Source organism: Pipistrellus hanaki (genome assembly GCF_964339955.1).
Source record: "Pipistrellus hanaki genome assembly, chromosome: 18".
Taxonomy (NCBI): Eukaryota; Metazoa; Chordata; class Mammalia; order Chiroptera; family Vespertilionidae; genus Pipistrellus; species Pipistrellus hanaki.
The window spans coordinates 7,932,874-8,002,648 of NC_140520.1; the positions used below are offsets into that span (position 1 = coordinate 7,932,874).

A 69,775-nucleotide genomic window follows, 5' to 3' on the forward strand; every position below is an offset into this window, starting at 1 on the left:
GTGTGGAGAGGGGCGGGATCTGCTGCCACAACTCAGCCATGTAGCAGAATGAGTGGAATTTTCCAGATGGTTCCTCTTGATGGTTGTTGGCATGATTACAGCTTTGCCCTCTGGGAGCTATTAGTCTGCGGCCCCTGAAAGCTAGACGGCTATTTCAGCAGGTCAGACTGAGGGATCTCTGCAGTGCGTTGGCATGAAGAGACATGTAGGATTGCAAGTCGTAAACACCATGTTTATTTTTCTTTCTATACTAGCTCCCTACTGAATGCTTTGAGCAGGGGCTAAAGTGAAGAAAGTGTGTTATTAAAGTGTGTTATTTTCCTTTCTCTCTCTCTTCACCCCCCAGGCCCCAAAGTTGTGTGACCTAGATGATTCCCTGGCATCAGACAGCTTTCTTTCTTTCTTTCTTTCTTTCTTTCTTTCTTTCTTTCTTTCTTTTTTTCAAAAAAAAAATATATATATATTTTTAATTGATTTTTTTTACAGAGAGGAAGAGAGAGGGATAGCGAGTTAGAAACATCGATGAGAGAGAATCATCCATCAGCTGCCTCCTGTACTCCCCTACTGGGGATGTGCTGGCAACCAAGGCACATGCCCTTGACTGGAATCGAACCCAGGACCTTTCAGTCCGCAGGCTGATGCTCTATCCACTGAGCCAAACCGGTTTTGCCAGACATCTTTCTAAATGCCAGTGACTGGGGTCATCTTCTGGATATAACACAAAGCTTTAGAATTTTTTCAAATCTGCATACCAATTGTGAAAATGAATTGACACATCCCCTCCCCTCCCTCCAGGGCCCTCTCTCTGGGATAGTTCTTTTTGTTGTCAGGTAAAGAGGCTTGGAGTTTGAAAGCTTGCTATGGATTTGGGCACATCCGAACCCGTAATATCTTGGTGTTACAATTTCACCCGCTCATTCGTGAATTGAACACCACTTTTATAATATCCAGTGCACACAGTTGCTCCGGGAGGCAGATGGTGGAAACTGAAGGGGTAAATCTGACTGGTACCCGTGCTCATGAGCAGAGAGGTGGTTTGCCTTATTGCAATGGGCCGGTGTGCGTCCCTGCTCCCTGTTTGTCAGGTTGTCTTTTAGAGCCTCCTGTCCTTAGAGATCATAGTTTCTTTAACCTACCGGTTGGAAGACTTCTCTTAGAACTAGCAATCATCACTATGGAGATGGTGGATCAGCAGCCAGCTCCTCGAGTGCAGAGGTTGGAAAATGATGTAAAACTTCATTTCCCAGACTCCTGTGCAGTTAGGGTTTTGATGTAACTGAGATTCTGCTAATTTGATGCACTTTCTTTCTTTCTTTTAAAAAAAAAATATTTTTATTGATTTCAGAGAGAGAGAGAGAGAGGGAAAGAGAGACAGAAACATCAATGATGGGAATCACTTATTGGCTGCCTCTGGCACGCCCCACCCTGGGGATCAAGCCTGAAACCTGGGCATGTGCCCTGACTGGGAATCGAACCGTGACCTTCTGGTTTATAGGTCAATGCTCAACCAGTGAGCCACACCATACCGGCCAGGTTGATGAACTTTCTTGAGACTTGAATGTGGGACCAAATCCAGTGTAGAAAAGTGCTAGAAAATGGGTATTTGTACTTGCTGGTGTGGCTATGGGTTTTATGGTTTGGAGTTGTCAGCTGTGACAATGGTTTCCTAGTTCAGCAGCTCAGTTCTATGGCATGGATTTGGGAGTCGATTCTGAACTTAGTTTCTTTAGCTAGCTAACTTCCTTCTTCCAATTAATATCTTGTAATAAGTTCCTCTTATAAACTTGTTACTAGAATCCCATAGACTGCAAAGCTGACTTGTTTTATTCATTTGATGGACAAAATTAAATGGTTGGAATTTTATCTTTGACCTTAATTTTATTGGATATATCCTGTTCCCTTTTGCATGCTTTTCCATGTGATGGTGGATGACCTTATTCGGGACTTTTCTCGAGATTTATGTTTGTGTGTCCAATCATAAAAATAAATGTTTCCATCTTCACTGACCTATTTTATTGGAACAATTTCATGTGTCAAATTCAACATCCTTTCTCTATAAAAAGAGTATTGTAAATTAATAAGCACCTAGCATCTAATGCATATATGCTGAAGCTTGTAGACAGGCACAGAAAGGGCTAGGAGAAAGTTTGCTCTTTATCAAGACATCAGTCCTTGCACTTCAACAAAAAAGCACCACCCCACGATCTAAGTCATGCTAGTCTATTTCCTGACTTTTCGTGACAACTCAATAAATGTCAATGTGATGTTATTGAGGCCTCACATAGACTCTTTGTTTGTTTAGTTGCCTGATGGACTTATGCTTACCCTAGAGTTTACTGACGCTTTTGCTCTGAAAAATGGTCTCAGACATCTCAGGCATCCAAAGTGCTGGTTGGAAAGGCTCTGATGTGCCAGAGCAAGGCTGTGCTCAGTAGCGTAAAATTAGAATGTATTCCTGAAGTGCCTTCTCTTCATCCCTGGAGTTTTGGTCCTTCGTCTAGACAGAGCTACACAGGCAGATCACTGAGAGAAGTCAGACTCCAAGCCGGGTGTTCTCCCACTTTGATGGTTCTGTGGCAAGAGCTTTGCAGTGTGCAGGCAGCACAAGGGTATTCCGGTGTTTTTGTTTTAATGTTTTTATTGATTTCAGAGAGAGGAAGGGAGAGGGAGAGAGAGAGGTAGCGACATCAATGATGAGAGAGAATCATCGCTCAGCTGCCTCCTGCAAGCCCCCTACTGGGGATCGAGCCCACAACCTAGGCATGTGTCTTAACCTGGAATTGAGAACTGTGACCTCCTGGTTCATGGGTCAATGCTTAACCACTGAGCCACACCAGCCAGGCTTGTTTTGCTTTCTTTGAAATGAAGTAGGAAACAAGCATTTCTGAAGAAGTAAACATTCAGTCTCAAATTAGGAACTAAAAAAGAAACTTGTTTATTGTGGGGACAAGAGGATACAAGCAATATAAAAATCAAAAGCTTATCTGGCTTTATTGGCTTTTCTTGTTCAATGGGGGTGGGATTTTATTTGTACATTTTTTTTTTAAGGGTCCCCATCTGCTCATGAAATTCTGATACAGGGGGAAGCTGTGGGGCACATATTCCTTAAGGGACCCATTGGGAGAACTCTTATCAGGACAAAGCGACTGCTCACTTCCTCCCCTTCTGCTTCATGTGTACTACGAAATAGTCATTGCATGCGATGGTGAGCCCAGCAATTAGCGAGAAGAAGCTCTGGAAGCCCACTCTGCCGTCTCGGCACTGGTCCAGGTCCTTCATTATTTTGTCTACGGCCAGAGGGTCTTTTTGATTCTGAAAAACAAAAACCAAAACCAAGGTAAGAAAGACCAGTCAGTGGTTGCAATGACTAACTGATTTGTACTGCTGACAACCATGTGTATAACCTCTCAATGATCAGAATTCTTGTTTTAGGTTATAAGTGATCTTTGGCGATCATCTAAATGGATTTTGCTGTCTTGAGGGTGCATTTCAGTAAATTGTAATTTACTTTCAACTAGGAAAGAGGTTTCCATGGCATTTTTTTTTTCTTTCATATAATGACAGGGATCTTAGAAATGGCTTATTCTGTGCCAGAGAAGGTAGACCCAAACCTCTTCCTTCTCAATCCACTGCTCTTGCCAGTTAGAATCAGCATGACTTTCTGACTTGTTTTGCTTCCAGTTCAGTTATTCCCACAATTTTTAAAAATATATTTTATTGATTTTTTACAGAGAGGAAGGGAGAGAGATAGAGAGCTAGAAACATTGATGAGAGAGAAACATCGACCAGCTGCCTCTTGCACACCCCCTACCGGGGATGTGCCCGCAACCACCGTACATGCCCCTGACCGGAATTGAACCTGGGACCTTTCAGTCTGCAGACCGACGCTCTACCACTGAGCCAAACCGGTTTTGGCAATTCCCACAATTTTTTAAATCACGAGATTCTGCCTAAGAACCACCTGAAATTCCCCCATTTTGTAGTTTAAACTTACATTCTCTTAACAAACTTTTATTCCAGACAGTCAAGTCCTTTAAATATGAAACTCTTAGGAAAAGACCTCATAAAATTAGGGAATAGGCTTCAGATCACTGTTCTATAGATTTTAAGGAGGTGTTGATGATGTCATGTGGTGTGCTAGGTTTGAAGATAGGTTGCCCTCATTTCTCTTCATTTCTAAGCTAGTGTGGCTTCATATTCGATTAGCCATGTGACCTTGAGTTAGTCACTCTTAGTGAGCCTTCATGTATCAACTATGAATGGAGGAGGTTGGACTTCGAGGGTCTCTAACATGAATTCTATTCTTAATGAGTTGGTAAATCTATGCCATCCTGTCCTCTTCACTGGATTCCTTCAAAAAAAATATGTGTGATGGAGTCATGAACTCCCCATGACTCTCAGTGTCTGCTATGAATGCATAGAACCGAGATGGGCAGGCAAGATCCCTTTTGCTTTTTCTTTTACCTTTCTTCCATGAGGACTAGCCTGATCACTCCTTTTTGGAGTCATGATGGTTAGAAGAACTTGTGGTCTCTCCTATTGGATCCATGCCGTCACACATAGAGGGAAATAAGGCCTTTGAGAAGTGTAAAAGGTTCCAGTAAAGTGTTGATGATTTGCACTGATTGTATACCTGAGAGGGCAATGGACACTCAGTGTCTCCAGTGGGCTAGATGTTTACAAAATGCACTAAAAAATCCCTAAGGTAAAGCAGCAGCATTTCCTACCCAAGCACTGCCAACTCCTACCCTGAGCAAACAACTAAAACCTGCTCCACGCAGCCACCTCTACTTTCGGTGGGTTTAAGTCAATTCTGGCCCCACCCCCAGCTTCCTGACTGCGGTCAGAAAGAGTCAGTTTGGATGACGGAGGAGTCAACTTTAGAAACCAAATGCTCTGTGAGTGCCGTGAGTGTGGGTGTGTCTGGAATGATGACTCCATGCCTGGCATTAATTACACGGCATGTTTAGTACTCAGTGCTACATACACCCTTGATATGTCTCATGCCAGAAAGCCTTTAGGGAGAAAGGGTCTGTATCTCACATGATATTTATCCCGACTTCTCACGTACGCAACAACACGACTGATGAGTATTTAGTGTACTGAGAACGCCTTTGTTCACGTGATGGGCGGGCTTACAGTAAACCTATTTTGCCCTTGCATTTTATGGCTCCCTAGAAGAATCTCTGAAAGTGAAACTGACCTGGGAGATAAATTACATCCGGCCCTCTCATTTCACAGAAGAGGGAACTGAGGCCCAACCATCTACAGCAGCCTGCCCAGTGTTAACTGACTCCTGGCCTGGGGCTGTGGCATAGGACTGTACAAAAGCAGAGCAACGGTGCATCTAACCCATTCTGGGACAGCATTGAGGTAACTGCAGCTCTGAGAGACTAGTTAGCTATGTATACCTGTTTACTTAACTAGTATTGATGTGTCCATCATAGGGTGCTACAAAACCCTGCATTTACTGAGTCAGGAGTCAGGGGCTTGACGAACGCGGTATAGTCCAGGCAGAGGACAAGAGGCCTTTCGCTGTAATCTCCCTTCGCCTTGTAGAGGCTAATGCATTATTCCACACCACCCTCTATTTACATTATTCCAGTAACGATCCTTTCAAGGGACTCTAGTTGTGGCAGGGAAAGAAGGACTTGCATCTTCATCTAACATTTTGTCAAGCAGTGTTTCACCTTCGGTGAAATGCAACAACTCTCTTGAGGGCCGGCAATGTAACAGGGCGACTGGACCTCATGGCCCATGCCCTGAGTGATGCATCTGAGCTGATTGCAGCGTCCTCTTCCGGTCCATACAATCCCTCGGTCTCACAAAGGTGAGATATAAACTCAAGCTGTGCTCCTGTGTTCTCGGAGGATTATCAGGATGAAAAGCAACCGTTTCTGGAGTGATGCTTGGCTCTCGGCAGATGCTTGGCACCATTTCTTTAGTTTAGAATTGGGGGAGAGTGTAAAAAGCCTTCACCTGAGGGGATCTAAGAAGGTCGATTCAGGTTGCTCAAAGTGACCAGGTGGCATCTCCGATGTCAGGTTAATGGACCTGAGGGCCACCAGGTAGCCTTGTTAGCGATTCTTGAGAAAGACTTTCCTGCAACTCAGTGTCAATGGATGCAGAGGACTCCTTGGATTATAGTTATTTGTGTGCAGTCTTATTTCACTTCCTATTGTAAGCTCCTCGACGGAAGGGGCTGCGTCTTCTTTACCTCGTTTCCCCTACAGTATCTTACACACAGTAGACACTCAATAACGTTCAATAAATAAATAAGTGAATGGAAACGCCTTTCTAACAGGGACCTCCACAGGGAAGGGGTGGAAGGAAGAAGGGAAAGGAACCAGGGGCTGGAATTTCATGTCTGGTTCTTTCTGAGCCTTTCGGTACTTACTTCCAAAAACCCAGGGAACTCCTTTTCCATGAGTACTCGTAGGTCCTCCTTCGTCAAGTAGCCTTTATCCCCAGCGAATTTGTGAAACGTGAACATCATGGTTTCCATGGCGTGTTCCATTTGAGACGGCATTTTGGTGAGGTCTGTTGAAACATATGAAAAGATATAAAGAAACAGAGTTTACACTAACTTTTTTCTTTAACGTTTTTTAAAATAGATTTTTAGAGAGAAAGGGAGAGGGAGAAATAACAATGTGAGACATATTGATTGACTGCCTTCTGCACATTCCCCTTCTCGCCCCCCTCCCTTCCCCACATCACACAGACAGGGGAGCAAGCCCACAACCTGGGCATGTGCCCAGACTGGGAATTGAACCAGCAACCCTTTGGTGCACGGGATGTCGCCCAACCAACTGAGATACCAGCCAGGGCTACATTAACTTTTTTTTTCATATATATATTTTTTATTGATTTTTTTTTTTTTTACAGAGAGGAAGAAAGAGGGATAGAGAGTTAGAAACATTGATGAGAGAGAAACATCAGATCTGCTGCCTCTTGCACACTCCCTGCTGGGATGTGCCCGCAACAAGGTATATGCCCTTGACCGGAATTGAACCGGGGACCTTTCAGTCTGCAGGCCAACGCTCTATCCACCGAGCCAAGCAGGTTTCAGCTACATTAACTTTTAAGCTGTAAGTAGTGCCAGTCTTTTGAGAATAATTGTAAGGAGGGTGATTAGCTCATCCACTTGATTCTTTCTAGCTGCAAAACTTAGTAAGTCTAAGAACCAATTCACCCCTGGTTTTGGGCCTCCTGCTGATGGAAAATAGGCACCACAGGTATTGATGCTCTGAATGAGGGATTCATCTAGCTGCCCGCTAATTCTGCATAAATCACGGAATGAAAAGACCTCCCATCGTCGGGAAAGGCAGGGTCAGTATCCCTCTTCTTAATGGACAAAGCACCTATTGAAAGAATACATGTTTCATCATTTCTCTTGGCGCCGGTAAATGGGACTCTCAGATATGGTGGAATACCAGCAACCCACACAGTCAAGCCTGGTGAGTAGGGAAACTTCAGCCCACCAAGCATAACTGGTATCCTGGTTCAGTCTAATCCTAAGGCTTCGAAATCTGCTTACAAATCAATTTGGCCTGCTGGGTAGGTATTCACTACTAAAGCTTTGAACTAGTTAGTGATGGCAACAAAGACATTTATTTGCATCTTTGGTAGTAAATGCAATCGTCCCACCTGAATAAAAGCTACCCAACGCTCATTATCCAATTCCTTGAGAAGAAGTAACGGTATAGCCTAACGGTTAGGCCCTAACCCATTTGAGGACCTGATATAATTTGGGCAGAAGGAACAGCAGAGTTACTTTCACAGTCTGGGGTGCAGTGGGAGAGCTAGAGCTTTCATCATGAAGAGTTTAAAAGGAAAAAAAAACACCCCAAACATGTCAGATTATATTCAGGTATAATGATCTAGGGGTAACATGTCTCATAAAGACCCAGTGCTTTACTTGATAGAAGCTCAATGGATTTTGACTTGGTTGGAAGGAATGCTTTGGCCAGAGGAGAGCAGCTTTGGCTGACATCACCTAAAGTCACTCCTGGATAGGAAACGGGTAAACTGGGAGGCTGTAACATACCGTTCCCTAAAGCAACAACACACAAGAACTGGTTGTGAGCACAAGTTGAAGGGAGAGTTGGCCAATGGGAACCCGAGAAAGGCTTTCGGTCTGGTTTCTCCCGCTGACAGGTGTGTTTTCAAAACAGATCCCCAAATGCTGTCTTTTACGGAGGAGAAGGTGGGGTTGGTGAGCAGGAGGATTGAGCAATGACACTTAAGAATAGTAAATTCTACCCCTTAATAGCCAGAGAGGTACGTGAACCAGCACGCTAAAGAATGTGCTCCTCCAGAGAGTGCTATACACCAGAGTGGGGCATGATTCATCTGGCAGGCGGTTCTGTTGGAGAGAGCAGTACATTCCCGCTGAAGGTCCGCTGTGAGAGGAATTCCGCGGGACCAAACACACCCTTCCCCCCGTCTCCCGTGTGGCTTCAGCTGGCAGTGGGCTGGCTTGGCTGGAGGCGGCCTGGCCTGGGTCAGTTTTTGAAGGCCAGCAACGTTAAGACTCTACGGAGTGAGTCACCTATGGGAGAAGAATGTGGGATCCCATCCCAGTTCTGAAATAACTCAGGAAAGGTTTAAAAATACCTGTGCCCACGCTCAGAAACAGAACAGAGTGTAGAGCACAGGGTTCTTCACGACGAATCCCCGAAGATCCCAGAATCTGGAACGGGCTGAGGGACGCCCAGTTCACTTCCTTCACGGGGCAGAGCAGAAGGAAAGTGCCCTGCAAAGCCAGAGTGAGGAGCCCCGAACTAGGAACCAGGCTAATTTAGGAACTTCCAGGAGACACGGGTGGTAAGCTGAGGACACTTTGGCCACTCTTGACTGTCTTCCTCAAACGGGGGAGGACAGTCTGCTCTTAGTCAGCACTAAGGTTTCAGGTCCCAATCCTACCCCCTCCTTGTCTGTGCTCATCACAAAGCAATACACATGTGTCAAACACAAGGCCCGCGGGCCAAATCCAGCCCGCCAGGCCTTGCAATGTGGCCCGCACCGCGCTGTCATCACTGCACTCCGCTGTCAGTTTATGACATTGTCAGTTTATGACTGTTCAGTAAACCATTCGGCCCGCGATTTAGGCTGGATTTTAGATTTTGGCCCCTTCTCTGATTGAGTTCGACACCCCTACAATAGAGCATTCCTCTTGGAAGCCACATCCCTGTCCCACTGGACCCATCCCTTCTCTTTCTCTCCTGTGTGTTCAGCAAATGGGTCGTAAATACAGCAGCCGGCTGACTGTTTGTCTTACATTTGCTACAAGAACGAAGAACAGAGCAGCGACTAGCCAGGACGGGTAAGGTCCTGAAGGTGAAAATAGCTTTGGAAACCAGATGAGATGCCCGCTGTCTCCTCAGTAACCTGGACCCCAGTGGGCGCTGACCGGGGCTACGGACCAGTTAACTCGGTTTTGAAGGAAGAGCCAGCGCATTGGTTTTGCAGTACGATGGGGGGAAAAGAGGAAATGTGAGGATTAAAGCTGTTCTCTTGGTAGCGGATGGGCCATGCAGCTCTTTCCAAGAGCAGCGGTGGCTCCACTGAGTCAGCGCAGCCAGCCCTCCCATCTTGGGCGGGGAGACTGCAGGGCGGGGCCCACGGCAGGGTGGGGCTGGCTGACTGCAGCACTGACCGTTGGTTGCTAAAGCAGCAGTTCAGGGACTTGAACCCGGGGTTCCCCATCCCCTCCACCCTCATGCTCCACCCTCTCTTACCTCCTCATGCAGTAGGGGGTAGGACTCTTTCTTCTAGCTTAGGTACATTTTTCACTGGAGGGCCTTGGGCCTGGGGCTAAGGGGCAGCAGTGTCCTCTCAGTGCCCCAGGTAACGTCCTCTGGCATCTGAAACACTCATTTATTTGTTCACCTGTCTGTCTCTCTACCTGGGATAAGAAGTGTGAATCATTCTGCTCTATCCAGAAACACTAACGGAAGTGTTTGCTAAATGACTGACCGAATGAATCAAGTAATCCCCGTGGCAGGTGTGATCACCCGAGACTGGCTCGCAAACCTGGTAGCTCAAGCTGGGCAGGAGGACTGGAGAGCTGGGAAGGGCTGGGAAAGGGGCCCACAAGGAGGCTGAGCGAGACAGCAGAGTACACAGAAAAGCACATTCCACACGCAGAGGGAAAATATGCGTCCTCCTAAACAGGTCTGGTCAGACCCAGCCGCGACTTCTCTTTCCCTTCTCACTATTGCATTTTCTCGTGTGTTGGTCCGTCCCAATTCCCACTTCATGCCCTCCCAGCTCTGCTCTCTCACTGTGAGCTCTGCTGAATGTAACTGCCTTATTGTTCATTCTTTTTATTTATTTATTTTATTTTTTATTGAATCATTTTATTCTGGTATCTGTATATTTCCTGTTTGCCTGGTCTTTAAGAGTGGAGGTTCGGGAGTCCATGGTGTCTCTGTGTAGTTTTCTCTAAAGAAATGATTCTCTCCACATGTGTAGAGAATTCAACTTTCCGTTTCCGGAGCTCCTACACTTTGCATGTCCTGGTCATGTGTCAGATACAGACACATACACATACTAATTACACAGTGCTTGCCTTTGGGACGTGCCCCAGCTAATGGCATACTATTTAAAAAGATGTTCTAACCTCTAGTTAACTGTTTTGTTTCTTTTCTCACCAGATTGTGGGCTCCCTAACCAAAGTCCCGGTAGCTAGCACCCTGCCCCGTTAGAGGCTGCGTAAGAATCAGTGAGGATGAAATTGATGATAAAGTCAATTTCAATGCTCCCAGGGGCAGCAGGGAAGCAGGAGGCCTCCTCACAAAAGTCTGCTCCTGAGCAATCCCAAATGTTTGCTCTGGGCCCATGCCCAGATCTAGTCCGTGATTTTAAAGAGGATCATTTTCAAGAGCAAGAGGTTGGATTTTTGGATTTACTTTGCTCATCCATACTGTCGTTTTCTTACAGCCCACCCGGAAAATAACTGGCAGGGTGTCGCTAAAAACAAACATCTATCATTTTAAATGTTTGAGGTTTCCTTCCTTTTGCTTCAGAGATTTTGAAAAGAACCACCCCCCCCCGCCCCACCCTTTTTTTTTTTTTTTTTTTGAAAATTAAACCCAGAAGACATTCTTGAACTTGATCCCCAAAGGAAATTAAGAAAAAAGGACTCGGGGCAATGGATCTGGATCCAGCCTGTGTCTCCCACGTTCACCAAACACAAAACTTGCCCAACAAGAAAGCGGGTGACAAAGGAAAAGTTCCAGGAGCAACCCAATGGTGTCCACCCATCTCCTATTCCTTAACCATCCTGCACAGTCAAACAATAGCCATTGTGACAACGGTAGTAAATCCACTGGGTGGTAGTTATCTGGTGAAGGGCTAGGAAGGGCTGACCACTGTCAGAAATCATTCATTCTTGTTGCATTTGATGCGATATTCCCAAATGGTTGCGTTTCCAAGAAAATGAAAAGCTTACAAAAGATCCTAAAACTTCTGGCAGTCCAGCTTTCCCAGCACTCTGAGGGCTAATTTATACATTACAACCCTGAAAAGATTCCATTGTTTTCCCCGACTTTAAAAGACTGGGCTGTGGCCAAGGGCATACCAAGTGGGTAGTGCTCTTAAAAAGTCACATTTTTTTGGAACTGTCCGTGGAAAACAGGGAGGCACCCGGTCTCAGCTCCGCCCAGGCCCAAGCCTGCTCTCACTGGGATTGGTGCTTGAGAGGCTGGCCAGAAGCCAGACCTGGGAGGAAAAGGCTCCTCTGATGTGGATGCAGGAAACATCAGGGAAGAGCATCCATCACCTAGAAATCAGGATGCTTTGTGCCCCGTAGACTCTCAGGAAGAAAATTTGAGGAACTGGAATAAGGAACTCCAAATGGTAGATCAAGGACCATGAAGAAGGAAGCTTTGGGCTGTCGAGGAAGGTATTACCATTTAGAAGAGCTGATTAAGTAGGCGATGGACAGGAATTGGTGGGGGCTGGACAGGAGTCTGTGGGGGCAGGGTTGACGGAAGAAATTGCAAATGAGTTCTAGAAACTCATTCCTGCTTCAACCCCTGGCGTTATCTTTTGCAATTTGCTGAAACACGTTGGAGGCAAAGATCTTTGAGAGGGCGTTTCCATGAACTTGGCCTCACCTGAAGTGCAGGATATAAAAATCCATTGCTGCAGGTTGAAACTCAGACTAGCTGCAGGGGAGTGCGTGCGTGCGTGCGTGCGTGCGTGTGTATTCGTGCGTGCGCCTGGGTGGGGGAGTGGAATTCTGCAACTGTAAGCCTTTTAACAGAAAAGCTGCCTCCCCAGCGAAGCTGCCGCAGCCTGCCAACAAGCGTGAGGCAGATAACCCAGCAACGGTCTATGATGGCCTTGCCCGTCTAATTGCCACCCTCATCCATAGTTCAACTAAGAGAGAGGCCCTCTCTGCTTCAGATTGCCTGCCAGTCCCTGGGGTGACTCACTTCCTCTTAGAAAATGCCCTCCAAGATGGCACGGTTCTCCTTTCCCTTCAGGGAGTGTCCTGTCCAAACCATCTGCAGAGAGTAGCCAGAACCACCAGGGCCACACCCACATGGTCTCACAGCTGAGTCACAGGCCTCCATCCACTCGGAGAATCCTGGAGCCCTTTGTGCTAGCCACGCCCTGCAGAAGGCTCCCAGCTCCCCCAGAGAGAAGGGGCGGGGGGGGGGGGGGGGGGGGGTGTGGGTGGGCTTAATGGATTCCAGAGTCTGGCCTAAAGCTGTGCAGGGTCTGGCCTCCAGCCCTCAGCGGGGCTTACCACGCCCCTGCAAAGTCCTGGTTTCAGTTAGGTGGGGCTCCGCTGAGGCAGGAGCGTGCGGGGTCCAGGCCTGGAGGAGGTGTTATTTATTCTTTTGGCCAAGTTCAAGTGTGGCCGGCCAGGTAGCCAGCACATCTCCGTCTCATTGCACTGGGCCAGATTCATTTGGGTTGGAAGGTCCTTCAAGCCAAGGCTGTTCTTTCCCTATTTCTTTTTAGTTCCATTTGTTTCATTAAAGGCAGCAAGAGGGGAAAACCCTTTCCGTAGAGAAATCAATCTAACACAGTCCTCTCCCCGGCCCCTCCCCCTGCAAAACTGCTTTATAAAGAAATCAAACAGACCTCCCTCCCTCCCTCAGGTCTAGCAGACAAACAGGAAGCACCACCTGAAGCCCAGGGCCAGGGGCTGAGGGTGTCCCTTTAGGAGGGGTACCCGCCAGCTGCCAACCTGCCCAGCCCTCCCCTCCCCAGCCGACCGCAGCCCTCCGGAGCCCGCTGCTCCGGCGGCCCAGGCGGGGGAGGGTTCGAACAGCTGGACGGAGGTCCAAGAGGACCACAAAATAACATGCGGCCAAGACAAGGGCTAACAGCAGGGGGGTTCGCTGAACTGGGGGAGTCTAGTCGGAAAAGTAGGCAAGTGGGAGTCAAGCAAGGGAGGGGAGATCGGAGCCCGGGGCCCCAAAACTTACGTCCTGTCCTAAAGGCGAGTCCCCTGCCCTGGCCTGCGGGAATCTGGGGGGCGGTCTAGTGTGGCCAGAGCACGGATTCCCCCCACCCTTCCTCCCCACCTCCCCCAGGCGCTGGGAGACCCCGCGGAGCCTGGCGGGTGGGCCGGGGCGGCGATCAGGGGTTTTCCCTGGGCGCCGGGCCGGGGTCCGGGGCAGGGACCGCCGGGGGCGGCGGGCGGGAGGCACTCACCGCGGCGGGATCGGCGGGATCGGCGGGATCGGCGGGATCGGCGGCTGCGGGGAGGCGGCGGGACGCGGCCAGTGAGCGGAGCGCGGCGCGCCGGGAGCCTTAGTAGGTGGGGGTGGGGAGCGGGAGGAGCCGGGGCGGGTGTGGGGCTGGGCTCTCACCGCCCCTCTCCTCCCGCCCCTTCCTGCCCCCGCCCGCCCCCCTCCACCGCCCGCCCCCCACACACACCGCCGGGCGCAGCGCTCACACCCTCCTCCTGGCCCCGAGGGCGCGTGGGGACCTGGGTCCCGGCCTCCCGCCCGCTCCCCGGGTCAACATTAGCGTAAACTTCTCATCGGGAATGTTTCCGGACCGCCCCACCCCGGCCGTGCCTTTCCTCTCGGGCTTGGTTTTGGAGAGAGGGAGAGAGTGAATGCGGAAATCCAAGCATCCAGCGGGGCAGACCCGATCGAGGAATTCGTTTCTAGATGGCACTGCAGGGAGGGGCCCGCTGGGGAGCCGGTCCCCTGCGTCTGCACGGTCTGCGCCCCTGGTCTGCGCTGCCTGCCCCGCGGGGGTGGGGAGGGCGGGTGTTGTGGGTCTGGTCACAGCTCCGGGGACCTCACAAACCCTTTGTCGAGAGGGATTTATTCCTTTTAGCGTGTCTGGCTTCTCTCTGGGTCGATAGTTCAGCTACCATTGTTGATAACTGTTAGAACCTGTTTCAAAGCTCTTCTCCCCCCCCCCCCCCCCCCCCCCGCCCCGTATTTGGGCTGTTAGGTCCTTAGCGCCCTTTAGAAGAAATTTCTGGAAGAAAATTTTGCGAAAAAACCTCTGTTTCCTAGCGGATGCCTATCCCTCCCGCTGCCGTTGATTGTGATTGTGGTTTAGGGTGAAAGGCAAACCACTCGCAGCTGTTGGAGGAAAAGGACGCAGCGTCCAGGCCTGGGTTTTCTTTTGTTCCCCCGGGAGGCCCTGGGAGGAGTGAGCGATCCCGAAGGAATGAGCAGACTCAGGGATCCCTTCAAGTGCTGCGACGTGACTCATCCGGGGCTCTTTCTTGCCAGGAAATCCCCGCTTGGATCACAACTCTCATTCCTGCAACCCTGGTGTCCTGGGGAGCAGTTCTTCCACATCTTCCCCGTTGCTTCCGAGTTCTTTCCAGCGGACGGAGTCCTGGATCCCTTTTAGTTCCAGGGAAGATACAGCTGGGTTTGGAATAAACGCCTCAGTCTGATCAATCCTTACTTGATTTCTTTGTTTGATTCACACACCGTTGGAATGTTCAGTATGTTGCTGGGCCCTTGGGATGCAGTCACTCCTCTCCAAGAGCTTCAAGTCCTGTTGAAAGATAGATACGCAAACAATGAAAATCTATGAGTTCAGTGAGTGGTAAAGGACTCTATAGGAGCCCCGCCCATGTGGCTCAGTGGTTGAGCATCAGCCTATGTACCCAGGAGGTCTCCATTCGATTCTGGTCAGGGCACATGCCTGGGTTGCAGGCTTGATCCCCATTGTGGGGTGTGCAGAAGCAACTGATCAACGACTCTCTCATCATTGATGTTTCTACCTCCCTCTCCCTCTCCCTTCCACTCTGGGGGGGGGGGGGGGAGGGGGGAGGAATGTTAGGTTTGACCAAATAATTGAATGGACACCCATCCCCTGAGACCTGACCTTTAGACCACATCATGACAGACATTCCCTTTTGCTTAGCACTTGCTAAGACCACATTCCACTTGCTAAGACCATTATCTTTCCCCTCAGGACCCCCCCAGAGAATTCTCCGCCCAGAAAAAGCCTGCCTGGAGTCCTTTAAAATCTCTGACTCCCTGTCCCTGGGTGCTGGGGTCATTTTGAGGCTCAGCCCATCTGGTCTCCAGATAACCTAATAAATTTATAATTCCTTATCACTTTGGCCTGGTGTGTTCCTCCTTCGGCAACCCTACATATATACACTTAGTGGTCAGATTATTATGATCTCTGAATGCATAATAATCTGGCCACTCAGTGTGTGTGCGCGCGCGCGCGCGCGCGTGTGTATATATATATATATATATATATATATATACACACATATAATACACACACACACACACAAACACACACATAATATGTGTTAGAGGCCTGGTGAATGAATTCGTGAATGGGTGGGGTCCGGCCAGCCTGGCCAGGGGGAGGTGACATGGGCGGTTGGCCAGCCTGCTGACTGGTTGAACTCCTGGTTGAAGGGACAATTTGCATGTTAACCTTTTATTATATAGGGTATACACTGAGTGGCCAGATTATTATTATTTTTTAAAATATATTTTATTGATTTTTTGCAGAGAGGAAGGGAGAGGGATAGAGAGCTAGAAACATCGATGAGAGAGAAACATTGACCAGCTACCTTTTGCACTTTCCCTACTGGGGATGTGCCCGCAACCAAGGTACATGCCTTTGACTGGAATCGAACCTGGGACTTTTCAGTCTGCAGACCGACATTCTATCCACTGGTTTCGGCCAAGTGTACCTTCTTACCAGAGGAGGCACTTGGGAGAATCAGTGACTAACCCGCCAGGGCAAAAGTCCCATGTTGCTAGAGCACGTTGCTAGGGAATGAAGATACCAGTGTGTGTGTGTGTGTGTGTGTGTGTGTGTGTGTGTGTGGTGGTGGTGGTGGTGGGGCAGATCTCTTTCACAGGCTGCTGTGGGGAAAATCTCAAACAATCCTCACAAACTCTCAGAATTTTTATGTGTTTTAAAATTGGTTTTAGAGAGAGGAAGGGAATGGGAGAGGGAGAAACAGAGATAGGTTGCTTCCGCATGTACCCCCACTGGGGATCAAATGGGCATCAGATGGGCAGCCTGGGTATGTGCCCTGGCCGGGACTCTAACCTTTCAGTCAGCACCAGGGTTGCTCAGCGAACTGAGCCACACTGGCCAGGGCAAACTCTCAATATTTATAGTGTAGTTTATAGTAAATGTCCCCTTGCCAAAGTTGCTTCTCCACATGTTCTTATCATAATCTCATGGGGCCCCTTAGCAACTAGGCTGCTGACTGCTTATCACCACAGATGAAGCATGATGACATCGTGGCATGACTTACTTCATTCCTATATCAAAACAACTTTATTTGTTGTCTTTGCCATAAACAAGTACAGTAAAACTCCCCCTAAGTCATAAACAAGTGTATTTGACATCATATCCAACCAATGCACAGCAGTACTGGCAGGTGCATGAAGCTCCAAGTACCTGCCATGCCTATAATCTCTCTGTAGGAGAAGCGGTCCTAGGCAGTTCTTTCTGCAGGAAGCAGTTGTGTGCCTCTTAAACCACATGCACACCGAGACAGCTCTGCCCCCTGGTGACAACTGGTCAGACCAGGGATGGCACCTGAGCCAGAGCTCTGGGGTGGCAGGTGGTGAAGGAGAGACGCACAGAGAGGAGCAGACCAAATGGCACAAAGAGGAAGTGGTGGCATTCAAGTTCTCCACCATGCCTGTGGCACACCCGGGGTACAACGCGTGAGAGCAGGAGGATTGTTCTACCCATGAGGCCCACTTCTCCATTTGGCATAGCAACAACACCCATCGCCCAGTGGTTTTCAATCCTCTTGGGTTTGTGGTGGCAGCAAAGAGGGGAGCCTGTCCACCAGAAATGTGTGTTCTTCCCGGCACAGTGTAGAGGTGTCCTTGGGAAGTGGCTGCTCAGCCAGGGATGTGTTCCCAGTAGCCTCTGCACCTAGGTGGGACTGGAACTAGTCACCAGCAAATGGGACTGACAGTGATGTGTGTCACTTGCAGGCCCAGGTGACTAAGAGGTGACTATTTCACATTCTTCCTATCAGATTTTGAGGCTTGAGGGGTGGGAGAGCCTGGGTTCCTGAATCACCTTTATTGGTCTGGCTCAGTGGTCAGCAAACTCATTAGTGAACAGAATCACATATCAACAGTACAATGATTGAAATTTCTTTGGAGAGCCACAGTTTTTATACTTAAACTTCTTCTAATACCACTTCTTCAAAATAGACTCGCCCAGGCCGTGGTATTCTGTGGAAGAGCCACACTCAAGGGGTCAAAGAGCCACATGTGGCTCGTGAGCTGAAGTTTGCTTACCACGGGTCTAGTTACATGGGTGAGAGATAACCTCAGATTTTTTTTGGGGGGGGGCGGGTTATCTGTTACAGCATAATTCTAATGCATAGAATGGCGTTCTTTTGTCTGGTAGTATTTTTGGCAGCATGCTCAAAAGGATTAAGTTGCATGAATAATACTCTGTTTCCCCAAAAATAAGACAGTGTCTTATATTAATTTTTGCTCCCAAAGATGCGCTAGGTCTTATTTTCAGGGGATGTCTTATTTTTCCATGAAGAAGAATACGGTACACATTTACTGTTAAATGAAAATAAAGGAAATTTATTACCTGTACACAGTACGGTAGTATGGTAGTTGTCAACACAAACCAGACAAACTGTGAATCCTACAGTATCAAGAATTTACTCATTTATTCAATGACAATCATGTCATCATCTTCTGGAACATCATCATAACAATCCAATTCCTGAATTTCCTGGTGAATTTCTTGTGACTCCATTTCTTTCAGAATCAGTGGACCAAATCTCTCATGTTTAGCCTAAGGGGGCCTTATTTTCGGGGGGATGCCTTATATTTCACCCAGAAGGAAACCTGTAAGTATGTCTTATTTTCGGAGGATGTCTTATTTTCGGGGAAACACGGTAGCAATTTTACTGCTTTACTGATCACGTGCACATTGTGACACTTTGAATAGAACAAATTACTGCCCTAGTCACCCTCTCTTCCATATGCTCACAGGTCCTGGCAAATGCATACGATTTCTTAGTTTCTTCATGTGTATCACGTTGTGCCATGCAGTGTAGCTCAGCAGTCTGTCTGCCCGGACACTATGGTCACGTGTGAATCACAGCTGTAGCAAAGGGGAGAGTTCTCTAACAATTCAGGAGCACTAGTAGGGAGTCACTGCGGTCCTCCATGGCACTGCAGTTGAGAACCCCTGGTTTACAGTAGCCTGCATAAGGCTTTGGCTGGCAAACCAAAACAAAAAAAACCCCCAAAGCAACAGACCCCTAGGGTGGCTATACTTGTACACCCTAAATAGGGAAATAGGATTTATTAAACATTTCCCATTGTTTAACATTTAGGTGATTATAATTATTACTGTTATATATAGCAATTAGATATAAGAAGATTGCTTTTGAATGAATACCTTTGCCCACATGTTTATTTTCTTAGGGTAGATCCCTATTGGGGGCCATCTTTTTGTTTGTTTGCTTGTTTATGTGGATCTTAAAGGACGAGTAGGGATTAGCCTTCCTATGGGGGCAGACTGGAAGGAGGAGAGCACGTGCGGAAGCATGGATTTGGGAGGGAGAGTGTCTATTCTGGGAGCTGCCCCAGTTCTACAGGGGAGAGAGCAGAGTCCCTCAGGGCTTTGGATGAGGCTTAGCCTGAGAGGAGGTGCATTTCCGGTGGCCCCTGGATATATTCTTCTGAGGAGCTTGGGGCTCGTCCCTGAAGGTAGCTAGGAGCCACTGAAGTGTTAGAACCTGAGAACAAGTGGTGTTCCAGGCAGGAATTCTGTGGGCTGCGTGAAAGGGAGAGTTATTTAAGCCGCAGATACTCCATGTTCTTTGATGTTAGAATGTGGCCGGGGAGGGCTCGGAGCCACAGCAATGCGACTCCATGGAGCCTATGACTCAGCCCCCTTGTGAAAGGCCGGCTGCTGGGTTTGAACTGATTTCCTCAACAATGTTGGCCAGCAGTGCGCTCTGGGGTTTCCCTAGAGTCCTGTTTCCTGGCTGGAAGCTGCCATGAGGCGCCCTGGCCTGGGAAGAGGGCGTGTCTTCACTTCCTAGCTAGTGCTGTGGGGCCCTCTGGCGGCTGCAGAGTGAGTAGCTTTTTGCGTGGTCGGCAAACTGGGGCTCGCGAGCCACATGAGGCTCTTTGGCCTCTTGAGTGTGGCTCTTGCACAAAATACCACGGTCTGGGCGAGTTCATTTTGAAGAAGTGGTGTTAGAAGAAGTTTAATTGTAAAAAATGTGGCTCTCAAAAGAAATTTCAATCGTTGTACTATTGATGTTTGGCTCTGTTGACTAATGAGTTTGCCAACCACTGCCCTAGCAGAATTAGAAGCAGGAAGTCTTATCTAGAAACTCAAGGATTGAATTTGGGGCTGGGAAGTGAGATGGAGGCTGTGATTTAAGTTGGCACCTTGCCCTCTTTGCTCATGCCTCAGGTGGCATTTCTCAGGACTTAAGCGGTGGGGAAAATAATGCTTTGTGTCTAAGATGACAAAAAATAAAGATGACATAGAGATGTTAGGCTGAAGTAGTGTTTGGTGCTAGCTGGATCAAAAATCTCAGTTAAGGACTAGAGTTTAACCAGTTTTACTGGTTGGATTTTGAGTGAATTCATTCCAACAGTTTTGAGCACAGATATTCTGAAAGCCAGAGTACCTGCTTATTGGAGGAGGTACTTGCTGGGAACCAAAGGTGTTTTCTTTGAGGTCTCTATTGAACATATATAAGAATGAAAAGGACCGAAACCGGTTTGGCTCAGTGGATAGAGCGTCGGCCTGCGGACTGAAAGGTCCTGGGTTCAATTCCTGTCAGGGGCATGTACCTTGGTTATGGGCACATTCCCAGTAGGGGGTGTGCAGGAGGCAGCTGATTGAGATTCTCTCTCATCAATGTTTCTAACTCTCTATCCCTCTCTCTCTTCCTCTCTGTAAAAAAAATCAATAAAATATATTTTTAAAAAGAGAATGAAAAGGTACCCCAGGTATTACTTATTAAAAATTAACGCCATACTTTATAGTCTACAAAGTTCTGTCTCACATGTTATCTTATTTGTTCTGTATAATCACCCCAAGAAGTATTTTAGATTTTCTCCTGTTAACCTGTCTCATTCTGAGATCACACACTGGCATGTAGTAGGTTGAGGACCAGAATCCAGGCTTGCTAAGATCAGGGGGAGAAGGCTCTGAGGTGTGGTGAGAGGCCAGGAAAGAGATGACTTCAGAAGGCATGCATGGGTGCAGTCCACTGTTGGCAGTGCTGTGCCCCGAGGACTTTGAGGGTGGCGACCAGGCTACTGGACTTGCTAATATGGTTAGGACTTGTGTGACGCTGGGAAAGCAATCCTCACCATGGGGAGGAGAGAGCAGCCCAACTGCAAGGAATCGAGGAGGTTTGTAGTGAGGAGAGGAGGACGGGGTGAGCTAGCATTTCTGAAGCAACTTCTGCTGCCCAGTTGGTATTAATTTATACCTTACTCATCTCCCACATTTGGGTTTCTTCCTCTGCCAGGTCATCTCTTTGTGGGCTAGCTTTATAACGTTCCTGGATCCTTAGCTTTGTTTTTCATATATATATGAAAAACAATTTTAGAGAGGAAAGGAGAGGGAGAGATAGAAACATCAATGAGAGAATCAGTGATCAGCTGCCTCCTGCACCCCGCCCCCCTCACTGGGGACTGAGCCCGAAACACAGGCATATGCCTCTAGCTGGAAATGAACCCGGGACCCTTCAGTCCACAGGCTGACGCTTTATCCACTGAGCCAAGCCGGTCAGGACTGTTTTGCATTCTTATTTTATTTTTTTAAATATATTTTATTGATTTTTAGAGAGGAAGGGAGAGGGAGATATAGAAACAATGATGAGAATCATTGGTTGGCTGCCTCCTACACATCCCCTTCTGGGGATTAAGCCCTTGGCCAGAATTGAACCTGGGACCCTTCAGTCTGCAGGCTGGCACTCTATCCATTGAGCCAAACCAGCTAGGGCTTATTTTATTTTTAAAAAATATTTTATTGATTTGTAGAGAGAGAGAAGGGAGAGGGAGAGAAAGAAACATTGAGGTAAGAGTGAAACATTAATCGGCTGCCTCCTGCACGCCCCCTACTGGGGATTGAGATGCAACCAGGGCATGTGCCCTGACTGGGAATAGAACCGAGACCTCCTGGTTCATAGGTCCACACTCAACCACTGAGCCACAGGTCATGTTAAATGATAAGGTTACAACTAAGTCGCTGTGAGGATAAAATATGAATCTGGTGACAGGAACACTTTTCTTTGCTTCGGTTGCACTCTCAGTAGTAGCTGGGATTACCTGTTCATACAGGTGCTCGAATTCATCGGAACCCAGTTCCCAGCCAGTGCAGACTTGCTTTTCCCTCCGAGTTTTCCTTCTTGACTGTGGTCATCCAAGAATGCGCTCGGTGATGACTGGGGAGATTGAGGGGATTAGGGAAAGCAGAGAAACAAAGCTTGATTTATCGCAGCTGCAGCGTGGGTGTGGTCCTCCCCATCTCTCTGTTCCAATTCCCAACACACCTCTCACCAGGTTCACGGCCAGTACAATAGGGTCATTGTGAGGTGGGCAGGTGAGGCGAGTCACCAGGTCTTCCCGAGGTGAGGTGGGCAGGAGAGCCTCTCAGCCATCACCGGGGCTGGGCCTAGAACTGCTGGTGCAATGCCCAGCTTCATGATCCTTTATATATTTGCATGACTATATATTTTATTTACAAATTTTCTATTGGCTTCTTTTTCTCTCTTCCTCTACTCCTGTTCTTGTTTTATGTATCCTATTTCTTGTATTTATCTGAACATTTTAAAGATACATCCAAGTCCATTGCAGATTGCTCTCTTGTTACCTGGGTGCAGTCTCCCACCTGTTGCATTTACTGATGGTCCCTCATGAGAGGTGTAATGTTTGTCTGTGAGCCCATCTTATTTTAAAATTCATTTTTATTGTTGAAAGTATCACAGATGTCCGCTTGGTTTTTTTCTCCCCCATGAGCCTCTTCTCTGTCCCCATCCTCGCCCCTCCTAAAGCCTTTGCCACACTATTGTCTGTGTCCATTCAGTTCTCCTTCCCTCCATTGAGAAAGTAAGCTCCGTGAAGGTGGGACCTTGTCTGTCTTGCTGACTGTATCCCCAGAGCTATGTCAATGCCTGTAGTAGGGGTAGATATTTAATGAGTGAGTGATGACAAGTGACTTCTCTCCATCGGTCTCAGTAATTTAGAGGTGGTTCCGGTTGGTGTCCTTAGTCATATTATGAATATACCCAAGATGCATTTCTACTATGTACCGTGCTGTTTCCAGTAACTGCTTTAGTCAATTCATTTTACGTTCCTCCCACGCTTCTCCCTCCCTTACACAAACTTACTCTCCAGTGTGTGTTTTAAAAAACATGTTTTATTACTACCAGCAGGATCGGCCTGCATGGGGGGGCAGGGCCGCTGGGCTCAGGCGTGTGTGGTCTGTGAGAAAAGGATGATGACGGGGAAGCCGGAAGGAAAGGGGCTGGGGCTGGAGGCCAGCTCCAAGGGTCTTCAGACAAACTTCTGGGAACGCTTAAAGGTATCGTGGCAAGCTACCGCCAAGCCACCGATGAGATTAAGAAATTCTTGGAAATCCAGCTGCCCATCGGCATTGAGGTCCAACTTCTTCATCATGCGGTCAAGGACACCGGGGTCCTTCTGGTTCTGCAGAGGCAATAATAACAGTAATATTCATCGTATCTTTAGGAATAGCTCAAGATAGCATAGAAGCCTTAACTGCTTTAAATGGATTATGTACATATATACGGGGGTTCTCTAAGTATCCAAAATGCTTTCAGATGAGTTGCCAACATTTTATTCTTGCAAAAGTAGGGGCTCTCGTATTCCCACTACCCAGACACGGATCAGAGGTACTGGCTAAGGGGAAGACCTGAGACTTGAACCCAGGTTTTCTGGCTCCTAGTCCAGGGTACTTCATGTGACAATGAGGGGTTACTCAGTTTTATAAAAACAGTGGAACTCTTTTTCCCCCCTATGTGTTCCATTCGACTCCAATATACAAACTCTATAAAAGTAGAGTGATTTGAAGTGGAAATGGATGCCCTGTTTATCAGCCTTATCTCCCACTCATCCAACCCCCCAACACATGCACACACAGCCACTGGTTCTACATGGCTACTTAAGTGAACTACATTAGAAAGTCAACAGGCACAGGTGGCCAATGGCTACCATATCAAACAGTGCAGATATATAACTTAAAAAAAAAAAAAAAAACATTGGAGAAGGGTCCATTGGACAGGACTGCTCTAGAGACTTTGGAATAGAGTAATAAAATTAGAAATCTTTTCTATGAGGCTATTTACCATTTTGTAAGCTCTTTTCCCTAAGTCAGTGGTCGGCAAACTCATTAGTCCACAGAGCCAAATATCAATAGTACAACGATTGAAATTTCTTTTGAGAGCCACAGTTTTTAAACTTCAACTTCTTTTAACGCCACTTCTTCCAAATAGACTCGCCCAGGCTATGGTGTTTTGTGGAAGAGCCACACTCAAGGGGCCAAAGAGCCACATGTGGCTCGCGAGCTGTAATTTGCCGACCACTGCCCTAAATGGTAGGGAAGTGCTCCCTCTGTCAGGTAATTTGATAACTTTGATCTTGAAAACACATCTTATTCAAAGGAAAAGAGAGAGCAGAACCTTGACTTGTCATTCAGAGCTCAGGCTGAGGCCTCGGAGCTCAGCCTGGGCTGCTATGTGGACCCCCAGCTTGGAGTGAATGAAAAGGAGGCAGGAGTGTGGGGCGGGGGCTAACTGGACCTTCCTTCCTGGCCAGTCTGCAGTCTTGTTTCCTGCTCTGGGTAGCCTGGGGGGTGAGGGCTGGGACCTGTACCTTTGTGAAGGCAGCCAGTTCCGTTTTCATGAAGGTGAGGAACTCCGTCTTGGAGAGGGTGAAGCTGTTACTGTCCTTCCCGGCGTACCTCTGGAAGACGGCAATCAGGGACTCGATGCACCGCTCGGTCTCAGTAGGGCTGGCCATTTTTGTCTTAGGAGAGAGAGGAAAAAAAATCAGGGCTTAGACGAGGGCAATGCATCAAGGACCGGAAGCTGGAGAACACTCCAGAGAATCTCATCTCTTCATTTTGGGTCAAAGCAGTTCCTAAAGGACCGGGTCGTTTTTTAGGGGGCTGAGGGGCCTAAGACAAGCACAGAAAGTTACATCCTGTAAGCTCCCCCCAACCAACACACACATCATGTCATGGTATTCCAGGTGAAATACAGTGAGAGGAAGTATGGAGCATGTGGGTAAGCATGAAAGCAGTAGGCTGCCAAGATGAGAGGAAGGGTAACAGGATCTACTGGTACCTTTGGAACACGTGGGTAAATATATATATTTATTTATATACAAATTCATGTGCATCTCAAGCATTGCGTACAGATTTAAACATGTCCTGTTTTCCAGTCTACTGGGATGAACGGAATGGCAGTTCTTTGTAAAGCAATACTGAATTCCTGGGACGCATGCATTTCTAGTTGAAAACTAAAAGCTATTATTGTGTGTGGGGTGAGAGATCTGAGAATTCTTTTGGATGTTCAAAAGCATCTTTCATATTTTATTTTATTTATTATTATTTTTTTAAAATCCTTACCCCATGATATGATTAGAGAGAGGAAGGTTGGGGAGGGGGGCAGGAAGGGGGAGGGAAAGAGAAGAAGAAACATTAATTGGTTGCCTTCTATATGTGCCCCGAATGGGGACTGAACCACAACCCAGACTTGTGCCCTGACTGGGAATCCAACTGGCATCCTTGTGGGGCACAAAAGATGCTCAACCAACTGAGTCACTCCAGCTGGGCAGCAACCGTGTCTTTTACACGTGAGGAAATGGAGGCATGAGAAGGGCATAGCAGAGTCATCCCTGGAATTTGTCCTCCAGATCTCTTTCTGCAGCCCTCAGCCTTTGCTCCTGCTACTTCCAAATGTCATGAATTCCCACAGGAATGACTGGTAGGACTTCTCTGGCTACTTCAAACCAGGAAGGTTGACATGGGGCTCTCAGATGGCTGCTCACACAGACCCCAGGCCTTCTACAGAGCTGAACCACGGCTGAGGTTGCAGATTCAAAGCCTGTGCTGGGCTCTGCTTTCCCTTCAAGTACACTCTGTCCTGCTCAGTGTGCCCATCATGCTAGTGGGCACCTCAGGGCCCCAGAAGTGAGGAACTGCTGGGCTCCCCCTAGTGGATAAGAGCAGCAACTGCAGACTTCCTGGAACACTGGCGGGACCACACCTTTCCTCTGAGGCTTTATCTGGGGCTTTCATAAGCGTCTACGTGTGGATGGTGACTTTCCCTGAGTTGTACTTCCTGGAGCCCAGAGGTGGAGGCTTTCAGGCCCCATAATTAATGAGCTAGAGATGGATCAGAGCCCTGAGGCTGTGGTGGCTGAGGTCTCCCTCCCTCCTTCCTGTAGGCTTTTCCTTTCCCAGTCTCTCTACTAGGAGATGCTTTACCGCCAGCCAGGTGCCTGCTGCCCACTGGTCTGGGAGAATCTATGAAGCCCTTCCAAAGGCGAGTTCTAAAGCCCTTCCAGAGGCGGACTCTTTCCCAACAGTCACGCTTTTTCTTAAGGAGAGAAAAGTGTTGGAAGGTTCAGGGTTTGGGGGAGAAACACAATGGCATAACCTAGAAACATGTGTTTGCACGACAGCTTCTTTTTTTTTTAAATCAGGACTCCTAGTAAAACAAACGCACTGTCTTACTAATGTGTCAGATGACCAGAACGAGATCGGCTAGGAACAAGACTGGCTAGGAGCGTGTGCCAGATGGAGTAGAAGGTTCCAGACCAAGGGGCAAGGGACTGGGGACCTTTTTATAGGCCCACAGAGGCTCCCTCTGCTCCGTTTCCTTGTGGAATTCTGATTGCGTTGCTTTTCCAGTTTTTAAAGTGGCTTCTGCTTTACTCCCCTCCTCCCCCCTTAACACTGTTCTTGACTGCAGGAATTTGTACTATTTTTGTCCTCTTGAAAACTTGCTATCAGCCACAGGGAGAAACCTCGTTTCTCCTCAGGGGGTAATTTTCCAGAGCAAAGGCAAGCAACACCACGATCACATTACTGACGTGGAATTGTGAAATCTGTGGAGCTGGAGGGGGGTCGGAGACAGTGCTCAGGGCAGGGTGGTTGCTGGAAGGGAGGAGAGCAGGTCTCCTGCCCGGAGGCCAGCACTCCACACAGCTCACGGCATCCTCAGAGTCATATTTGGTGGGAACTATGACAGGGGCAGAATTTTAACAATGCAAACCGACCCTCAACATTTGAGACAAAAAAAAAAGAATGTGAAGAAGTAACACTTGAAAGAAGACTCAAGTACTGAAGTTCTCATTCTTAACCAACACCACCCCCCTTTCCTTCCGAGGACCCCTGGGGGCACCCCCTTCCTCCTCCAGGTTTCCCCTCCTGCTGGTGCTGGCTCTGCCTCTCCAGGTTCCCATGGGACTTCTGTCCGTGGCTGCATGGGAAGGAGAAGAGGAAAGGAGTGGGTGGGGGCCCAGATTGACACCCTGGAGCAGGGGTTGGCCAACGTGCTTTGTACACGGCCGGATGGTAAGTATCAGGGCTCCTGACTCCGCTTTGGTAACGGACCAGCAACCACAGGGACAACTCCTAATGCATGGGCGTGGCCACGCGCCAAATAAAACTTAATTTGTGGATGCTGACGTTGGATGTTCATATACTTTTCACGTATCACCAAGTATTATTCTTCCTTTGATTTTTTTCTCTCAACCATTTAAAAAGGCAAAGCCTACTAGTAGCTGGCGACGGGAACAGAAACCCCATTGGGTCCCTGGGGGGGAAGTTTGCCCACCTCCCTGCACCAAAGAGGAGGCAGGTTCTGGAGGTGGCTTCATTGCACAGCTAGAGGAGTCAAGGATTCAAGGTGGGGGTGGCAGGAGCTAAGGGGGCACACAGGTGGCGCAGTGAGCGCCTAAAAGAAGGTGGAGGGAGGAAAAAAGAAGGAAGGGAGGGGCTTAGCTGGGTAGGGCTCCTTCCACATTCTTGGCTGAGGTTCCGCTACGGGGACGGGCTTGCTTCCGTCTCTGTCCTGGCCTTTTGCCTTGAGTTACCGAAACTTGGATTTTCCCAGGGTTCCGACGGCTGTTCTGAAATGGGCCCTTCCTGGTCCCCTGGAACAGCCGCTCACGGAACCCACCCCGGTCTGCGATGTGGCTCCCGGCTCTGGGATCCCGAGGGCCGCAGCCCCAGCAGGACCCCCGCCCCTCCCGGCCGGTGGGACCCGAGCAGCCGCCGCCCGGCTGGCTGTGTATCCCCACCCCTCAGCCAGAGCCCCGTCTTCCCCCGGAGAACAAAGCATCTGGGGGGCCAGCCCCGGGCTGTGACTCCGGGCAGACCGTTAGGGCTGTCCCCCTTCCGTCCTCTCTCCTCGGTTCCCTGCCACGTCCACACAGAACCCACAGACCCAGCCCGGGGGGAAGGATGGCTTTTTTTCCTTTTGATTTCAGAGGAAGAGACATAAAAGCGTCGGGCTTACCGTGTCGAAGTGGAGCGAGGGCAGCGGCTGTGAGCGGGAAGCGGTAAGGCGAGCTCTGGGCTGGGGCCCCGGGTCCAGCCCGGTCCCCGCCGGTCCCCGCCCCGAGCGGCCTGACTCACTGCTCCCGCCCCGCCCCTCCCCGGCCCCGCCGTGCAGATCCGGACTTGTCCGCCCCACGCACACAGGAAGCCCATCTGAGCCTCCCACAAGCTCGCTCTCTGCTTGCCCTGTGATCCTTGGGCCTTTTTCACTTTTTTTTTGCATTAGAAGCTGTACCGGCCATGTCCGTGGGAGGGTCTTTTCCTTGGAGGAACTCCTCCTGTCCCTCCAGGCCGGGTGCCCAGAAAGACCCCGGTGAAATCAGGCGGCTCGGGGCGTGGCCCGCTTTGCAGAGCAGAAGCTCCCTGGAAGCGGGGCGTCCGAGGACCGTTAGCAGAGCGGGGATGCGTGCCCAGTGGGGCACCTCGCTCTTCAGCTTCTCTTCAAACTGGTAGCCGTTTAACAATCACAAACTTCAAACCCCATACAAACGGACCCAGCCCCAAGGCCTGTGTGTTTGAGTGCCCGCCCTCTCTCTCATTAGACAAGCCATTTCCTAATTCTGAGCTGTGGTTTTCTCAAGGGTAAATTGGGGATGATAATTAAGGAGATCATAAACTCAAAAGGGCCCTTTACATGGTGAGTGTCACAGAGCGCGAATGACTACCCGTGGCATTGCTGTGGGTTCCGCAAAATGTGCCTTGTACACTGTGCTCAGCTGATGCTGGGTGTCAGGAACCCTCTAACCAGCAGTTCTCAACCTTCCTAATACTGGGACCCTTTAATACAGCTCCTCCTGTGGTGGTGACCCCCGACCATAGCATTTTTTTCGTTGCTACTTCATAACTGTAATTTTGCTGCTGTTATGAATCGTAATGTAAACATCTGCGTTTTCCGATGGTCTTAGGCTCTACAGCAGCGGTTGAGATTGAGAACTGCAAGCAGGGTTGCCTAAGACCATCGGAAAACACAGATATTTACATTATGATTCATTAACAGCAGCAAAAGTACAGTTATGAAGTAACAATGAAAATAATGTTATGTGGTTGGTGGTCACCACCACATGAGGAGCGGTATTAAAGGGTCGAGGCATTAGGAAGGTTGAGAGCCACTGCAAGCCCGTCCCTCCTCTCACTTCCCATCGCCTCTGTCCTCGCAGCCGCCCTCATTCCTTCCCTCACCTTTGAGATGGCATCTTCCGAGCAGCCAGAGTCCCTGGGCAAGCAGGTTGGGGCTGTTTCCACTGTTGGCTCTCCTCCACTGTCTTCCCAATTTATTTATTTGTTTTGGAAATGTGTATTTATTGATTTGAAAGAGAGAAAGGAAGTGGGGGTAGAGAGAGACACCTCGACTTGTTGCTCCACTCACTTATGCATTCATTGTTTGCTTCTTGTATGTGTCCTGACTGGGGATCAAACCTGCAATCTACATGATCTGGACAGTGCTCTAACCACTGATCCACCCAGCCAGGACCACACTTAGTTTTCTCTATGTTTTCCCAGATATCTTTCCCGCCGATGGTTGGGAAACAGTCAAGTCCTCCTCAGAGTTGTTTTCCGGTCCTTAACTGTTGTTTCGCAGTTGAGACTTTTTCTCTTTCCCAATGAGCCACAGGAAATTATCACATGGCACGTTACATTTCCACTCCCGAAAGGCCACACACTCTCAGATCCGTGTCCAATCTGTTGTGATCCGAATGTGTCGACAAAATATTCTGGGTGGCTCTGTATTGCTTAATCTTCGTCTACATTCTTCATCTTGGAATTCAAGGTCCTTGTGGTGTGATCCCAGCTGCTTTTTTTCATTCTCTCCCTTCATTCGCTGTGAACAGGGTCACGTGGAACTTGTCACTGTTGCCTGTAAGCAGGGTTGACCTTTTAGCCAGTTCCCAATGGAAAGGCCACAGTAGTTGTGAAAATGTTGAAATTCTTCTCAGCCAGTTGCTGAGTGGCCTTTCTTCTTGCCTGAATCCCGAGTGCCATCGGTAAGAAGCCTTAGCCAGCCCTGCCCTCTCCTGAGCAAGGAACCCCCACAGCCAAGTAACGAGGGTCAGTTAATGCGTGGTGTGGTGAGGGCCTCTTGGACTTGCTGCAGCCATGCAGCCAGGCCACTATTCTGATTGGTCAGTGCTAGGTCATGTTTTGAACATCTTCCAGCCCCTAAGAGCCCCACAATTTCCCACCTATTTTTTTTTTTAATAGTCCTCCCCCAAGGATAAGTATTTTTTTAAATTAAATCTTTGTTGTTGATAGTATTACATAAGTATTATCTATGTTCCCCTCTCCTCCCATTGACCCCCTTCTAGCCCCGCTCCTGCCTCCCCCCACTGCCCAGGCCTTCACCACCCTATTGTCTGTGTCTATGGGTTATGCATATATGCATACAAGTTTTTTGGTTGCTTAATCCCTACCTACCTACCCTCTCCCGCCTTCCCTCTGAGATTCCGCAGTCTGTTCCATGCTTCTGTGTCTCTGGATCTATTTTGTTCATCAGTTTATTTTGTTCATTTAGGTTCTATATATGAGTGAGATCACGTGATACTTGTCTTTCTTCGACTGGCTTATTTCGCTTAGCATACATAATACTCTGTCATTCCATACTGTCTCAAAGAGTAAGAGATTGTTCTTTTCCACAACTGCATAGTATTCCATGGTATAACTATACAGAGCCAGGGAGTCTTTATAGTTTGGCATGTGAGAAAGAGCTCGTTGGATTTGTTTTTAACAAGTGGGAAAGTCACATTCATTTCACTAAACAGGCCTCTTTGCACAAAATCTGCTTAACGGTGTACCATATATTTACCAAAATGCCATGAATGAATTACTCTTCACTCTTTTTCTTATTTATGCAGAAATTGGCTTTTAGGCCCACAAGTTGCAGCCCCAAATGTATGTAACCTCTTCTGACCCACAGCCAGAAGGGGTCCAGTGGACCCGTGGTGGACACTGGCCACGTTTCCCCGCTTGAACCACAGACTGTGGGATGGACTCTTATCACAGTGTTTACACAACATTCAGCGGTGCTCTTGGTAGGAACTTCCATTACCCCTCCCCCATCAAACAAAACATTATTGTAGCAGTAACTCCTGCTTTGATCCCTCTGGGTTTTTATTATTTTAAGGTGTGGGGGGTGTTTCTCTCTTTTCTGAGTCCCGCACAGAAAAGGAAAACAGGTCAGGTTCCTGAGTGGAGGAGCTGGGAATTAAGAAATTAAAGAAAGAAAAATAGAAATAAAACGCAGAAACAAATTTAAAAGCTGGGAGCTGGGTGGGATGCCATCCTCTCTGATGGAGAGGCAGGACAATGACCACCCCTCACAGCGCATTTATTTTATACCCCCCAATACCAGTAACACCAAAACTTAGGATCAAAGGAGCTTATTTGCATTCTTAAGTAGGCCCTAGCATTCCTGTTGCTTGTCTGGATTTACATATCAGACCTGTCCCAGCCAACGCCTGGGCTGATATGAAGTCAGAACTGATAACATGTCCAGTCTTATTGGGGATGCATGATCCCAGGGCTTGGCTCTGCCTATCGCCCTGAGTTCAGCTGACGATAATTAAAGAAAATGCCCATGTGCCTTCCCAGGTGCTGTCTACATCAAGGCTTGTGTTACTCAGACCACTGAGGCACTCAGTTAAGTTTTTGTTGGGTGAATGGATGATTTTTATGCAGCAGAATCTTGGAGCTGATTCCCTTGGAGATCCAGGAACAGGGGCAGGGTAAGAACTTGGTTTCTTGGCTTTCCTCAAATACTCGCTCATCTGACAATTCAGCAGGGCCGCCAGGTCTTCCTGGGGCTTTCCTGCTGGCCCCTTCCGCCCTCACCCCGTCCAGGGGAGCTGACCACTGTCTCCTTAGTACCGTGCACGGAGGTCCTCGACTGGGTCGGGCAGCTATTTATCTGCACGTACATCTCTTTTTGCAGAGGCTGCCAGTTCCCTGAAGACAGAGGCCATATCTGACTTTTTCAAAATCTGCCACCCACAGCACAGTTTTGGCTTCCAATCTGTAAATCTCCCATGACTGTACATTTCAACCTTTCTGTTCTTCCTCTTTATGATCGTACCTATCCAACCAAGTGCTTCAACACTTTATAGTGAAGTGTTTGCCTTAGACATTGTAGATATGTCTATAGTATGCACATTTTAATTTTCTCTCTTTAAGGTAATTGTTATTACCTAAAAAGCAATACAGACTTATTATTTAAAAATTTCAAATATGCTGGAGCGAAAAGCAAAAGCTTCGTATCCCCTTAAACCCACAGGGCTTTGTCATTTATTGAATATTTTTTTTAATTTTTATTTTTTCTTAAAATATATTCTATTGATATTTTTACAGAGAGGAAGGGAGAGGGATAGTTAGAAACATCAATGAGAGAGAAACATAAATCAGCTGCCTCCTGCACACCTCCCACTAGGGAAGTGCCTGCAACCAAGGTACATGCCCTGGACCAGAATCGAACCTGGGACCCCTCAGTCCGTAGGCCGATGCTCTATCCACTGAGCCAAACTGGTTTTGGCAGAGTTAATAGTTTTTGATAGAAGACAAGTCACTTCTTAGGTCTGTGAATCAGCAAGTCTGCTGAGACAGAAAGCGTTGAACCGACACACAGGAGTTAAATGCTGTGGCACATTCTTGTGTTTCAGCCTAAGTTGGCAGCATCTCTGAAGCCTGTTACCTCAAATGTTGCTTTGGTTTCTGGCTGCTTCCTTCAGCCTCCCCCTCCTTATTTCCCTGCCCAGCCACAGCTCCCCTCCCTCCACAGAGAGTGGCTCACCCCTTCTCCGCCTCCACCCCCAGTAAAATTTCCCTCCGTTGCTTAGTCACCTCTTGCAAACAAACCCAGCCACGCCCAGGAACAGGATTTACCTGTTTCTCAGTTCCTCCCGCTGCTGAAACCCGCTGCGATGTGCCAATTATTACCCAGAGTGCCCGAGTGGCCTCCCCTTGTGGTTTGGTTGGCATTGTTTAGGGAAGAGAGAAAAGCAAATGCTCTTCTAGAGCAAGACGGTGTGAAGTTGAAGAGGGCAAATTTAAAACATGAAAGAAAGCAGGCTTAAGAGGCTCACAGTGGCCCTGACTGGTTTGGATAGAGTGTTGGCCTGAGGACTCAAGGGTCCCGGGTTCGATTCCAGTCAAGAGCAAGTACCTCGGTTGTGGGCACATCCCCAGTAGGAGGTGCTGATGGATGTTTCTCTCTCATTGATGTTTCTTACTCTCTATCCCTCTCCCTTCCTCTAAAAAAAATCAATAAAATATATTTTAAAAAGAGGCCCACAGTGTGGGGGATGGGAAGATTAATTCAATGCACCCTGTACCCCGTGCGTACCTGTGGGGGGTTGGGCATGAGTAGGGCCGGGTGCCTGCTTGGGCCTCCTGTTGTGGTCCCATGTGCCAGGAGGAGAGAGGGACCTCTCTGTACTTGTGTCCCTGGATTTTATTTCTTACGGAGAGTGACTCTGTCCCTCCCCTCTGGGTCAGGCTAGTCAGTAATGGATCTAGTTGTGGACAGAAAACCATTGTGGTTTTGATGGTCTCAGTGGAAAAAATGACGTTTGCTCCTGTAGGATTTGGGGCCTGGAGCGGGGTAGAAGCTCAGAGCCACTACCCAGGAAGTGACTCGGGGTTCTGCTTTTCTATCTTCAAGTGAAGTGAGTTCTGCTTTCCTATCTTCAAGGAGAGCTTGCCGGGAGGTCTGAGGGTGGGTCCCTGAGTAGAGCTGCTAAGGGCTCACAGGACCAAGCTGGGGGTGTGGTGTGGGTGTGGGTGGTGGTGGAGGTGATGGGGGTGGGGTGGTGGTTGGGGGAATTTGGGGCTGGGAGTGGGGTGAGAATAGGGTGAAGGGACAGGGGGTAGGGTGGGGTGGTGGGGCGGTAGGGACTGAGTGGAGTGGGGTGGGGAGGTGGTGGGGAGGTGATAGAGTGGTGGGGTGAGGTTGAATCTACCTCTGAAGGCTCTAGGTTCCACTTGATTTCTGACCTAGGACACCTTAGTAGCCAGAACTCTGATTTAGAGGTAGAATACCACCTGTTGGCACAGATATTTGGAGGCTACTAAAATGCCAGGAGGCCTTGTCTTGGGAAGCTGCCAGAGGGAAGTGCTGTCATGGTACCTCATCCCCACCCCCACCTTCATTGCCCACAGTCTCAGAAGGCAGCAGCCCCTGGGACTTCAGCTGTGGGGAGGACAGCAGGGGCTGACATTGCTGCAGGTGCAGGCTGGTGGGGGGAGGGTGGGGCAGACACTCCTCATTCATTTCCGGTTTCTCAACTGTGGAAGAACGTATGGAATTGCAGGGATTTTATGAGGCCTTAAACCTTCAGTATACCAGGAAAACTGATCATCAGCACTTACCATCTGGACCCAATACACCCCTCATCTATCATCTACCTATCTATCTTTGAATCATTTTATAATTTATGAAAGTAAAGACTAGAAATCTTACCATTTACAATAGTATGGATGGACCTCGAGGGTATTAGGCTAGGTGAAATAGATCAGCCAGAGAACGACAAATAGCATATGATCTCACTTATAGGTGGAATCAAAGGACAAAAGGAAGGAACAAAACAGAAACAGACCCATAGACACAGAGAACAGACTGATGGTTGTCAGAGGAAAGGGGTGTGTGGGGCTGGGTGAAAAAAGGAAAGGATTAGGAAGTACAAATTGGTAGTTACAAAACAGTCATGGGAAACAGAGTTAAATGAATAAATGGCAATCAATATGTGCCTATCTATGATTGCTTTAAATATAAGTGGCGTAAATGCTCCAGTCCAAAGATGTAGGGTAGCTGAATGGATAAGAAAGACCCTGTGTAGATATGCTGCCTAGAAGAGACCCAACTCAGAACGAAAGATGCCCACAGACTAAAAGTGAAGAGATGGAAATGATGACCCGTGAGCACTTTCTGAAATACAACCTCCATTACAGATGCACGTGAGAGGATAGAATCTTTCATCCATTTGAAGCTCCGTGAGGGAAAACAGGGTGTAACCTCACTGTAAGCCCCTGGGCCAGGGCAGTGAGGTGGAGGTGGGTCCTTTCCCCAGTCCCTGTTTCCTAAAGATGCATCTACTTGGGACTTCGCAGTCAATTCACCACAAGGTGGCGAACAAGCCCCAGGCATGAGGTTCTGAGGCCCACACACCTCCCCGGTTCTGGATGGCCCCTTCATGACCTGCTGTAAATGTGGGTAAAGACACAGACTCCATGGAACATCTGGAGGAGGGCGTGATCCCAAATATGGAGAGAACTTAGGATTCATTCATTAGGGTAACACCTATGGAGTGAGTGCTTACAGTTGGCTGGATGTAGGGAATGTGGGTGGAGAATAAGACAGAGACAGCGTTTGTGGTCGAGTGGAGTTAGCATAACTAGTGTGGTCTGTGAAAAAGGAAAGCTCCCTGCAGTGCCCATGGTCGTGGCACCGATGGCAGGAGACCGCCAGGTCATTTCACGGTGTCAGCTTTCTGGCTGCAGGTCCCCAAAGAAAACATCAGTTATCTGGTCCTTCTGATAGGAAAGCAAGATGTCATCTTTTACATTTTTTTTTTTTTTTTTTTTTTTTATGAAGAAAGATAGCATTTTGTAGAATTAAATTTTAAAAGGAATGCCTCCCATGGGGCTTTATAAGAGCGCGCACCTCCTGGTGAAACGGACAAAGTTCTCGACAGCGTTTTGGTAACCAAACCAGGGGTGACGTTTACATGTCTCTCTGTGTCACGAAATAAAAGGAATGTTCCGGAATGACATAGACACACGCTCGAGTGCTTTGTGGGGCACTGGTTTCCAAGGGTTGATCCTCCCAGTCCTGCTGTCCTATTCAAAATCAATCATGAAGACAACACCATTTTCTCAGGCCCCTCAATTTAAATTAGATCTCTCTGTTGGTTTTTTTTCTCATAACACTTAGCATAGTTTGTAATTATGTATTAAACATTTTTTTAAAATGACTATCTTCTTTCATCCGACTGTATTCTCTATGAGGTGAAGAATTATATCTGTTGTGTTCATCATTATACACCCTGTATGTATAGTTCAGTAGCTGGTCAAATGTTGAATTAATAGATAAACAAAGTGCCTCCCAAGGATTTGATATGACCCTAGGCCCAAAATAGTAAACACACATGTACTGAGTACTTACTAATGCTAGGCGGTTTGCATATATTTCTTTTAAACAAACTTTTTATTCCTTTTAAACAAACTTTTTTCCCCGCTTTTAAACAAACTTTTCTTTATTCCTTCTAAATAAACTTTTTTTTTCCCCTTTTAAACAAACTGTTTAAAAGGAATAAATGGACCTGTGGGTTATTTATCTGTGTATGCTCCTATGGATATTTTTGACCATGCCTTTTGGTGCCTTTCTGTTGGGTTCTGTATCTGAGGTGGAATTACTTGGCCATAGGGTTTGCATATGCTCAGCTTCAGTAGATATTGCCCTATCAATCTCCAAAATAATTAATATATCAATTTATGCTCCTGCCATCAGTGTGAGAGTTCTACTTGCTCTTCCTCTTTGCACACTTGATATCATCACTTTTTAATTTCAGACACTTGATATGTCCTCACTGTGATTTATTTTGCATTTACCTAATATCTAATGAGATTGAGTGCCTTTTCATCAGCTTTTTTGATGTCCTCTTTTCTGAAGTGCCTATCATGTCTTTTACTTAATTTTTTTAATTTTTAATTTTTATTTTTAGAAATGTGTGTGTGTGTGTGTGTGTGTGTGTGTTTTGTTTTGTTTTTCTCATTGACTTACAAGCATTCTTCGTATATTCTGGGTACTAGTTTCATTTTTTTTAATTCTACATAATAACCCTGTGGTTTGTTATAATGATATTTTACACAGGCAGAGAGCTTAAGTTGGGGAAATAACACTCAAAGAACAATTAGTGAGTAGTACCAGCCAGTAAGCATTAATGTATTTATCTGGGCAGTACAGGCTAGGAATGTGATGTAGTCGTTAAAAGATCAGTGACTCGTGGGAAAAGGTAGGACTTAATCTAGGACTTTAAGGACAGGTATGATTGAGAAAGTAGAGAGGATTTTGAAACGCTTCTCAGGGAAGGTGAATCACAAATGCAAACTGTGGAGTTGGAAGTAATAATTCCGTGAACACCTTGGCTTTGAATAATTCTTTGCAGTACTTTAGAGTTGGATTCTTCATTAGGGCAAGGGCATGTCTTTTCCATTCACCAGGGCATGTCCAGTGCCCATCAGTGTCTTGCACATAGCAAGTGCTTAATGAATACGTTTAAATGAAATAATTGAGTGAAATTGGTCCCAACAATGTTCCCGCCAACATTGTGAGACAGGATTTAAATGATCAAGGTCAGGGTTAAAAGACAATTAGATGACTAATCTGATGCCCTCAGTAAGAGTTGTACATTTCTAAATTGTAATTAAAGGAATATTATAGAGAGTCTGATCAAGTTAGACGCAATGTGATATGTAGGAAAGTGGAGTCTGTCACAGAGAGGTCTTGAAACGAGAGATGAAACAATGACTTGCAAAATTCTCAAGTGATTAAATGAAGGAATTGACTGGAAGCAGGGGGACCAGCTAAGAGGCTATGACCATGATATTGGTACTTATTCACTAAACATTTATTGCCATGATAGCATATATCTGATGCTATGCTCCATACTAATGCAGAATAGCAAGACATGTAAGTGGTGAACCTTGCCATCAAGGAGCTTATGGTCTGAATGGAGAGCTAAGATAAACATACAAATAACTGTAATTCAAGGAAGAAAAAAGGCTTTAAGTAGAAACTATGGAGTTAAGGGAGGAGGACAACGACTGTTTTGTGGGGACCATCAGGAAAGGTTAAGGTAGTATTCTATAGCAGCATTGCTGCCTGCCTCTGCCTTCCTGCTCCCTTGGCCCTCACTATCATACTGGGATGATCTCATGTATTTATTGTTGCACTTGAAGTTTGGGTCTCCCCTCCCTCATTGGGTAAAGAGTACTTATTTGTTTTGTCACTGTTGTCCTTCTAATGCTTCACCCAGCATATGGAACTAGTATGGTTTTTCAATAAAATCTTGGGATGAATGAATGAAGTGGCATTAGAGTTGGATTCCATGGGACAAGCAAGATTTGGATAAAAATCTGTAGGAAGAAGGGAGAGACAATATTTTTAGGTGGAGGGAACTTGAAGTCATAGAGGGAGAATGAAAGCTGGATATAGAAGATGGGTTTAAACAAGAACCTATTGAGATCCTATAGTGAATTTATTATTCATGACCTTTGTTATTTTTATGGTCCCTGATATATATATTGCCAAATTGCTGGCCAAAAGGGATGTTTAGTTTATGCTCAAATATATGTTCTTCTTTTTGTGTGAATTGTCTCATGTCTCTTGCTCATTAAGAGAATACTTTTTTTTAGGTAGGAATATTCCTTATGTTCATTCATGTTTGTAGGTAGAATGAAAAGATCTGAAAATGTTGAGGGGGAGGAAATGGAGAATATTAGATTCTGGAAGAGGTATGAGTTGAAGTGGAAGAAAATTGAGCCTCAAAAGAAGAATACAATGGAAAATGGGGTATTTTTGGCTTCAAGAAACCTGTGATATCTACTTTATTCCTTTTCTATGTCATAGTTCTTTTAAGAAAACAGAAATTGCTAAAATTGTTTTGTTTCTGATTAATGTCTTTAAGGCTCAATGGAAAACAAAGGGGGAAAAATGAACCAAGAAAAGGTATTGATCATCAGATTGTTTAATTGTTAATTTTAATACAATGCCCTTAGCAAGCCATGTGGATAAACATTTTGTAGACCTAGTAGATAGTTGATTATAAGATCTTCTTGTGGAATCAAGCATACTGTAGATTTGTATTCTCTTTCCTCTTTATAATTATTCTGATTGCTAATTTGAGCCAAAAACTATGAAAAGGCTGGGTAAGGTGTGGGATATAATAAAAGTTTGTTGAGTGAATAAATGAATGAATGAATATGTAGCATAAATTTAGTTGCAACTGGACATTAGTAAAGAAAGTCATAAATCTATTTTAATTGGGTGCTAGATATCACAATTATTTTAAGTTATGGAGATATCTGAGATTATTTTGAGGGATAACATTTCAGAATAAACTTAAAATCTGTTTGAAAAGTATCACAAAACAGAATTATCTACCACTATGAATTAATGATATTTTATGATGGTAAGATAATATTGTAGAGTCACATCTGTCCTATTGCCACATTATAAAAAGCCAATTAGTCAGCTAAAGAAATTGGCACCTGTTAAAATGTGAAGAGGATTTTTCCATTTTTAGTGATAGGTAAGTTGTGATAAATTATCTCTTGACAAAGTTCATTTTAACACCTGGCAATAGCATCCTATGATAGGCTGTTTGCTCAGTGTGACATTTCTTTGGTGGTAGCTCTGTCTGCTGAATACTTTATTATTTGCTCTTGTGAAAACTTAGGAAGGAAATTTAAAGGATTATTCATCTGCATCTGAGTGTGTACATGTGCATGTTGAGGGTGATCCAGAGGGAAGAAGTTTGGGGCATGTTGAGTCCTGGGACAATGATAAGGATTCGTTGCTTTGTAGTCTTGTTCCTCTCTCAGAGAGTGGCCTTGCTTATCTTCCAAGACCTGGGGAGCTGATGTTTGCTATGCTTCAGCAAAATCCTAACCAGGCAGAAGCTCCCTGGTGTACTATTGCAATGCTTGGCTCTTGTTGGAAAAGACAGGAAAATCTGAGATCTCATTGCTGAGCTGGTGATGGCAGAGGCTTATCCCCTGGCTGTCTAAGCGTGGTTTTGATGCTCCTCGTTGGTTCTGCCTGTTTGCTGCAGGATCTCCTGGAGGTACTTGTACAGTGGACTGGAATAGACTGCACTGCTCTCTGCTGAATAGGACTCTTCATTCCTCTGAGTCCTCTCTTCAAGGCCTGCCTCAGGGACTGAAGAATTGTGTCCCTTCTTGGCTGGAGTTTGTTCTCCTGCCAGCTCTTGGAAGCCTTTATCCTCTTCCTCTAAGGTGAGAAGTTTCTCGGTTTCGAGGTGTGTCTGGGACTCTGGGGGCTCACTGGGCTCCACAGCTGGACCTGGGCCTTTAGTCCCCGAGCCCTGAATCTTGTGCTCTTTGCCTTCAGGCGGTTCCCGTTCCTCGGTGAGCTGCTCATCCTCTCCTCCGACTGCCGCCTGAATTCTGTTTTCCTCACCCAGTACTACCTGTGTCTGGGTGTCTGGGTTATCATTGGGACTTCCTTGCACAGATGCTTCGTGTGAGTCTGCTTGACTCTGGGAATCCCCTTGCATAGGCAGGTCCCTTGTCTCTGAGCTGCTGTCAGCATCCTCTGGAGCCAGGCTGTTGGGGGTTTCAGAAGACCCTTTATCCTTCTGTGTGACTGTTGGCTCCTGATCTTCCCCCCGGAAACCAACCTCCTCCTTGACAAGCTTGTCTTGAGTCTTGGTGACCCTGTTATTTTCTCCTCCAGACCTGTTCTCACGTGGTGACGACTCCCACATTCTTTCTCCTGCTCCTGGTATCCCTTCTACTGCAGGGGCATTTTTGTTGCTCACAAGTGCTTCTGCTGTCCCTTCCTCTGCATCTCTTGCCTCTTCTCCTGGGGTGACTGCTTCTTCAATTTCAGGATGATTCTGACCTCCTCCTTCTGAGCTTAACTCTTGTGTCTTAGAACCTTCTCCGTTATCCCTTTCTTTTGCTGATTCCTGGAGTTCCCATCCTGGATACTTGCCACCCTGTGCTTCCTCTTCCAGGGCTGGTGGCTGAGACTTTCTTCCGCTTTCTTCCCTCCCTACGATTTCCTGGGCCTCAGGGCCTCTCCCCTCTTTTTTTTCAGTTCTCACATCAGGCGTTCCTGAAACACATCTGCTGTCATCGTGGACTGACAAGTTGCTTGTTTCCTGTTCTTTTTCTTGTGCTGGGGGTTCTTGGGTCTCAGGTGTTCTGCCGTCACTCTCTGGCTCAGCTGCGTTCTTGGTCTCCGGGGGTGTCCTATCAGCATTGTTTCCTGGTTCTTGAGTCTCGGCTGTTCTACCATCATCCTTGGAATCAGTTTGGTCTGGCAGGTCTGCGTCCTCTGAACTCGGTTTATCTTTTTCTTGTTGTGGCTGTTTTTGTGGGTTAGAGGGTTCCTTCACAACCTCTCCTGCTGCAACTCTCTCATCTTCAGGGGGTCTCTGTGTTGTTTCTTCTGGGGGAGAACTTTGGGTTCCCAAGTTCCCTTCCTGTTCTCCAATCTGACCCCTTGTCTTAGTGTCACTTTGCTTCTTCGCTGATTGATCTTCTTCCTTGGGAGTCTCCTTATCCTGTCCCTCCTCCCCCTTTGTGGGACTGCCCTGCTGCTCCGATCTTGCTGTTGGCTTATTTGTCTCATTTTCAGCCCCTTTGTCTCCTGTTGATGCTACTCCTTGGGTCACTTCCTGACTCTGTCCATCTCCTTCCAGGTGTTGTTGGTTCTTCAGTTCATTGTGCCCAGAGGCTTCTCCTGGCAGTTTGTGAGTCTCGGTGTCTCCCTGTGGTTCCACCCTATTGTATCCTCTTTCCCCAGGGCTGAGCTGAGCTGATGACACCATTCCCAAAGGAAGCTCTAATTTATCTTGAGTCGGTGGAGCTCCCTCTGTGGGCTGGCCAGTTCTGCTGGTTGCCTGGAGATTCATATCATCTGGCTTCTCCTCTGGTGTAGACCCTTGTCTTGGTTCTGAATTTAGTAATGATTGTGTGTCAAGGTAATGGAGGTTCAACAAGTTGCAGATTGTAAGAACAAATTCGTCAAAACTGATGGTGCCATCACTGTCAATAGTCAGAAGATTCAAGTTTCTTTCTACAGCATGAATGACACGTGGCTGCATGAAAACACAGTGAGAAATCAGCCTATTTACAAGAAGTCAAGTGTGTTGAGTGCCTACATGTTTCCCAAGAATACTCATTTTTTTTTTTAGCCCTATTCTTCAGGCACTTGTGAGACTTCCCAAAATAGTAAGAATTTTTAAATAATATATTTTATTGATTTTTTTACAGAGAGGAAGAGAGAGGGATAGAGAGTTAGAAACATTGATGAGAGAGAAACATTGATCAGCTGCCTCCTGCATCCCCCCCTCCCACCACTACTGGGGATGTGCCTGCAACCAAGGTACATGCCCTTGACCGGAATCAAACCTGGGATCCTTGAGTCTGCAGGCCAACACTCTATCCACTGAGCCAAACCAGTTAGGGCTAGTAAGAATTTTTTTTTGATTCTGGATGCCATTTTTTTTTTTTTTTTTATGAGAGAGCAAAGGAGCATTTACATCACTTATGAGTTGCATTTAGATATGTACTAGTTCACAATTCCTCTCAATTTGAGCTAAGGAATATTGGCTAAGCAATTGCACAGAGCGGGGAGCTGAGAATGAAAAAAGTTGTTCAACAGCAGTGAGTGCTGAGAGCCGGTAGCCAGGTGTAAAACAGGCAGGGATCACTGATGCCCATCCTGCTTGGATTATGGAGAAAGGACAAACGGAGGATTTGTGAGCACCATACCTGAAGAGCGTCCCCAAACTCTCCCTGGATGAGCCTTTTCAGCTCTCTGCAGGTCAACGTCGCCTCACCACCATCTTCCCTGGCATATTTGTGGAAGGTCTCGATTACACGGAGGACATCTCGCAGGAGCCGAGGCATCTTGACAAACTCAGGAGACTCTGAGAAAGGACAAACAAACTTGATCTTCTACGATGGGTCCTTCAGGAAGGAGATAACAAGATCGTCGTTCTTTCTGACTCTGTCCCAGCTTCACTGCCATTATCTGCTCTATTCTGCATTTTAAAATACTGTATTTGAACTTCAGGGGGTGATTTAGTTTTGTACCAGGTAATGTGGTGAAATCAGACCTAGCATAGGTAAATATTAGAAGAGACACTTCATCCTATCCTTCAGAAAACAGCAATGCTCATAGGTTCAGAGAAGGCTTTATTGCAAAAGGAGGGTGGAAAGAGAACTCAAATGTAAGTGCTAAAATACACAGATAAAACCAACAGAGTGAGATCAATCCTTCCAGCCTCACCTAACAGTGCCCACCTGTTTTCCTCCCACCTTGACTCAGTCTAACTCCTCTGCTTACGGAAGTGTAACTTTTGAAGTTAGGAAAGTTTGTAGAGAAAAGAGAAGTAAATCAACTGCTATGTTTGAGGCCAAAGCAACTATTATTATTATTATTATTATTATTATTATTATTATTATTATTTAGCCAAGAAGACATGGCTCAGGGGCTCAGGGAACTTACTGGTAAAATAGTCCTGACTTTCCCCTCTCCCCCCATCAATACCCATCATTTCAATAACTCTGCATTTTTAATTTAATATAGGTCTGAGTTCTATGTCTTGTTAAATAATATTCATGCCTATGTCATACAAACAGTTTGTATTTAAAAATACATATTTTATTGAATTTTTACAGAGAGGAAGGGAGAGGGATAGTCAGAAATATCTATCAGCTGCCTCCTGCACACCCCCTACTGGGGATGTGCCCACAACCAAGGCACATGCCCTTGATTGGAATCGAACCTGGTACCCTTCAATCCGCAGGCTGACGTTCTATCCACTGAGCCAAACCAGTTGTGGCAAGTTTGTATTTTTTATTTTTTAATATATTTTATTGATTTTCCACAGAGAGGAATGAAGAGGGATAGAGAGCTTAGAAACATCGATGAGAGAGAAACATCGACCAGCCGCCTCCTGCACAATCCCCACAGGGGATGTGCCCACAACCAATGTACATGCCCTTGACCAGAATCGAACCTGGGATCCTCCAGTCCACAGTCCGATGCTCTATCCACTGAGCCAAACTGGTTTCGGCACAAGTTTATATTTTTTAAAACAGAAAATTATCAAAGAAGTTCTGGAAGCAAGTGATGCATTTGGGTGGCTGGACCCCTTTCCTCCCCTCTCCCCTCCCCCTCGGCCCCCCCATTCAGTATCAAAAATAATGTTTCTTCTGAAATCCTTACATAATCTCACATGGAAGCAAAGCAGTAGCTCAAGAGATACTCATTGAGACTTACCTTGTCCAGGAGTGAGCACAAGTGGGATGCGGGTCAGCTGGTTGTGAGCTGACAGCAGGCACTGAAACCTTTTATTGAGTCTCTAATCGCACAGTTTGGAAGGAGACATCCTCTGGGTCTCATGCCCTGATTCATCACCACTGACTCCTCTGTTTTTCTGCTGCCAGCTTGTCTTACTTTTATTTCCTTCTTTAGGCAGATTCAGTTCAATCTTGATTTCAGACTCATCCAGGGGAAGGGAAGAAGGTATCTTGGTTCACTATTGACTTTTTGAGGTATCTTTGGGATGATTTTTTTTTTTTTTAATCTAAGGACACAATTACATTTCTGTTGGACAAATCATAGGCTGGTAGGAGCCTCAGAAGTCATCTGATTGGTCATTCTACTCAGGATGGACTTAATTGGACCCAGCCCAGAAAGATGGGTGTCAATCATGTGTTTAAAAATAGAGGCTCCTTTTAGCCATGTGACGGAAGTGGAGATACCAGTTGATTCAGGTGTTTTAATGCTCTGCTCTCTGTGCTTACAGGCAGAGTTGGGGGTTGGGGGGAATCTCAGCTGGGTTGTGCAGCACTTTGCTTACCTTAGATGTGCTATTTAAAAAATGTGATCAGTCGAAACCGGTTTGGCTCAGTGGATAGAGCGTCAGCCTGTGGACAGAAAGGTCCCAGGTTCGATACTGGTCAAGGGCATGTACCTCGGTTGCGGGCACATCCCCAGAAGGGGGTGTGCAAGAGGCAGTTGATTGATGATTCTCTCATCGATGTTTCTAACTCTCTATCCCTCTCGCTTCCTCTCGGTAAAAAATCAATAAAATATATTTTTTAAAAAATGTGACCAATATCTGCTCTTTAAAGGCAGTTTTATAATCCAAGGAGCATCTATTTAACTGTGTTCTTACTGTAAAGGGGAAAGGGAGACAGAAACTTTCAAGCTGAGGACAGGTAGGAGTAAAGCCCCGGATGCTGAACTGGCAAGTGTTTTTATTTCCTCCTAGAACTGGGTTCCTCTTAGAAGAGAATATATAACTAACAGGAGAATTAGAATCCGTTTCTGTTTTAGATATTTAAAGAGAGAATAGAGTATGGTTTAAAACATTCGTGCCAGCTTTTAAGAAATAGGTCCATGAAAACAAGTGTAAAAGATAAACCAAGATAATGGCAGGGTGGGGTTGGAGGTGATTTATTATGTGAGAAATCTGAGACTAAGGAAAGCATTGATATTGATCAGAATCATTTTATCTTGCGGATAATCAAGGCAAGTATATAAGGAAACTGAATGTTGGGGGAGGGGATTTACATTAACAGTTTCTGTCTAGAAATAAAATTTTTCAGCATGCCCCTAAAACAGGGGTGGGGAACCTTTTTCCTGCCAAGGGCCATTGAATATTTAGAACATCATTGGCTTATTATAATTCACTTAATATAAGATTATGTTGCTATGAAAAAAGCTCCTACGTTTATTGAATTGCAAGTCCCACCAGCGGTGCCTTTGCAGGGCCAGACCAAGTGATTTCGTGTGGGGCCTAATATGGCCTGGGGGCCAGATGTTTCCCACCCGTGCCCTAAAACGAAGACGCTCCTAAGAATTGAGATTGGCATATAAAAATCATTTTAATTCTTATCAGTCCACATCCCCTGAGAACCAACTATTTCTCACTCACGGTACCAACTACTGGGATGTTTAAAGTTGAGTAAGTTATGTCTCCCTGCCCTGGCACTCACAGGCCAATCTCTTGAGAAATGATTGAAGGAAATTAAGTATGTACAAGGCTGACTTAAAAAGAAAGACTCAGAGGTTGAGTGTTGATGTATGAACCAGGAGGTCAGGGTTCGGTTCCCGGTCAAGGCACAGGCCCGGGTTGTGGGCTCCATCTCCAGTGTGGCGAGTGCAAGAGGCAGGTTATCAACAATTTTCTCTCATCATTGATATTTCTATCTCTCTATCCCTCTCCCTTACTCTCTGAAATATATTTAAAGAAAAGAAAGACTATCAGTGATGAGAGAGAATCATTGAACGGCTGCCTTCTCCAAGCCCCACATTAAGGACTGAGCCTGCAACCTGGGGATGTACCCTGACTGGGAATCAAACCATGAGCTCCAGGTTCATGGGTAGATGCTGAACCACTGTGCCATGCGCCAGCCGGGCCTCGCAGGGATTATTGTAATATCCTGCTAATGCTTTCCTTTTAACCCTCTCCAGCCCACCATCCACATTGCAGCCAGGGTGATCCTTATAAACTATCAATTCGGTTAATTACTCCCCTGTTTAAAATGACAAGAATTTCTTGTGGTAGTGGGGGACCAGAGTTTAAAAGGTGGATTGCCTCTAGAAAGTGGAGGGCCTTAAATTCCAAACTGAAGATTTTAGACTTTGTCTTGCAGAAAATACAACAATTTTTTTTTTTTTTTTTTAAAGGAGGAGTAATAACAAGTAGAAATCAGACTTGAAAAAAGTTTTTGTAATTTGAGTGCCTGCCATGGATGCCTGGAGGGTTCAGAAAATAATACCCATTCAAGAGTCTACTTTTGTTTTGTTACAGATTATTGCATGTGACTGTCAGCTTTTACTAACAAGGAAAACACGTGCTTATTACTTAGTACATAGATTATAATCTTCAGAAGATTACAGCCCAGTACACTTGCTAAACAAACATAATTACTATGACTGAATGAAAATATTAGCAATGTGTAATTAATGTAGAGATGGGTTCATACTTAACTAATGGCTCAGATTTCCAGTTCAAGTGGAACTAAGTTCCAGGACTTTGCTTTTCCCCCCCAGAAAAGAAATGAGAGTAATTAAGTGCATATGTGAAGTTCACAGATCTGGGCAATGATCTTTGAAAGTACTAGGGTCACAGAAAATGGAGTAGGTAGGAATTTTATCCTTCAATGAATAAACCTGGGATGATAGGCATTCTGAAGAGAAATTTGGGAGACAAATTGAGAGAAGTTCAGGTCTGATTGGCTAGAAAAGAAAGATCTTTGAAACTGGAACTAGGCTCCGAAGCTTCAGTAGTTAACTTTCCCCGATTTCGGTAGTGCTGGGCTGAGGGATTATTTTGAATTGCTTTGAGAGCTTCAATTGGACAAGCTGAATGTTAGAATTAAAGTAATTATTTTTCAGTCCTGGGAATAACCTTGGTGATAGCTATTCTAGACTCACAGTTGGAAATATGAAACAATGGAGCTTAAATGGCTTGCACAAGGACACACAGATAGTCAAGTGAAGGAATTGGCCAGAATGTCTACTTCACCACTGTATGCATATTGCCTAGAATGTCTGACACAGAGCAGGAACTCAATAAATATTTATTAAATGAATAAAGAATCCCTAGGCTTCTTATTACTTGTAGTATTATTCCCACTGCATCATAGAGAAACTATGACAGATGTAATAATAAAAATAAATAAAAAGAAGAAAAAGAGGGTCTTTGGGCAACCGGGACAGGCCTGCACAATGTCAGAGGATAAAGGTGATTACAATACAGATAGATTTTTCTAACAAAAGAACGTCCCCTTTCATGATGTATTAGTTTGCTAGGGCTATCATAACAGCCACAGAATGGGTTGCTTAGCCAGTAGAAACTTATTTTCTCACAATTCTAGAGGCTATAAATCTAAGATCAAGGGGTTGGTAAGGTTGTTTTTTTTTTTTTATTCTGAAGGTTATGAGGGAAGGATCTGTTACAGGCCTCTGTCCGTGGCTTGTAGATAGCCATCTTCTTCCTGTGTCTTCACATCATCTTCCCTCTATCATGTGTGTCCAAATTTCCATTCATTTTGGACTAGGGCCCACCTAATGATCTCATTTCAAGAAAATATTTATCTAAATACTGCACCTCATATTTTCTAAAGTACTTCGGGTTAAAACTTCAACATATAAACTTTTAGGGGGGGACATAATTCAGCCTAGAACACATAGAGGCCAGCTTTGCTATCACAGAGCATTTTAAACCCTCAACCCCATTCTTTAGCAGCAGCCAAGGTAATGTTAATCGAGCTCCCAGTTTATATTTAAGCAGTCAATTGCCCAACAGCCTCAAGCTTCTGCCCATGTGTGTATATTAACTATGTGAAGCAGGAGGGATAGCCTGCCAGATTGCTAAAAGAAGAGCCATAGGGCATGGGCTGGCTGGCCCATTTTTTTTTTAATGAGGTTATTATAACTGACGAAACAATACTTTCTTCTTTGAAAATGGCTCTTTCCTCATCTTGTAAAATTCTGTAAGACATCGGTAGGGCGTTGTTTTTACCAGAGTTATTATCGTTGAACTGTAGCGTAGATGATGAGTGCATATTTCAGGAGTTTCCTGGGGCTCTGAAATAAATGCCTGTTGAATGGATCTTGGAGAAAGCCAGTGAGGCTCTTCCATGGTTTCTAGGAAGATCCTTAAGTAAGGAACATACACTGATCTTAGGGGGAAAATAGTTTTGTAGTTAGAAATCATTTGAAATAGGTGATATTCCATGGTAGTGTGTCAGGGGATTTCCAGGTTCTGTCTTTGGTGGGCGTCTGCTATTTGTGTTCAAGTGAGGGAGAGGCTGGTGCTCCTTACAGAAAATGCCATTTCCTCCATCAGAATGATACTCAGCAGCAGAGCTTTCTTGTCTCCACATCCGACAAAGATGATGAGTATCTATAATATAGGACGTCTTCTCATCCATGACCCTCACAATTAGAAATACTATCCTGGATCAGGGCCTTTTTTGGACTTATTCCTGGTATCAAGGCTTGAATACTAAATATAGACTCCAGCAGATGGCACAGGAACATTAGATAATAATCTGATATTTTTGGCACTATTAAACACATTCTGACTGTCACTTAAGAGATGGGGCTGCTTAAACCAACAGCTCATCTACAATTTCTATAATGCTGAGCTAAACTTTCAGGCCATTTTCTACTATCAGCTCATTAGACATCAAAGACAAAGAAGCTGCTGTATTCTTGAATGGAAATATTAACAAACATTGGGAGCACCATTATTTGCCATGAAAAGTGAAAAAACAAGCAAAAAACAAAACAAAACAAAGCAAAATAATCGGTTTGGCTCAGTGGATAGAGCATTGGCCTTTGGACTGAAAGGTCCCAGGTTCGATTCTGGCCAAGGGCATATACCTTGGTTGCAAGCACATCCCCATTGTGGGGTTGCAGGAGGCAGATGATCAATGTTTCTCTCTCATCTCTGTTTCTAACTATCTCTCTCCCTTCCTCTCTGTAAAAAGCCAATAAAATATATTTAAAAAAACAAACAAAAAAACAACCAAGCACAGAGGTCATGAATAAAAACACTTGGGCAGAGAATCCTAGCTTTGGGGGCTGGGGGAGGGGGAGCGGAGGGGGCACCCTAACAGGGAAAATTGGTTGGGGAAAACAAAGATTGTGTGTTTTATTTTCTTTCTTTTTTTTTAAATTTAGACATAATCATAACCAAATACCCTTAAGTGAACGGCAAATTTTTTCAGTTCCTAGGCCACTAGATACTGAGCTATGATTTGATGCATAATTAAAACAGACAAAAATAATTGTTTGCTAAACATTTATTATTAATTTTTAATACAGTCCGATTATTTCAACAAGAATGTCTCCAAGGCAGTATTAGTAGGCTTCAAAGGATTGTGGGCTGATGGGTCTTCTTAAGGACCTGTAGGAACTTGTCCCTCTGTTTACAAATTTTTCCCTTCCCTTCCCCCATAATGCTCTCTGTGATCTCTTATTGGCCCTAGAGCAAGATAGATGTCTACAGGATCCTAAGCAGGTTTCCTCTCAGGTAAAATTAATAAAGGTAGTAATATTCTGAAATTTACCAAAGATTGGGGGAAGAGAACTGAGCACTGTAGACTGCAGCAAACACAGTTTTAAAATTTGAGTTCTGGACTTGTTGAGAAACACCTTACTTTTGCTTTATGAGATTTAAGTGTTTATGGAGTCAGGTGTAAAAAAAAAAAAAAAATCCAGTTCAAACTCTAAGTTTTAAAGCTAAATGTTATTCTTAATAGAGATTTCTTCCAATTATGGACTTCAAACTTTCACAGGGAGTTTTCCTGTGGAAGTCAGTTTCTGTAGAAGTCAGTTTCCCTACAGTAAAAATCCAGCCCCCCTACACAATCTATGCCAATTATGCCAAAAAGATGAGAGGTTATGTGGAGGTAAATATAAATGTAATTTAGGTCCAGGAAGAAATATCAACATGGACACTAAAAATACCTTAATTCTCCACCAGAGAGGTCAACCATTTAAAAAACAGATCTGATTCTTTTGACTCTCCCATCTGATTATTCTTGTTACTTCTGAAAGCAGCAAATGAACATGTTCCCCAAACAAAACTCCTTAAACACATTAAATGACTTGTTTTTTTTTTAAATGCACACCACATCTGCACCAAAGAGCAAAGACAGCCTGCAGTAAAGAACTACTTGAGGAAGACTAAAAGAAGTACAAAGTCCATGACATGAGTCTAGTTTAAGACTTTGGAAAAAAAGACAGAGTTTCCCCACAACCAAAAACATTTGAGTCATCTGGGACCCAGTGTTTCCCATTTTCCTTTGCTGAAGCTTTGGCAAGTGTCGGGAGGCGCCAGCATTTAAGGACGGTATTGGGACCTCTGCTCTTGGATGTACTCATAGAGGGGGCTAGAGCGCACAGGGGCGCTGGCAAACGGACGCTTGCCGGACTCCAGAAGCTGCTGCCGGCCCAGATCCTTTCCCTCCCAGCCGCGGCCGCGCCTCTGCGCCTCCTCCAGCTGGCGGAGCTGCTCTTCCTCCCGGATCTTCCTCTCCCGTTCCTGCCGGCGCCTCAGCTCCTGCTCTTCCCGCAGCTGCTGCTCTTCTTGGCGGCGCAGCAGCTGCTCTTCCCGTTCCTGGAGGAGCTGTGGATCTTCGCGGAACTTTCTGTCGCGGTCCCGGCGAAGCTGCTCCTGCACTTCCCGGCGGCGCAGCTGCTGTTCCTCCTCGCGGAGGAGCTTCCTGTCGCGCTCCTGGCGCAGCTCTTGCTCGAGCTCCTGGCGGCGCCGCTGCTGTTCCTCCCGTTCCTGGAGGAGCTGTTCCTCCGCTCGGAGCTTTCTGTCGAGCTCCTGGCGGCGCAGCTGCTGCTCTTCCCGTTCCTGGATGAGCTGCTTTTCCTCCCGGAGCTTTCTGTCGCGCTCCTGGCGGCGCAGCTGCTGTTCCTCCCGGCGAAGCTCTTGCTCGAGCTCCTGGCGGCGCAGCTGCTGTTCCTCCGGTTCCTGGAGGAGCTGTTCCTCCGCTCGGAGCTTTCTGTCGCGCTCCTGGCGGCGCAGCTGTTGCTCTTCCCGTTCCAGAAGCTGTTTCTCCTCGCGGAGCTTCCTTTCGCGCTCCTGGCGCAGCTCTTGCTCGAGCTCCTGGCGGCGCAGCTGCTGTTCCTCCCGTCGAAGCTCTTGCTCGAGCTCCTGGCGACGCAGCTGCTGTTCCTCCCGTTCCTGGAGGAGCTGTTTTTCCTCCCGGAGCTTTCTGTCCCGCTCTTGGCGCAGCTGCTGTTCCTCCCGTTCCTGGAGGAGCTGTTCCTCCGCTCGGAGCTTTCGGTCGCGCTCTTGGCGGCGCAGCTGCCGTTCCTCCTGGCGAAGCTCTTGCTCGAGCTCTTGGCGGCGCAGCTGCTGTTCTTCCCGTTCCCGGACGAGCTGCTTTTCCTCCCGGAGCTTTCTGTCGCGCTCCTGGCGGCGCAGCTGCTGTTCCTCCTCACGGAGCTTTCTGTCTTCTTCCTGAAGGCGTCTTTTCTCCTCTCTTTCCTCCCTCAGGAGCTGCTCTTTCTCCCGCTGCAGCTGCTCCTCCTCCTGATACCTTCTCTCCTGTTCCTGGCGTCTCTTCTCCAGTTGCAACTTCTCCTCCTCGCGCTGCAGCTGCTCTTCCTCCCTCAGCAGCTGCTCCTCCTCCTGGTACCGTCTCTCCTGTTCCAGGAGCCTCTTCTCCCGTTGCAACTTCTCCTCGCGCTGCAGCTGCTCTTTCTCCCGTTGCAGCTGCTCCTCCTCGCGCTGCAGCTGCTGGCGCAGAGCAGGCTTGGAGTACAGTGTGTGGCGGCGCCTCTGGCTTTCCTCCTCTAGTTGCCACCTCCATTTTTGGTCGCGGAGCAGCTCCTCCTGGCGCCGCTCTTCCTCCAGGAGCTGCTCCTCCTGCTCTAGGAATTGCCGCTCCCGCCTCCGCTCGAATCCCCGTTGGCTCAGGCGCTGCTCCTCCTCCTGCAGTTCCCGCAGCCGCTGCTCGCGCTCCTGCAGCCGCCTCTCCGCCTCCTCCTCCTGCTCCAGGCGGCGCCTCAGCGGCCCCTGCCTGCGCGGCCGCGAGTACACCTTGCTCTGCCGGACTTCAGCCTCGCTTTCCAGCTGCCGCTGCCACCGCAGGGCGCGGCTCTCGCCCAGCTCGCCGGCCTCTTCTTGCAGCTCCTCCTCCTCAGCCAGCTCCTGCTCCCGCCTCCGCTGCTGCTCTCGCCGCTCCTCCTGCTCGCGCCTCAGCTGCTCCAAGAGTGGCTCCTGCTCCCGCCTCAGCTTCTGTTCCAAGCGTGGTTCCTGCTCCCGCCTGAGCTCCTGCTCCCGCTCTTGCCTCAGCAGTTGCTCTCGCCTCTCTTCCTGCTCGCGCCTCAGCTTCTCCAAGCGCGGTTCCTGCTCGCGCCTCAGCTCCTGCTCCCGCTCCCGCCTCAGCTGCTGCTCCCTCCTCTCTTCCTGCTCCCGCCTCAGCTTCCTTTCCAAGCGCGGTTCCTGCTCTCTCCTCAGCTCCTGCTCTCTCCTCAGCTCCTGCTCGCGCCTCAGCTCCTGCTCGCGCCTCTCTTCCTGCTCCCGCCTCAGCTGCTCCAAGAGCGGCTCCTGCTCCTGCTCCTGCTCACGCGTCAGCTGCTGCTCGCGCCTCTCTTCTTGCTCCCGCCTCAGCTTCTCCAAGCGCGGCTCCCGCTCACTCCTCAGCTCCTGTTCCCGCTCCTGCCTGAGCAGTTGCTCTCGCCTCTCTTCCTGCTCCCGCCTCAGCTTCCTTTCCAAGCGTGGTTCCTGCTCCCGCCTGAGCTCCTGCTCCCGCCTCTCTTCCTGCTCCCGCCTCAGCTTCTCCAGGAGCGGTTCCTGCTCCCGCCTCAGCTCCTGCTCCCGCTCTTGCCTCAGCAGTTGCTCTCGCCTTTCTTCCTGCTCCCTTCTCAGCTTCCTTTCCAAGCGTGGTTCCTGCTCGCGCCTGAGCTCCTGCTCGCGCCTCTCTTCCTGATCGCGCCTCAGCTTCTCCAGGAGCGGTTCCTGCTCTCGCCTCAGCTCCTGCTCCCGCTCTTGTCTCAGCAGTTGCTCTCGCCTCTCTTCCTGCTCCTGCCTCAGCTTCTCCAGGCGCGGTTCCTGCTCCCGCCTCAGCTCCTGCTCCCGCTCTTGCCTCAGCAGTTGCTCTCGCCTCTCTTCCTGCTCCCGCCTCAGCTTCCTTTCCAAGCGTGGTTCCTGCTCCCGCCTGAGCTCCTGCTCTCGCCTCTCTTCCTGCTCGCGCCTCAGCTGCTCCAAGAGCGGCTCCTGCTCCTGCTCCTGCTCCCGCCTGAGCTCCTGCTCCCGCCTCAGCTTCCGTTCCAGGCGCGGTTCCTGCTCCCGCCTCAGCTGCTGCTCGCGCCTCTCTTCCTGCTCCCGCCTCAGCTCCTGCTCCAAGGGCTCCTGGCGCCCCCGCCTAAGCCTCTGCAGCTGCTCTTCCACCTCCTTCTCCTCCTCCAGGAGCTTCCTTCTCAGCTCCTGCCGTTCCCGCCGGGGTAGCTGCTCCTCTTCCTGGAGCTCACGCAGTTTCTCCTCAAGGCGCTGGCGCTCTCGCTGCTCCCGCCTTTCTCGCCTTTGCTCTTCTCGGTGGGGAAACTCCTCCTGCGCTAGCCCCTTGCGCTCCTGCAGCTCCTCTTCCTCCTCGAGGAGCGCCTCTTGCTCCCGCCTCTGCAGCCGCTGCTCGCGCCTCTCTAGCTTCTCCCTCGGCTCCTCTTCTTCAGCGAGCTCCCTCTCTTGTTCCTGCCTCTTCTGCCTGCGTTCCTCTTCCTCCTCCCTGTCCCGGGGGTCAAACCTCCTCTGGTCTTCTTGCCTGCGGTCTAGTAACGGGGCCCCCTTCCCCTCACCCGGGGCTTCCTCCTCCAGCCCGGAGGCCTCGGCCAGAGCGTAGTAACAAGCTTGAGCCACTTTGAAAATGAACAGGAGGTACTCGTTGAAATCGACCAGCCCGTTACAGTCGCGGTCCAGAAGTTCCAGAATCAAGTCTACCGTTTCAGGATCATGTGGTCGCTAAAAAAAAAAAAAAAAAAAAGAAGACATTTTTTTTTAATGTACCATTTACAGTTAGTAAACTTCCTCACACAATATACATTTTACGATATGCAGACACTCAAAAGGCATAAGAGCGAAGAGAAAAATCCCAGTGTGTATGGTGGAGTTTTGTTGCCCTCATGTAAAATGTGAATACCTCGTTTCATAGCATACACTTGTTGGAAGTGTTTGCATCTTGTAATTTAATGCTGATTAAAAGAATGCAAGTTCTCTTTAGCTGGGTGGATAAGAACGAACTCATCCTCAACAGAGAAATACAATGGCTCTTTATGAAGATGTGCAACAGCCATTTCTGTCTGAAATAGCTGGTTCCTTCGACTTGACTTCTATTCTTTGTTTGAAAAGAGAACAAAACATTTATGGTAACACCATTTTATTGGTGATCAATATGAATTTATTGAAATTTGCAACTAATTTTAAATTCCTTTCAAGTCTAGTTTGATCTGACATCTTTGTTGATAACCTTCCATGACCACCAGTTCACTCACATTGTCATTGCCATCAAGTACATGAAATAATTGCTAGTAATTTCTTTTGTACTCAGACTATAATGACAGATATCTTCAGGCTCAAAAATGAATGGGAATGGAGTAGAGAGCTATCATGGTGTAAAATGAATATAAAGTCACATTCCTTGCTCTTGTTGCTCCTGAGAAGGAATTTCATAACCCAAATGAACAGAGAAATGTCCTTTTCTTCATATGTCTTACCCGAAGAATAGCTCCAAATTCCCTTTCAAGGAGGTCCTTCAGGTCTTTCTTGCACAGTGCTGCTCCATCACAATCATGTGAGGCATATTGATTGAAAACTTCAGTGATATCAAAGATGCTTCTCAGAAGTGGAGACATTTTTTCTTAAGTTCAAGTAAACCTAAAACAATAAAATAGGATCCAGAATTAAACTCTGTTTCTGATCTTTGGGAGGTTTTATCCCCACTGTTTTGGGCAGATCCTTAAGTAATTTGACTTTATAATAGTAGTTATTTTCAACCTGGACTTTCATTTTATTTTTCAATATTGTACAGCCCTAGAAAAGGGAAGGGAGATCCCGAGAAACATCAAGCCTGGGAATTATCTGCAGACTGTCCTGTAGTCAGCTTTCAGATTGTTCACACAAGCTGAATGAATTATCCATCTCTTCCTCCTCCCTAATAAATTTCAGATCAGCCAGTGTAGAGTATAACGTAGAAACTCATAGTCTCTGCCTCTAAAAGGGTAGGTAAAAGCCAAAAGGTGAAGGAAAATCTGAAAGTATCTTAAAGTGACTAGAAGCCACACACACCTAGGTGTGGAGCAAAACATTTAGTGGCAACTAGAACATTAAAAAGGGAATATGGATTATTTCCCAACATTATAGCCCATAAGAGATCTAGGAATATCATTCATAAGTCAGCAGTTCTAAGATTAAGCACTACTTCTCCTTAGTCAAAGGTGGCATTGTAATATTCAGATAAACCAATGCAGAAAACAAAGAGTACATTTTATCTGCTTTAACTAAGATATATCACAGATATTCAATTATTGAAAGCTTCTGAGAGGTACTTTCTGATTGGCTACCAGGGTCAATGAGTCAAATTGAACCTGGACAAATTTGAATAACATTGGTTTTATTGTTAGCTTTTGTTAAACCCAAATAAACCATTTGAATCTCGGCATTATAAAAAATGGAACTTAGCCAGAGCAGATATCCATGTTAAAAAGAATACATGGGAAGTTTCACTGACTGGGTGAGTATAGTGGTTTATCTAGCTGGCTTCTTTAATTACTACTCAACTTGAAATACTGCAGATACCATAAGTATATGAAGATGGCCCATATTGGGTAGAACCAATAAAAAAAGAGAACCAAGTGTTGGTAAACTTTGGAGACAGCAGTTTTTAGAAAGATGAACCCCATCAGAGTCACACATAACTATCTTCCAACCCCTGACATGCGAACATTCTTATAAAGTTTGGAGCCTTGAGAGGAGACCATGTCTCTATTTGAGTAATGGCTCCAACCACAAGAAGATGGCCTGGAGTTAGACATCTCTGTAAGGTACTGATGTCTTCTGACACTATAGACACCCCCCATCCCTTTCCCCCTGACCCAACATCTACAACAACTGGAAAATGAAGAATCACACAGAAGAACATGATCCCATTGAATGGGACTTACCCACTTCACCAGAGAGAGAAGTCGAGTGCTCGCTGACAGCACTGGCAAGTGTACTGGGCAGCTGGTAGCCGGGTCTTTTATAGGGGTTCTAATTGTGCCCTGCAGACCTACTTGGGAAGGAGACACCCACTCTGTGGGATGGCCTGATTCATTCCTAACCAAGCCCAGCTCCACCTCTGTCTCCACAAATGGTTTGTTTATCTCACTATTTGCTCAAGTACCTATTTGGCATGAGGTTCACAGACCTTGCCTCCTGACAGGGTACTGGCCCCACCTAACATAAAAGAATAGAATATTTGACAAAATCTCTAATTTTTTTAAATGGTTAAAGTGAAATAAAACAATAAAACAAACATCAATGTTCAGAACCTTAATTAATTATGATTTTATTTCAAAGTAGTGACTTCTAAGCCATTTACTATATAAAAAAAAAATCTAATGTATAGGCTGGGGTCAAACAGAAATCGTGACATGAACTAGTGAGAACTATTGATAGTTAATTTCTCTCTGAGATGTGACAGTTCATGGGGAGCTGAGGATAGCCCTGTCTGAAACAATTCTTGGACAATGAAAGGGTATAAGGAATTGATTTTAGTTTCTCCTCTAAAATGCAAATGGGAAAAAATTGCGCTTGTACTCTCTGGTCTTATAATGATTTTCCTATAGGGTGGGGGGATTGTCTTCTTAGTAAACAATTTTGGGTGTTTATTTAAAAATATTTCATTCAATTACTTATAAGAGAATTTGAAATCTGTCAAATTTCTTTCTTAGGGATGTGACATCTAAATGAAGTTTTCTCTTTTCTCATTAACATATTGATGCTCCCGGAGAAAAAGAGCTGGTGTAATCTGCTTTTTGTGTTTTTTTAAAAAAGATATAATCATCTTGCTCAGCTCAAGTCACTAATGATTACAACACCGAAACACTTGACTCTGCTTCTCTTGGAAGTGCATTAAGGTAATCGGTCACTCTAGCTAGCCCATTATATCTGCCGGAACTTTCTCAACCTTGGAGATCATTTGCAAACCCCAGTGCTGTTTTATTGTAAGGAACTGGATTTTATCCTTGGCTGTCAGTGACTCCCACCCCTACATTTCAGACTATATGAAACTTGGCTTCAAAATACGTTTATGGGGACTATTAAATGATCCAGTGGGCTTTTGGCATTTTGGTCTCCTTCTTTGTCTAACAGAGGCAAGAACATGTTGAGGTTCCTTCAATGGAATGTAATTTGGAGCCTAAATCTTGATGGTCCAAGTGATGATGGAATTGAATTCTATTTGGCTCCTTTTCGCTGCCCTCCCAGAAGTGGGGGGAGAGGAAAGTGGAAACAATAAGGTAATGGGAAGGCAACTGTTAGCCTGGTTCACTTCTGGGATCTAGGGTTTTTCCTAGAACTGTCACTTTTCTTGGGATCAGTTAGCAAACTTGATGTAGCAGCTCCTTAATGAAGAGTAAAGATCCCCCCTTCTCCTCCCCTCTATTTAGGGGTTTATTCAATTATTTTCATTTTTGAATTCTAGGATAGAACTATCATAAGCACTACAACCACAAATCACCATGAAACCTTTATCTCTCACAGAGGATATGTGCCTTTAAAAAAAATCCTCAGAGAAACATCGATGTGAGAGAGATCCATCAATTGGTTGTCTCCCACCTGTGCCCTGGGGCTAGAAATCAAACTTGCCACCCTTTGGTGCATGGGCCATCACAGTAACCACTGAACACCACCAGCCAGGGTGCATATGAGCCTTTTTTTTTTTTTTTTTTTTTATGAATGTCCTTCAAGGAATTCTCTGGGCAAACTCTGCCTATGTCTGGTTCTCTTTTTATCCACCTGTGTGTAGTCTGTGAGGAACCTTAGCTCAGGTGGTGGGATGCATTTGTGGGATTCCATTACCTTACTATAGTCAAAGCAGTCCAAAGAGGACCGGACATTCACTAGCTTCTATGAGAACAAAGGGAAAATATTAATCATTCCAAAATCATGTTTGAGCAAGCAAATCAGATAGAGAAGCAAACCCAAAAGGAAAATGCTTCCAAACAGCCTTGAGAAAATGGCCGAAATTGCATTCACTGTAACAAACTATTCCCTACTCTGAATGAAGCTAGATCTTAAATCCAGTGATGGCTCTCTTATCAACTTTCATTTAAAGTCAGGATATCACAAGGAAAAATATTAAAAAACCTGAACCAACCTAAGAGAATTATCCTGTCTTCCTTGCTGCTCTTGGTCCATCATCAGAAAGATTGTGAGTAGGTTCAAGTGCTAAAATTCTAAAATCGGGTTTGATATTCTTCAAATGAAGTGGCCCTGTTGCTACATAATGTCCTTTTATTTAACACAGTATCATTATTTAAAAATATCATTTTAAGTGATATTTAAAATGTTATGCCCTGGGACACCACCTCTGCCCATCCAAAACCAGAGAACGAGACATAGGCAGGGTTCTATGTAGGAAACATAGAATGTAGAAAAGAATCAAGTACTGACATTGGTTCAGTCCATTTTTTGGAAAGACCAACTGAGAATCCCTGGAATGAGACAGTGTCCACTCATTGTGGCTCATCAAAAAAGAATGGTGTTTGTATAATCTGAGCATCTTAATCTCCTTTATAGGCAAAACGCCTCATTATATTTCTTTTATAAGACTGGAGACTGAGGCACCAAAAGGTCAGAGAACGTTTCCTGACTGGCCCAGGAATGACCTATGTACTCCTTCCTGCTCCATTCTGTAAGAATATCCTTCTTGACCAAGGATTAATGCCAATGGGTTCAGAGCATAGCTACAGGATTGTACTGATACTTGGCTTTGAGATGTGAGCTCTTTATTACAGTAGAATTGAAAAAAGAGAAAATAAAATTTATATCATTCATTCCTGAAGCCTCATCTGAGCTTGAAATCTTTGGGAGTGGAGCTCTGCTGTGTTAACAAATAAAACTAACAAAGAACCAGGTTTTCCTGGTCTTCAACTAATTCGAAGGCTCTTTTCCCATTTTCTCCGGTCAGAATCCGGAAAAAGTAGATAATGGATTTGACATTCTGAGGTATTTGACCAGGTTCAAACCCTGTCTTGACCTTAGATAAATCAGAGAAGGTGCTAGGGTCATTTTCAGCTAATGTGCTTTTCCAGAGCCCACTATGGGCCATGACATGGAACTCTGGGAAAATGTCCAAGTGGGATGACTTTAAGATGGATAATAATAATAATAATAATAATATATATATATATATATATATATATATATATATATATATATAATTTTATTGATTTTTTACAGAAAAAAAGAGAGAGGGATAGAGAGTTAGAAACATCAATCAGCTGCCTCAGCCACATTCCCTACTGGGTATGTGCTAGCAACCAAGGTACACGCCCTTGACCTTGACCTGAATCGAACCTGGGACCCTTGAGTCTGCAGGCTGATGCTCTATCCACTGAGCCAAATCAGTTAGGGCAAAAAAAAGTAAGATTCTTTGGTGATCTTTCTAAATACCTCTCAATGAAGACCTTTTCTTTAAAATTATGTGTTAAACCTTTTAAGGTTTTCTATTATTTCTTCTTATTCATTGATCCATGCCCTGGAACACTACCTCTGCCGGTTGAAAAATCTACTGTATTTTCTCCGAGGCCCCATGCAAATTCTATCTGCCCTCCCAACCCTTCCTCGACCTTTCCATATAACAATCTTCCAATTAAAAAAATTTCTTTCCACAGCATGCATCGTCAGCATCGTACAACCCAGCACTAGTTAGTGTGTCATTTCCATATTTTCCTCTAATTTAATGGATGCTTGCTTTGTCTTCTTGATTAGGTTTTAAGTTCCTTGGAGGCAATGCTGTATCTTTTATTTCCACCAGGTGTTTAGTAAAATCCTTGCTGATCTGATGTAATTTTATTGCACGGCAGCAGTTTAAATGGCCAAGTTTGAATGGGATGAGTCGCTTGATCTGGGATGGAGTTCTGTGATTTGGGTGATGGCCTGAGGATGAGGGCACACACCATCATGGGAGTTTTGCTACTTACAGGCCAGATGACAGAGGAAGCATCACTCCACCCCTCTCTGCCTCCCCCATGCCCATCACTTCACCCCTCTGTTAAGCGAGGAGCTGTGAGATATGAATCCCTTCCTCAGAGGGGAGCTGTGATAATTATAGCTTGTAAAGCATTTTGTGACTCTTGGATATAAAAGGGCTAATTATTATGATCATTAATAATTCTTAATTTTTATCTTCTTTAAGGTAAATTACCCTTACTTTAATTACACCCCCACCCTGGTGGTAATTATTACCTCTGAGAGTCAGCAGATGCTTTTCCATCTTACATCACGTCGTACAGGGTGACTGAGCATGGGCGAGCACCAGAGGGCACTTCCACCTCTGCCCACTCCAGCTGTCACCCAGAGTGCAGAGAGCTCCTCTCTTTGCCATGGAGGTGGCCATAGATTTCAAGTGCTCTGTTTTCTCTGTTCTGTAACTGTATCTTTCTCCTAACCAGCAGCTCCTCAATTTCACGGAGCTTTGGGGTTTGTCAAAAGATAAACTGCATCGGGGAAAAAAACCTTATTATTATTATTATTATTATTTTTTGTATTTTGGTGAATACTCTGAATGAAGGAAGCAGGCATTTTTGATTGGGCTGTGGAGATTTTATTTATTTTATTTTTTTGGTATCTCAGATAAAAAGGTTGACAGCTGCCATATGGAAGAAGCTTTTCAAAGGTAGAGGTGCTGTGTGACATTTTCTCTTTTCATGGATGTAGATTTGTTTCTAGTCAAATGGGAAGTCACTCTTTGGGATGAGATGAGGATTTGCATCTAAAGAACATCAACAAAAAACTTTGTAAGAGAGGTTTTGCTTCTGGTAACAAGGCATAACATAAAGGAGGTTGGGAGCTAAGGCTTTGTGCTCAGTAGATGCTTTAGGTTGTGTGGGTAGAGGTCATGGCCTCCCGGATGTGGAAAGAGCACTTTGAGCATGTGTGCCAGTCTGGCTGGGGTTGTGTCCTCCAGGCCCAGACGTTCAATCATCACCTGCATCATGGTTCAGTTATGGAATCCTAATCTTGAGTGTGTCAGCACTCTGAATCCCACCTTGAAGTAAGTATGGGAGTGGAACAAGGGTGTGAGCGTCAATGTCTAGAAATTTCTGTGGCTTTCATTCAGACCCTTCCCTCCCAGATAGGTGCATGCTTCTCTGGAGTCTGCACCCCCACTCTTCTACACAGTCCTTTCAGTCACCTTCCTGTCTTCATTTCTGATTCTCTTCTACTTTTTTTTTTTTTTTTTTTTATAGCAAAGGGTGGACATTTATTGAGAAACAAGCATTGATTTCCATGTGGGGAGAAGGGGAAAGAGTCCCCTGATTCTCTTCTACTTAAAAAAAAAAATTCCCTTCCCATCCCATCCTCAAAACCACTTGAAGGGACTTTGGGAGGCCAAAGTCTCTGTTCCCTTGGCCTCAAGGAGGATCTGAACCAGTTGATAGGATTAGTGGAGAAGCAGAAGACAGGCTGTGCATTTCTCTCTCCTTCCCACAATAGTCTCTTTGGGTCCACAAGCATTGATTGAGTCCTCCATTCTACACCAGGCATGGTGCAAAGCACTGAACCTCCTACCAGAAGGCACTGATGATTTGGAGTGGAAGATATTGTGATAAGAAAGCTTTAATTTGCCCTGGCTGGCTTGGCTCAGTGGATAGAGGCTTGTGGACTGAAAGGTCCCGGGTTCGATTCCTGGTCAGGGGCACGTGCCTGGGTTGCTGGCTTGATCCTCAGTGTGGGTCTCGTTCTGGATAGATGAGTGGATTATAGGCAGGCCCAGTGGAGTAGGGAGGCTTTGCAGATAGTGTGAAGGAAGCTGGGGAGTAGAATGGAAAACTATATTTTGAGAAAGAGATAGTTGTTAACCAGTCAGGTTACAGTGGAGAGTCTATCACGCTTTGATAAAGGGCTGTGTCTCCTTGGTTCTTTCAAAGGTTGACCATACAGAAGAGATGTTGGGTTTAACCACCCACCTATTCATTTAGAAAGAAATTGAGTACAAAATGATGCAGGTTCTATGAAAGCAGGTTCCATATCTGTTTTGTTTGCTGCTGGATTTCCAGAGTCTATCATATTGCAGGCACTCGGGAATCATTTGTTGGTTGAAAGAATGCATGAATTGCATTTATGTGTCATACATACAAGACCTGATGAGAAAGTAGCCCTATAGGAGTTCAGAAAAAGAAGCCACTTTTTGATGGGAGATTAGGAGGAAGAGAAGGGATAGAAAAGGAACACGTGAGAGAAGTCACAATGAACCATAAGACAGAAGAGAGGGAACAATTTATTTTCTAAAAATCTTACTGGGAGTATGGAATGGGTGGTAGAATAGATGGCTAGAATGGTGGTGAGCATGCAAGGGATGGGAGTGAGGATGAGAAAGACAAAGTAATGAATGATATTAAAACTAGTATGCTAGTTCTATCTACACTGGCCTGATCAGTGCTTTCTTTTGGAGATTAAAAACAAAGGTTGGGAAGAAGAAATTATTTTTGCCAAAGGGTTGGTTTCACATCTATATCTTAAAAGCAATTCCAAGAGTATCACCTGAACCAGTCTGAGCTTCCTCTGCTATTATTCAAATGAGGACTTGAATAAGCAGAATTTGTGTCAGTGAGGAAAACTGCTTAGGCACCAGTCTCGGTGAGGCTAACTGGTCTAGTTTTGTCCATATTTAAACAATGGCTTATGAAGGAGGCCTCATATTTCTAATCCAAGCATCTGCCACTTTTTAGCCTAACCCTCTGCACTCAGCATCATACAATCAATTCAGTCTAATCAAACTTACTGAGCACTGGCCCAGGTACTGAGAATGCAAAGACAGGGAAGAGATTACCTCTGTCCAGTTTAGTAGAGAGAGTTTTGGCCTTTGTGGTATGTGGTGAGGAATCTATATATATTTTTTGGTTGTCGTCGTCGTCATCATCATCATCATCATCTAAGCCAGATATGACAAGTAACTGTCATCTCATTTAATTCTTAACCAATTTTGGTAAGCATGATCATTCCCATTTTGTAGATGGGAAAACTGAGATATTAAATTGTTAGGTAGGCTAGATAGCTGCTAGGGCAAGAGGAGGTGGAAAGGGGAGTTTATCTCACCTACTGAACAAAGAGGTCAGCAGTCTTGGGGTTACCAAGTTGAAATCTAGTCTGTTGCCTAAGGGGAACTTTGAAACCTATAGGGGCAAAAAGGATAAAACCTTTGAACCCCCACCCACCAGGTGGGGCACTCAGACTAGCTGAGGTGCCCACTTGTGCTTTATGCCAAGTGTATTCTTCATGAACCCACTGGCTTTGCTTCCTTAATAAATTTGCTTGCTTTGCTTCAACACTGCTTTCTGTCACTCGTGTGAATTCTTTCTGAGAGCCAAGGAGGTGAGAGCTCCCTCCAACTTGGGCGGCTCTCTAGTAACAAAATGATTTACCTAAAGTCAAAGAAGTTGGCAAATGGAAGAACTGCTATCTGAATCCAGATACATCTGACTTTGAAACCCAAACTCCTGACCATCCATCCAACACTTCTCCTTTTAATCTGCTGCCTATGTGAGCTTATAATACTTAGATATGGAAAGTTAAAAGATCTTCTCTTACCCCTCTCCCCCATCATAGTTCACGTAACGCCTTTGCCCCCTTTGATGTGGTTAGAACGAACACATGCTGTACAGTGGGTGGCCCTCTGAAGCAGGTGTCTGTTTCATGAAGGTGGTCCCCTCAGCCTGCCACAAGTATAGAGAAGTCCATGGTCTTTGTCAGGAGGCTGGGAGGATCTGGTCTCCAATGAGACACGGTGATGATTACATCAAGATGACTTGACCTCAGCCATGTTTTCCCCCTGACAATTTTATGTGAAGAAACCAGGGTTGGCCAAGACCAGTTTGTGCAGCTCATGGAAACACTGGGGCTGAGAGCATCCTGTTATCAGATACCAGTGCAGTGACTGCTGAAGGTCATGTGCAGACCTAGCAGACTTCTAGCCACAGCTTGATTATAATCATTAAGCGTTGACGGGACAATGAATGTATTGCGAAGGGTTTTATGATCTTCTTTTCCCCATCCTGCCTAGCCTGATGAAAGGGCTGCCACCTCTGCTTTCAAGATATGGACACAGGGCCACAGTGAACTTAAGGTTTCTGCCAGAGGTCACCCAGCGGCTGAGCTGGAGTTCTGACTTGCTGGATTGGCCAGATGTGACCTCCTCCTTTAGGCTGATCTGTTTATGTGGGAGCCGTGGAAACTTAGAGCTAAAGAAATAATAGGTTAGGGGTCTGGAAGGTAGTAGGACAGGTTGTTTGAAATTTGTCATTCAGTGAGAATTTTGTTTTTGATTCATCAGGATTTGATAAATCAAATGTAGAGGAACCGAGTCATACCTATTTCCCTTCTGTGGTTCTCCCCCTTTCTTTTAAATTAACACTAAAAAATATTAAAGTATAACCGAAACCAGTTTGGCTCAGTGGATAGAGCATTGGCCTGTGGACTGAAAGGTCCCAAACTCGATTCCAGTCAAGGGCATGTACGTTGGTTGAGGGCACAACCCCAGTAGGGGGTGTGCAGGAGGCAGCTGATAGATGTTTCTCTCTCATCTATGTTTCTAACTCTTTATCCCTCTCCTCTCCTCTCTGTAAAAAATCCATAAAAATATATTAAAAAATATTAAAGTATAGTTGGCATTACAACATTACATGAGTTTGAAGTATATATTGATAACATAGTTATTTATATGTTTTGGATATTAACCCCTATTGATGTATCATTTGTATCTTCTCTCATTCCATGGGTTGCCTTTTCATTTGGTTGATGATTGCCTTTGCTGTGCAAAAGCTTTTTTAGTTTAATGTAATCACATTATTTTGGCTTTTGTTGTCCTTGCCCAGGGAGACATAACCAAAAAATATTTCTTGGATGGATGTTAAACAGTTTCCTACCTGTTTTATCTTAGGAGTTTTATGGTTTCTGGTCTTATATTGAAGTCTACAGGGTGTCCCAAAATATATGTACATACTTTAAGAGCTGTTAGCTCAACTTTGAAAATGAAACGTATTTTAATAAATACTGCCTTTATAATTATTTAAAGTGTGTATATACAGTTTCGGGACAACCTGTATAATCCATTTTGAGTTCATTTTGTATATAGTAGTGTAATAGAGTGGTTCACACTCAATTTTTTTTGCATGTAGCTATCCAGTTTTCTCAACACTATTTATTGGAGAGACTATCGTTTCCCCCATTGTATATTCTTGCCTCCTTTGTCATAAATTAATTAACATGATATAATAATATAAGTGTGGGTTTGCTTCTGGGGTCTCTATTCTGTTCTATTTACCTATGTGTCTGTTTTTGTGCCAATACTCTACTGTTTTGATTACTATAGCTTTAAATATAGTTTAAAATAAAGAAATGTGATACCTCTAACATTGTTCTTCTTTGACTCTCCCTTTTTTATGTGCCATCTTTCCCTCTGCTCTCTAGAAGAACTTGGTCTTGAGTGAGTGATTCCAAGTTCCAGGCATTTAGAGAAGGATCCAAGTGGTGGGAGGGTCTCAACATGCTGATTGCAGACCATGTGTGAAGCTTAAGATCACTCCCTTTCATTTGGAGGTGGCATTATGACATCTTCTTCTTCTCTAGAGGGTTTCTAGTGAAAGCATTAGTGTCATGGGGTTTTCCTGGGCATTCAGGTACTTCAGGCTCTAATGTTAACTCATTTTGGGGGTTTGGGGTTAAGGAAACTGAAATATTATTTATTTTTCTTGCACAGCAGGATGTCTCAAAGCCTCATGTGTTTTGTGAGTTCCCAAGGAAGGACTCATGTGTAAATCATGTCTGAAACTTGTTGACCACCAACTCTATTTTCTCCTTATGTGCTATCTTCTGACAGTGCCATTCCATGGAATAGCCCTGAAGAAACTGGAGCTCAGAGATTCTCATTCCCCATTCAGACAGGCAGCACACAGTCCCCTTCCTTCTTCCTTGGCTCCTCATGGGCTTCATTTGCCCTGTGGAGTTATGGGAAACAATTTGGGGTGAAATATCTTTACTGCACAAACCTACGAGGCATGAACTTGTACCCAAGGCCAGGAAATGAGCCAGATATCTTCTGACCTGCTCTCCACCACCCCCCCCCCATCCCCGCCCTGTTCAATTATGCCAACTGTACTATAATAGGTAAGTTTTGATTATAGGGTATGTATTAGGACATAAATTATGATAGAGGTCTTAGGAGCGGACCCAGTAGGTTATATTATGAACACCATCTTGAAACCATTTATGCTGAGAATTTTTCAGCATAATTAGAATGGCCTTGTGCTAGCCCCACCAACTTTTCTCCCAGAACTGTGCACTGGGATCTTTTTTATACATAGTAGTGTCAGGGGGTGGGAATGTGTCTTCTTTAAGAATCGTTAATTTTTAAGTAGATCTGGCTGGCCATATGGTAAATTGGGAATTGGGGGTGGGGGAGGGGTGGAGGAGAGTGCTTGTTGTGGGCCCAGCTCAGACACTGGTATTCTCGATGACCTCAGATGAGTCACTTAAAATCTCTGGGTCCTGGTGTCTATCTCTGAAATTAGGATAATGACTCGTGCTTCCTCCCTTCCTCCTGGGGGTGGGAGGAAAATGAGATCATAAATTGTAAAGTGCTTTTAGCTTATAAGGAAAAAAAGCAAGAAGAGGATTTTTAGAAAAGAGAGGGTTTTTTTTCTTCTTTTTTTAAGATTTTAGAGAGAGAAGAAGAGAGAGGGAGAGATAGAAACATAGATGAGAGAGAAACATCAACATCGCTGGCTGCCTCTTGCACATCCCCTGCTGGGATCAAGCCTGCAACTGGGCACATGCCTGACCAGGAATTGAACTGGTGACCTCTTGGTGCGTGGGTCAATGCTTAACCACTGAGCCCTAATGGCTGGACAAGAGGATGATTTTTTTTTTTTAAAGGCTCCCCATGTTCTTCTCTTAGTATCTAAATGCAGAATCCAGGGAACAGATCCATGAGGAGAGAATCGAGGTCTGGACAGATTCCTGTGTGTGGAACTGCCCAGGGGCCTTTGCAAGACTCCAGCTTTCACGGAGTATAGACTCTGACTGTCCGGCAAAGCACAGTGAATGCTGTGACACTTGTGCTCTCGTCCTTTATCTATCAGTTGATTATTATCTTCTGTTATGGTAGGATGTTCAGTCTGATTGTTTCATTGTCCTGCATTAAGTCTTATTCATGCCAGGATTCAGCAAAGTCTCCTCATTAAACCTTGCCAAGCACCCACTTGCTGACACTCAGGTACGTTTGCTAGAAATCTGTCCTCGCATTGGCCTTTCTTATCATGTGCCCAGCAGTGCAGCACTGGGTTGTAACTTGTCTTTATCTTGGACTATCAGGATCTGTCATCTCAGTGACTTTTTGCCGTCAGGAGCCCAAACATTTCAGGTGTGTGTGTGTGTGTGTGTGTGTGTGTGTGTGTGTGTGTGTGTTTTAACTATGCTTATATTATCCTGATACTCATTTTCTTAAGGATGAGTTGGAGACAGAGGTTGGGAGGACTTGCTTGTATCCACAGGGTGATTCATGAGCACAAGGGAGAGAGGGATGTGAGCGAAGGATTCTTCTTCCCTGACCTCACTCCCAGACCCCACGCCATCTAGTCCACTGAACGTGTCTGCTTAGAAATCAGGTTCCAAAGCTATTTGTTGCCTCCTCCCATCTGTTGTTAATCTTTGACGTAATTCATTTATCTAAGGCTTCATTTAGCCCATTATCGCCTTATGGTTCTCATGTGGTTGCAAAGGGTTTTTCCTCTCTCGTTAGACTAAGTACTTGAGTCTCGGTTAGTGCGGCTCTCCACTTACCATCATTTTCTCTGGGCTCTAGTCCTTGGGATAATATCTCACAGGGATAAGTGGTTGCTCAGGAGGGAAGAAAAACTATAATTTATCGCATGCTCTTCATTTGTCATGCTCTATACTAGATACAAAAAATAACACGATGAACCCATGCGTGTGGTGACCATATTTTGCAGATGACAAAAAGTAGGCATAGAGAAGCCACGTGACCTGCACAAGGTCCCCTGACAGTGAAGGGGTGGAACTAACATTCGGCCCACACTTTCCAGCTATGCCCTGCTGCTTTGGGTTTTACTAAACACTCATTGGCTGTCACACTTATTGTTCTTTACATAATTATAGTTTTTTGTGTTTTTTTTTTTTTTTTGCATCTGTATGGTGTTTTATGGCTCCAGAAAGTTTTTTACAAATTTGATTTCATTTTCTGCCTGCAACAGTCATATGAAATAGGCACCATGGTAATAATGTTCCATTTTTATTTATTTATTTATTTATTTATTTATTTATTTATTTGATGAAGAAGCTGGCGCTTGTGGGGTTTAATGATTTGCTCAATGTCCTACTATCTGGTGGACCAAGCTATACCATAATCTATTCTCAAAATGTTCTTCCTCAAATACTATTTCATTATGGCATTTTTTCTGATGAAGTGACAACCTATTCCTAAATGTACAACTGTCAAATGGTTGTTCAGTTCTCTTTGCCTGCTGACCTTTTCCATGCATGCCTTCATTCATTTACTCAACAAACCTTAATTAAACACTTGGGATGTGCGAAGAACTGGGGATACCAAGAGGAATGATACATGGTCCAAGCCTTTGAGGAGATTACATTGCGGTCAGGGAGTCGTGCTGGTCAGCCCATTATTTTAATCCAGGATAATAAAGGCTATGATAGAGGGAGTCACGGTAGTACATTGAGGGGCGCCTCCCCCAGACAGTGGGCTGAAGGAGGACAGCTTAGAGAAGGTGATGCTTATGCTGAATCCTGTAGGACAAGTTGAGTGTAGGGTGTGAGATAGGGAGGGATAGGGGTGGGGTTGGGAAAGCTAAACCAGGGGAGATCATGAAGGACTTTGTGGGCAAAAGAAATGTAGATTATCCCATGACTATGGAGAGTCATTATTATAGGATTTTAGGCAGGGGATGACATGATGACATAGCAGATTTACATTGTAGAAAGGACATTATGGCAGAAGCATTGAGAATAGATGGGAGGAAGGTCATATAGGAGATAGCAGTCACTTTCAGTGTTTCCCAAACTTTTGACATATGTGTACCCCTTCTCTAATTTTCGTAACACTGAGTACCCCTCGTACTCATGAGAACGTAGAATTAGGCGCAGCTAAGCACGGTGCAGTGCATGTCCCCACCAAACTCCGGTGCAACGCGTACCCCCACCAAACTCTTCCTGTA

The 69,775-nt window shown here is 45.8% G+C and overlaps 4 protein-coding genes across 5 annotated transcripts; all 4 read right to left on the reverse strand.

The window, feature by feature from the left end:
• Positions 1 to 2,998: 2,998 nt before the first annotated feature.
• On the reverse strand, positions 2,999 to 13,820 carry S100A10 (S100 calcium binding protein A10). Its single transcript, XM_084865434.1, has 3 exons — positions 13,678 to 13,820; positions 6,398 to 6,540; positions 2,999 to 3,312 (listed from the first exon to the last, which is right to left on the reverse strand). The coding sequence occupies exons 2-3, from the start codon at positions 6,527 to 6,529 to the stop codon at positions 3,151 to 3,153; spliced, it is 294 nt and encodes a 97-aa protein (XP_084721560.1). The 5' UTR covers positions 6,530 to 6,540; positions 13,678 to 13,820; the 3' UTR covers positions 2,999 to 3,150.
• Positions 13,821 to 22,849: 9,029 nt separating this feature from the next.
• On the reverse strand, positions 22,850 to 28,279 carry S100A11 (S100 calcium binding protein A11). The gene is made up of 3 exons (XM_084866562.1): positions 28,001 to 28,279; positions 24,345 to 24,497; positions 22,850 to 23,159 (listed from the first exon to the last, which is right to left on the reverse strand). The coding sequence occupies exons 1-3, from the start codon at positions 28,262 to 28,264 to the stop codon at positions 23,007 to 23,009; spliced, it is 570 nt and encodes a 189-aa protein (XP_084722688.1). The 5' UTR covers positions 28,265 to 28,279; the 3' UTR covers positions 22,850 to 23,006.
• Positions 28,280 to 39,570: 11,291 nt separating this feature from the next.
• TCHHL1 (trichohyalin like 1) lies at positions 39,571 to 44,329 on the reverse strand. The gene is made up of 3 exons (XM_084865251.1): positions 44,066 to 44,329; positions 42,550 to 42,707; positions 39,571 to 41,873 (listed from the first exon to the last, which is right to left on the reverse strand). The coding sequence occupies exons 2-3, from the start codon at positions 42,685 to 42,687 to the stop codon at positions 39,810 to 39,812; spliced, it is 2,202 nt and encodes a 733-aa protein (XP_084721377.1). The 5' UTR covers positions 42,688 to 42,707; positions 44,066 to 44,329; the 3' UTR covers positions 39,571 to 39,809.
• Positions 44,330 to 50,419: 6,090 nt separating this feature from the next.
• TCHH (trichohyalin) lies at positions 50,420 to 56,519 on the reverse strand. Of its 2 annotated transcripts, none has more exons than XM_084866319.1 (4): positions 56,483 to 56,519; positions 55,037 to 55,196; positions 52,837 to 54,284; positions 50,420 to 52,686 (listed from the first exon to the last, which is right to left on the reverse strand). In XM_084866319.1, the coding sequence occupies exons 2-4, from the start codon at positions 55,172 to 55,174 to the stop codon at positions 50,655 to 50,657; spliced, it is 3,618 nt and encodes a 1,205-aa protein (XP_084722445.1). In that variant the 5' UTR covers positions 55,175 to 55,196; positions 56,483 to 56,519; the 3' UTR covers positions 50,420 to 50,654. The 2 variants fall into 2 exon arrangements, with proteins under 2 accessions (XP_084722445.1, XP_084722444.1); XM_084866318.1 differs by having other exon boundaries at positions 50,420 to 52,674; positions 52,789 to 54,284.
• Positions 56,520 to 69,775: the final 13,256 nt, after the last annotated feature.

Coding starts and splice junctions, on each gene's coding strand:
- S100A10 (XM_084865434.1), bottom strand. CDS start 6,529: ATGCCGTCTCAAATGGAACACGCCATGGAAACCATGATGTTCACGTTT. Junction 3,313..6,397: donor AGTTCCCTGGGTTTTTGGAA/GTAAGTACCGAA, acceptor TTTGTTTTTCAG/AATCAAAAAGACCCTCTGGC.
- S100A11 (XM_084866562.1), bottom strand. CDS start 28,264: ATGCAAAAAAAAAGTGAAAAAGGCCCAAGGATCACAGGGCAAGCAGAG. Junction 24,498..28,000: donor CCTCGCTCCACTTCGACACG/GTAAGCCCGACG, acceptor CTCTCTCCTAAG/ACAAAAATGGCCAGCCCTAC. Junction 23,160..24,344: donor AACTGGCTGCCTTCACAAAG/GTACAGGTCCCA, acceptor TTGCCTCTGCAG/AACCAGAAGGACCCCGGTGT.
- TCHHL1 (XM_084865251.1), bottom strand. CDS start 42,687: ATGCCTCGGCTCCTGCGAGATGTCCTCCGTGTAATCGAGACCTTCCAC. Junction 41,874..42,549: donor AGTTTGGGGACGCTCTTCAG/GTATGGTGCTCA, acceptor GTTTTCATGCAG/CCACGTGTCATTCATGCTGT.
- TCHH (XM_084866318.1), bottom strand. CDS start 55,174: ATGTCTCCACTTCTGAGAAGCATCTTTGATATCACTGAAGTTTTCAAT. Junction 54,285..55,036: donor AATTTGGAGCTATTCTTCGG/GTAAGACATATG, acceptor TTTTTTTTTTAG/CGACCACATGATCCTGAAAC. Junction 52,675..52,788: donor GAGCTGAGGAGAGAGCAGGA/GCTGAGGAGAGA, acceptor GCGCGAGCAGGA/ACCGCGCTTGGAGAAGCTGA.